The sequence below is a fragment of the Rhinatrema bivittatum genome, chromosome 14 (assembly GCF_901001135.1).
Source record: "Rhinatrema bivittatum chromosome 14, aRhiBiv1.1, whole genome shotgun sequence".
NCBI classification, from domain to species: domain Eukaryota; kingdom Metazoa; phylum Chordata; class Amphibia; order Gymnophiona; family Rhinatrematidae; genus Rhinatrema; species Rhinatrema bivittatum.
This window is the reverse complement of record NC_042628.1, coordinates 49,624,007-49,695,360: the sequence shown is the minus strand read 5'-3', so window position 1 is coordinate 49,695,360 and position 71,354 is coordinate 49,624,007. Positions and strand designations below refer to the sequence as shown.

At 48.0% G+C, this 71,354-nt stretch overlaps 1 protein-coding gene and 2 long non-coding RNA genes across 4 annotated transcripts; 2 read left to right on the top strand and 1 right to left on the bottom strand.

The window, feature by feature from the left end:
- Positions 1–17,960: 17,960 nt before the first annotated feature.
- On the top strand, positions 17,961–58,173 carry LOC115076149. 2 transcript variants are annotated; one of them, XM_029577284.1, is made up of 7 exons: positions 17,961–18,078; positions 25,103–25,205; positions 36,343–36,780; positions 45,773–45,943; positions 46,044–46,138; positions 48,599–48,640; positions 57,860–58,173. In XM_029577284.1, exons 2-7 carry the CDS (start codon positions 25,163–25,165, stop codon positions 57,866–57,868), a joined length of 798 nt encoding a protein of 265 aa, XP_029433144.1. In that variant the 5' UTR covers positions 17,961–18,078; positions 25,103–25,162; the 3' UTR covers positions 57,869–58,173. The 2 variants fall into 2 exon arrangements, with proteins under 2 accessions (XP_029433144.1, XP_029433143.1); XM_029577283.1 differs by lacking the exon at positions 57,860–58,173 and adding an exon at positions 51,336–52,040 and having other exon boundaries at positions 17,962–18,078.
- Positions 58,174–59,684: 1,511 nt separating this feature from the next.
- On the bottom strand, positions 59,685–62,804 carry LOC115076015. The gene is made up of 3 exons (XR_003852674.1): positions 60,942–62,804; positions 60,457–60,523; positions 59,685–60,344 (listed from the first exon to the last, which is right to left on the bottom strand). It is a non-coding gene; the product is annotated as an uncharacterized LOC115076015 (long non-coding RNA).
- A 6,660-nt stretch (positions 62,805–69,464) lies between these two features.
- On the top strand, positions 69,465–69,672 carry LOC115076016. The gene is made up of 2 exons (XR_003852675.1): positions 69,465–69,544; positions 69,584–69,672. It is a non-coding gene; the product is annotated as an uncharacterized LOC115076016 (long non-coding RNA).
- The last annotated feature ends 1,682 nt before the right edge of the window (positions 69,673–71,354 follow it).

The following is a 71,354-nucleotide window of genomic DNA, read 5'->3' as shown; positions in this document are numbered from 1 at the left end:
CTTCTTGTACAGGACTTTTCTGTAAACCAAAAAATCTCTTCCTATTAGGGGTTAAAACAAAAAAAATCCCTGGTACATGTGCTTGCAATTCACAGATAGCCGCTACATACATCACAATCCTTAATTAATAATTTGAAAACCCAAACATACCAGAGAAATGTTATAAGGGTTAAATTGTCACACTGAGAAGCAGCCTCTGCCCATACCTTCAGACCCATAAATCAATTACCCTGCCAAACTAGTTAACTCTTCAGCTCCTAATGCTCTTTGTGCATAACAATTGTAATGCATTATACTACAGCAGAAATCAGACATAAATAAAAAAAACAGATTGCAAGCTACACATTCAGCCTCACAGGCTTTTAAACCATAGGCTAACTGGCACTGTTGTTTAATTATCCTTGTATGGTATTTTCCAGTACACATTTATTAACATATATACTGTCACGATCACGCCCCTCCGCTCAGCACTCTGTGTGGGCTTTGCTGGGCCTCAGGACTCCCTCTCCGCTCATATACCACTGTCTGTCCACTCGCACAGCTCCTGCACACCGCTGCTATGGACTCCTCCAAGTCTCTAGTCAGAGTGCCAGGCCTAGTCCTGGCACTCCCAAACAGTACACAGAAAAAGGTCTTTATCACAAAAGGGTTTAATGTGATCCTGTAGCCTCACCGGCTGCAGTCCTGTAATAATGCCTGGTTGTCTTTACAAGCCCCAAGCCTAACCGCTTAGGTTCTCCTTAACAAGCCCAGAGTTAAACAGCTTTTAAAACCACAATTCCCTTCCAACCTTTCTCATACATCCATTTACCAACACAGGATTTACCATCCCTCAACCTCCTGGTTATTCCACCTCCATAGAGGAACAGCTGGAGCTTTCCTCTCCCCAGCTTACCTCCATCTCCTCCTCCTCTGACGAGCCGGGCTTTTGTGGCCAGCTCCACCACGGCAGCACACCCTCTTCCTCAGCTTCCATGGGTTCTGCTGAGTCATTGGGATCAGTCCTTATTTCCTCCACCTGTTCCTGCTCACCCTCCAGCCAGGGGTCAGGTGCCGGTTCAGGGAACCTGGGAAGTGTAGTCTTTGTTGCTTTCCTCAGCGCCCTCCGGTGGATAGGTTTGGTACTGCCCACTTCTGCTTTTCTATATCCAGGCTGTTTCTGCCCCTGGCCAGTCACTGCTGCCAGATGCACCAGGCCCAACTAGCACCTCGCAGCAGCAAGAGACATCAGCAGTGATTCAAATGTGCAGGAGCTCTTTTCTGAGCACAAGTGTAGTCATGCATGTCTCTCCTTCCTAGTTACAGCATGATCCCTGGCATGTGGGAATTAACTGGCACTATACAGAGAGAGCATGGACAACTTGGCCCCACACATTATACACAGTACCTCCTCTTTTTCCCCCTCCTGAGCCTCCTCCTTTGAGTCCTTCCACCCTTTCTTGTATGCCCAGGTGAAGTGAGACGGGCAGAGCATGCACTTAGTGCAAATCTCTCTGATTGTTGGGAGCAGCAGCAGGTCTGGAGCTCTGGCACTTGCATGCATGACCTCCAGCAGCAGCCAAGGTAACTAACTGGACCAGCTGTCAGCTCCACATGGCCCTCGGCTTTCTCTTTCACTTGCATATAGACGGAGCTGGAGTTCAGGAGCAGGGAGCTCTGCTCATGGCACGGGTCAAGATAGAAGGCACAGAAGTCCAAACGTAGTATGGAGCTGAGGATAGGGAAAGAGATGAAGTCTGCAGGCAGGGAAGAGCAGCAGGAGCATTCCTAGGGTGAGGCACTGGAGCAGGTGGGCAATGTGTCCAGGTTAAAAGAGCGTGGAGAGAGGCATTTTTCATGATTACATGTTTGTCCAGTTGGAAATCAGAGTGAAGTGTAAATGTCAGACTACGTATGTATATTTGTAATCCGCACTGAACATTGTCTTATGGACGTTGCAGAATATAAGAATTAATAATAATACTAATAAGAAATAGAAAGCAAGAAAAAGAGAAAGGGGGCCCTGAAGTGAGAGCCTTCTGAGGATGAGGGGGTGGCTGCCCCAGGTGTCATCAGCAGGACTGCTTTTACCTATGGGTATAGCAAGGGACTCATTGCATGAGCACACAGAACTCTGCTCCAATACCTCTATTAGCCAGTGCCCCAAATCTCAGGCAGCGGAGAAAGCCCTCTGCATCCTGCTCCAGCACTGCCCTTCCAGGCATCACGAAGGACAGGAGAGGGGGCTGAGCCTGGAGCAGACAGAGCACAGTGCAAAGCAAAGAAGAGCCACTCTGCTCCGTGATGCAGCCCTTCCTTTCCTCTTGTTCCTCTCTGCAGGAACAGGAAGAGGAACGGTAAAGCTGGGGTTGATATCAGAACAAAGAAAAACTCACTTTTTGACTGCATAGTTCTATTTCTAATTTGTGATCCCTTATTTTGTAATTGTGTTCTGTGTGTATGATGTATGTGAGGTATTCTGCTAGTGTAGGTTTTGGGTAGGAATCTGTAGCGGTCCAGCTTGTTCTTTTTCCCCAATAGGAGATACAAAGTTTTCCTTGTGCCGGCTTGTAGAAAGTGCGCCACACACAGACCACCACCATTCACTCATTTCCTACTTCTTCAGGGGACAATGCTGAGGAGAAGGTGGAAGGCAGGCTCTAGGGTTCCTGGGAGTGTGGCAGGGTTGCCAGCTTCTTAGAAATATTATCACTGATGTTCCTCTGGGAACTCTGACTCCTCCTTTCCCCTTTCTGCAGCATTTCAAATCACCATAATGGCCAGACCTCAAAGAGACTCCCCACCCCTCACTTCGCCCTTTTCTGATTTGACCTGTGCCGTGCCAGGACTTGGGGAAAGGAGCACAATCCCATCCCTCGCCTCAGGCAGCAGATTCCTTTCTACTGCACCTGGAACAGACCCCACAGGCTGAGGAAAACCAGCTGGCAGCAGCGGCAGTGCTGAGTGGCATGGCTGTCAGGGAGTTCCAGCCCCAGCAGCCAATGAACTGGCACATTGGCATTCAGCTGTGAGGCTGCCTTGCACATGATGCCCTGCCAGCCAAGGCAGAGAAGCAGAGAATGGCATGTCTCACAAGAAAACAAGGCCCAAGAACCCCAAGCTGCTACAGTGCACTACAATCGTGCCAGTGTGGGAGGCAGGGAACTCAGAAGTTATGGCTCCGGTCCAAGTGGAGTGTAGGGAACACCACCCTCGGAGTGGCGCAGGACAGCAGGGCAAAGCTAGGGCCGGTCTTCTGCCTAACGAGCCCCCTTCCCCACAGATTGAACCCTTGGGTTCTGGGGGCCAGCAGGCCTCTGTTGGAGCAGACTGGGAGGGAACTGGGGAAAGGGCGTATCACGTCACCAGATTCACCCCCCTTATGTGCACGAGTTGGCGCACCGATATAAAATCGGGTGCGCATATGCACACGGGTAGTGGATTTTATAACATGTGCACACATGGTTGCCCGCGCACGGATCTTAAAATTTATCTTTAAGGTTCCTGTTTTCCATTACACATAGCAAGATTTTAGTCGTCAAGTGAAGAAATTTGAATAAGGAGATAGGTTTTTCTTTATTGATTTGATTAAGCAAGTTTAGTAGGTAAAGAAACTACGGGCTCAAGAGTTAGACCATGGGTTGCTATGGGGAGATCGTGTAAGACAGACTCAGCAGTTCCAGCCTGCGTAAGCCAGCTTCACTAGCCAGTTGAGTTGTCCCTAGCCACCAAAGCTTCTCAACTTCCAGGTTTACAGTAAACCCACGCTAGCTATCAGCGTTTGCAAGTTCCGCTCTCTACCTTCAGATTACTGAAGGAAGAGCTAAGTCTATATACACGTCATTATATGAAAGCAGACGTGCTATTTTGAGATTCAAGGAAGAAAATCGCCCTGATGCAGCATTGGCTTTTTTTATTATGCTTACGGACAAATTTTCAAAATGCCACGCGCATAAAATCCGGGAGATATGCGCGTGGCTAGGCCATGCACGCGCCAAGCGCATTTTAGACATGACCCAGTCACATGCATATCTCCCAGTATGCGCAGATGTGCCGGGCCATCTAAAACGAGTGGGCCGGGGGGGGGGGGGGGGGGCAGGGGGGGGGTGAGGCCGGGGGGGGCCGGAGGGGCAGGGGCGGGGTGAGGCCATTAGGCCATTAGGCCCTGTCCCTGGGAAGCACGCACCGGCAGCCGGCTGGTGGCAGGAGGTTACTTCTGCTCAGAAGGAGCAGAAAGCTTTAAAACAAAAAGATTTTGGCTAGCTAGGTAGGGGTTAGGGGTCAGGGAGGAGAGGTGGAAAGGTAGGAAGGGTAGTTAGAGGGATAGAGAAGTTCCCTCCCAGATGGCTCTTTAATTGAGCTTTACTGGGAGGGAACTGGGAAAGGCCTACTCGCGTCACTGCATTTAGTTTTTTAAATTCTCCCCCCCCCCATTGTGTGCATGACATGACACCCGCCTGCACATGCATGCACCGATATTAAAATCAGCCGTGCGTGTGTGTGCGAGAATCGTATTTTATAACATACGCGCAGTGACGCGCACACGTGTGTTTTTGAAAATCGACATCTAAATCTTTATTATTTTTTCAGGTGCTTTTTCATTTATGATGTCAGATGTCAAATTATTCCATGTGTGAATAGCTGAATCAATATCTGTAAAGGATATCTCTTGATTGCGTAATTGTCATTTTTCTAGAAATGTGTTTGGATCTGTAGTGATAGTCTTCTGAATGGTAGGTTTGAATCTCAATGGACTAATGTGATAGGTTAATGAGATTAGGTTGTGGTCTGACCATGGAACTTCAGATATTGATATAGATGGTATAGGATTAATTAGAAAGCTAGGATTAATGAAAATTAAGCCTAGAGTGTGACCAGCATTATGGGTAGAGGCATGAATAAATTGCTGCCAGCCCAGACCATAAAGTGATAGTGACATCTGGTGGAAAGAACGGTAGGGATGCCACTTCTGCTCCATAATTCAGCTCTTCCTGTTATTTCCCAGGGAGATATGCAAAGGTGAAAAAAAAAAGATGCCAGTTTTATGTGCCAGCAGAAAAAACCCCTGATTTTGTTTCAGCTCAGGGTGCAGGGGAAGGCTTGGGACTTCTGCCCAGGCTTCCTGCTTGGTTACAAAGGACACTGCCACTTAGCTATTGGCCCACTTGCTTTCACGCAGGGTATCTACTGCCCCCCATAACCATCTTCACTGTAATTGTGGTGCTGGGTACAATTACAAAATTATAAAGTTACGCAATTGTTCAGGGTCACAATCCGGGACAGGGAAATGCCTACTGCACCCAAATGTAACTCGCCTTAAACTACCGATGTAAAGGAAGGAGCTAAATCTAAAAGAAAAAGGAAATAAAGATAAATCATTACATAGAGTATCACAGATAAAGTGAGTAACTAAGAAACAGAAAAGTGTGACTCAGAAAAAAGGTTTTAAAAAGAAAATCTTTTCAGCGACAGGAGCAGATTCCATTCCTTCTCTCCCCCATCTCACGACTTCTGCTTTGTGATTTACTGCTGGTACGGGGAAAAGAGGAAGGAGCATCATGAGAAAAAAGTTTATATATTAAAAAAATCATCCATTCACAGACACTAATCGATTTCCAAAGGCCGATTACCGTAGAACACAAAACATTGTCAAATATTTTCAGTACCTTTTCTGTATTCCTTTCTCTTTCACTGCTGATATTAAATTCTACATAGTGCTAAATGTTCTGAGAGATGGACTTCATGGGTAATGCAGGGTAAATAATCGGTTTACCATGTTGTATTCTCCCATGGGTGCAATTAGACTTTAAAATGGGCATTATAAACTCTGTTTCCAAAATTCTGTCTGTGGTAAACCTCTAAAAACAGAGCATTTATACTGTAACCATTTCAGTGCTAAATTGGTGCAAGAGAAGGGCCAAGCTGGTTCAGACCAGTGGTCCATCTAGTTCAGTATCCTGTCTCCGATGGTGACCCAGAGTGACCTGAAGAAAATCAGAGTTCCTCTAAGTGCTTTCTGTAGATCTATTAAAGTGTGGAGACACTTAGGGCTTGATTTTAAAAGGAGTGCACGGCCGTCCATGTGCACGCGGTTCCCAGCACACTCATATAGACATGCCAATTTTATGACAGGCAATGTGCCCTGACAGTCTGGATTTGTTCTCCCCATGTGCATCACTTTGCATTTGTCTTTATTAAATTCCATTTGTCATTTGGATACTCAAGCTCCCAACATTTCTAAATCCTCCTGTAGTTTTACCCTATCAGCTTCTGATTTAGCTACCCTACAGTTTGGAATCATCTGTGAATTTTGCAACCACACTCGTAACTCTATCTTCTAGATCTTTTATAAATGAATAGTACCCGGCCCAGCATCAACTCTTGCAGGATTCCAGTATGAGAACTGGCCATTCAATCCCGCTCACTGCCTCCTTCCCTTTAACTAGTTACTGAACAGTGAATGTATGCGGCCCCCTATCCCACAGCCTAGCAGTTTCCAGTGAAGCTAGGTAAGTCGGAGGAGCAGGCGTGGCACTTTGTCAATGCCTTTATAAAGTGCAAATACAAGTGTCAACTGGTTCACCAACATCCATGTGCCTAGTTACAACTTCAAGAATTCTAAGAGATTTGTGAGACATGACTTACTTTCCAAAATCCATGTTGGCTAATCCAAATTATACCATTTCCTTCTATGTGCTTCATCAGTTTGTTCTTGATAATTATCTCCATGATCTTACCTGGTATTGATATCAGGCTTATGGATCTTATAGTATTTTGGTTCCCCCCGGAGGCCTTCTTAAAAATTGCAGTTCTCTGCTACAGCAGCTGTTAGTGACAAATTGCAAAACAGTGTAAATGTGTCTACAATGTCCAGTTTTGGTTCTTTTAAAACTCTAGGGTGGATTCCATCTGGCCCTCCTCCACAGTCATTTTAGGAACTTTTCATTTTCACTCACCCTGAGATTGTTGCAGATTGGGGCATCAGCATATGCACAAACTTTCTCTCACACACACTCGCATGTTAATTCTCGTACTCTCTTTCACACACATATAAGCTCATTCTCAGACACACATTCAGTCTTCTCATTCTTCCCCACATATACTCTCTCAAACACACGCCCACACATACACATTTCTCTCCCTCTTCCACACACACACACGTCTGCCCACACTCACACATGTCCACCCACACACGAACACACATACATGCCCACACTCACACATGTCCAACCACACACGAACACACATATATGCCCACACTTACACATGTCCACCCACACACTAACACACATACATGTCCACATACATTTTTCTCCATGTCACTCCCATGCTCACTCACACTCTCTCTCATTCACACACATGCTCACTCATTCTCTCTCGTTACCTGACCCCACTACCAACAATAGCCTCCTCCTCAAGGCCTTCTTGATATCATCCTCCTTCTTCTACTGCTCTGGGCCAGGGATCTTCTCCTGCTCCTGCTGCCCTGTGGGACCAACTGATCACTTCTCCTCCTGCTGCCTGGCAGGGCCAACCAATTTCCTCTCCTTTCTTTCCCTACGAAACCCCTGTTTCTTCTTCTGCTAGGACACTGACCCTCCTCCTCCTCACCCCTCCCTTCAACTCATTGGTGAACAGCCTAGACAACTTTGTTCTTCTGGGGCCTGTTTTTGCAGCAGCACCCAGAGGTTTCAGACATGCTGGAGACCTGACAATTCCTTTAGAATTCTGGAGTCTCCAGCAAAATCCGGAGAGTTCTCAAGTACTGTATGTCCACAGTGACGTTTTTCAGCACTTCAGAGGCATCACTTCTAAGGAAGGCCTTCAGCTTAGGAATCTCCCTGGTGAAGACCAAAGCAAAGAAATCATTCAGTTTATGTGCTATGGCCTTATCATCTATGATAACCCCCTTAACGCCTTGGTTATCCAGTGGGTCAACCAACTTTCTAGCTGGTCACTTATGGGGGGATTTTAAATCCCTGTCATGTGGAAATCCCGAGAGATACATGCATGGCCGGGCCACGCACGCACACACAGCACATTTTTTAAACGGCCCAGCCAAGCGCGTATCTCCTGGTATGCGTGGAGGTGCCAAGGTCTTTAAAAGGGGCAGGCTGAGGTGGGGTATGGGTGGAGTGGAGACAGGGTAGGGGCCGGCTGGGACAGCACTATTAGGCCCTGTCCCGGGGAAGCGCGCGCCAGCAGCTGGTCGGCACGCAGAACTTACTACTGCTCAGGAGAGCGAGAAAGTTTAAAAACAATAAAATTTAGATGAGTTAAGTGGGGATTAGGGGTCGGGGAGGAGAAAAGGGAGGAATGTCAGTTAGGGGGCAAAGGCCCAATCGCCGTGTGTTTTATAAAATAAAATCCCCCCCCCCAATGCGTGTGCGAGTATCGGATTTTATAACTTGTGCGAGGTGACGTGTGCATGTTTTAAAATCGCTGCGTCCATGTGCCAGCGCCAGGAATCGCGCGCACATGGATGCCTGAGCATTTCTTTTAAAATCTACCTTTTACTTTTCATATATTGGAAAACATTTTTATTATTTCTTGCCTCCCTGGCTCTCTGCTTCTCAAAATCCCTTTTGGCCTGCCTTATCGGTGTTTTCCATCTGCTCTGGCATTGTTTGCACTCCCCTTTATTTTCATTGCTGGGTTCTTTTTCCATTTTTAAATGAATGCTCCTTGGCTCTTGTAGTCTTTTTACCTCCCTAGTTAGCCATGCTGTTAACCACTTGGCCCTTTCCCTCTCTTTTTTGATGAGTGAGGTGCACATCAGTTGGGCTTCCAATATGGTATTTTTAAATCTGTAAGGTTAGGGCAGATTACATTTTTATTATGCGCTATCAAAGACAATCCCCTTCCTTTTGAATTCTAGAATTAAAAACTGTATTAATTGAATCCTTGGCTTTGCAACCTTAGCTCCCTGTTCTATTACCTTTCCCTCAAGGCCTGAAGGGAGAGCTGCTACTGAATCAGACTCTCAATCTTCCCCAAAAAAGATCAGTGATGGGAAACTCTATAATTGCATTTGTTTTGGATCCAAAAAGAATCAACAGACAATAGTTTCACTTGTGTTTTCAATGTGACTTGCAAGGAACAAGTTACAAAGTTTGAAAGACGTATTTCTTAATCTAAGTTGTATTTCAGACACTTTCTCTTTCACTCCCCTTGCCTTCTTTCCACTGTAGGGTGATGATGTTCCCAGGCAGCAGTTTTAAAAAGAAATGCTACCACAATCAAATGAATTCATTTGTTTTCAGTGTAACCCCCTTTCACAGACAAGGGCCACCTTCGATACTGCAATGGGGGAGTAGCTAAACTCTGCAAGGCCTAAGGGGATTGCACTTACAGACTTTCAATAAAAGTCCACACACCATGGGTGTTGTTCCAAAACAAAAATGACGTGTATGGAAGACAAAAATAGGAAGTTGAAAAGATTTAACAATCCACAAACACAAAAAATACATTGACTCAGGCTGTTGAGCAAGGTTGCAGGACATCTGGGACTTCCCATTGTTCTTAACAGGCCTCTGTCTGCCTTGGAAATCCAGCTGGAATCTTGGAAGTCTTCCCACTTCAAAGAATAGAAAGATCTGGCTGGTGCAGCAGATTCCTGGACAAGCCTCCTATGCCCCATGACTATGATAGTAACCTTCCTGGACCATTCCTGAGCCCCTCTGGGAATCCACTCCAACTAGTTGCGAGAAAGAGAACCCACTCTTTCAAGGAAAAGGAAAGCGGACCACCCTTCCTCCTCCAGAAGCCTGGAAAACTACAGCCATTGCACCTCTGCTCCTCCGGATGTTTTCTCCCCTTCTATAACAACTACTCAGCTCTACAATCCCTACCAGTCCCTCAGAGATCACATGTGCTTGTCCCATGCTTTCCTGAATTCAGATACTGCCTTTCTTGCATCCAGCACTCTCTCTGCAAAGAACTATTTCCTTATTTAACCCCTGGGTTAGTTAGTCCCGAAGAGTGGTTCCAGAATCCATATCTCAAATCACAGCTTTAGGTGGTACACTTCCCTTGATATGAAATTACTTTACTCTCCAGGATTCCCAGAGTTGTAGGAAAGATTACTCTCAAGGCCCTTGGCATTGTAATCCTTATGTCCCAGGTCACAGTTCTTGCATGCGGCAGTAATGATGACAGCACTGATGAGTGTAAAAGTCACCAAGCAGCAGTAAGTGTTGCGCACCCCATCCACATCCGGCCCACGCACGGGCCTGCTCACCTCTGGCGTCTCTGCAGGTCCCGGGTCGGCCTCCCCAGCGGCAGCCGCGAGCACCTCCAGGCCTAGGCATCCTGCAGCGGCGGTCGCCGGGCCTTCCACTGCGCATCGGACCTCACGCCGGAGTTTGGCGCCTCCCGTGGCGTTGGCCATGCCCCTACGCACGTGCGCGGACCACCCAGCCTCTTGTAGGGCCAGGGGCGGGTCCTAGCTCCGCGGCGTGCCCTGATTGAAGGAACTACTTAAGGAAGTCCCTGCCTGCACTTCCTTGCCTTGGCAATTAGGTCGGCATTGTATTGTGTGCTAGATTGCACTGCGTTCTAAGCCTTGTTCCAGTCTTGTTCCAGTCTCGTTCCAGCCTTGTTCCAGTCTCATCCCAGCCTTGTTCCAGGATCTTACTGTTCCAGCCTTGTTCCTGCATCCTACTGTTCCAGCCTTATTTCAGCGTCTTTCTGTCCCTGCGTCTGTGCGTCCATCTCTTTGGTGTTGACCTCGGCCTGTTCCTCAACCTTCCTGTCTGCTGCCTGCATCCTGACCTCTGCCTGCCTCGTGACCTCGTCTGACTTCTGGAACCTGACCTCTGCCTTCTCCTCAGACGGACCCTCGGATTCTGACCCCTGCCTGATTGACTAGGTCTCCTGATTCTAGCTCTGTCCCTTGCCTAGTCATTGCCTCGCTGTTCTGGTCTTCCTTGCTCCATCGGACCTCAATATCAAGTCCGACCGTGCTCCCTTGCTGCCCATAGGCACGCCTGTCTACCACCTCTCCAGGAGACCCTGCGAGGCCCACCTAAGTCCAAGCAGCCCAGGTCCCTACGGGCTCCACCCGGGTGGACAGCGGGCTTCCAGTTGTGAAGCATATCCTAGCCTCTGTCTCCTCCAGTGCTCCGCCCCCTGGGGGCAGGTGCTTCCTGGTCCCTACCAGGGAGCTGTTCTCCACTGGTCCAGGACAAGGGTCCACCCCCAAGCACAACAGAAAACACACTGGAAGCTGACTTGGTTTCCAACATTACTTTTACGGAGATATTGTGAAATGATGAAAATGATCTTCACAGTTGTTAATTCACTTATAAATGTTACAAGTGCTTCTGAATAAATTTGTGGTTTCTTAAAGCATTTTTTAAAATTGAAGATAGTAAAGCCACTTTTTTTCTTATTTCCTTTTCCTTGGTGTAGGCAGGGCCGGTGCAAGGGGATTGGGTGCCCTAGGCACCTTCAGTCTTGTGCCGTCTCCGCCCCCAGTTGTAGCCCCGACTCCTCCCCCCCCAAAAGAAAACTCACAAATCACCTGGTGGTCCAGCAGGGGGCCGGGAGCCATCCTCAGCCCCCGGGTCGTCGGCTGCCAGTAATCAAAATGGTGCCGGTGGCCTTCAGCCTCTACCATGTGATAGGGGCTACCGGTGCCATTGGTTGGCCCTTGTCACATGGTAAGGGCTAAAGGCCACCGGCGTCAATTTGGTTAGTGGCAGCCGAGGCCCTGGGAGTGGCAGCTCGCTCCCAGGCCCTCTGCTGGACCACCAGGGGGGCTTCGGGACGGTGGCACTGTGTTGCGTCCGTCGGTCCTCGACGGCTTCGCCCTGTTTGCCTCACCTTATTCACGGCTCCTCCCGCTTACCTGGGAAAGATGGCTACTGCAGCATCATCAAGCCGACCTCTCTGGCATCCCCAGAATGGCTATGGTGCAGCCTCCCACCATTGCTCCTCCCAGGTACGTACTAGGGTGCACGCGTGTGCGCAACCCACATCTTTGTACCACCCTTGGCGCGAACCTCGAGGGCATTCCCTCATGCTGACATCACGCCATTCAGGTATATTACCTTCATTCATTTGCTAGCTCCCCGAGTTAGCAAGGACTCAAATCCGTTCCTGTCTACGCTACTCTGCCACTTCCATGCTGCCGCAGGAAGCTCTCTCTCTGCCCTTCGGGGTAATCGCTAACCTGGGTACCCACTCCTCAGGGGCCCTCTGCTTTATTTCAGGTGCCTTATAGGGAACAGGTACTCGCTCCTCGAGGGCCTGCTCTCCCTGCCTCGGTGCCTGTACATTCTACAACAGACCTGGTGGAATCGCATACCAACAGCTACATCTAGTGAGTACTCTAACTCTCAGTCTATCTCATCCACAGTATCTTCACAGGGAGACCTGCTATGGAACTTCCTGACGTTGTCAAGGAGAGAAGGGCTCCCTCTGCCAAGGTCCCTGAGAATACAACCACAGACTGCCTCACTTCTGTCATCCCTGGTGGAGATCTTCAAGCTGTACAATAAAGAACTATTCTGTGTTTTGTGTGTACAAGTCTAGCCCAGTGCTGTGGCTCCTCACGGGGCTCCTCCCCATGGGCGTGGTCATCTCCACAGCACCCAAGGATCCACAAAACACATGTTATCATAACACACTGGAGGGGAGGCAGGGTGAGGTGGAGACTGGCAGAATTTTGAAAGGGCACTTTTTGCCCTTTCAAAATTCTGCCTCCTGCCACAGCGTCCTCTAAGTCTCGGTGCCCTAGGCACAGGCCTAGCTCGCCTAGTGGTTCCGCCGGCCCTGGGTGTAGGGCACGCTTTAAACTTCCATTCCATGTGGATGGCAAAGAGAATGCTTAATCCAGTTTATATGTATGCCCAAATACAAAAGTCCCATGTCTCCTAACTCTTCAGCAGTTTTCTTTCACCTCTCCTTCTCCTCATGATATCACAACAATCTCTGTTATACTCCTCTTCTCCAGAAGATGTTCATGGCCCTGTTGGGAGTCTATCCCAAGTCCTTTCTCCCCTCACTCCTTCTTCTCCTCTGGATGGCTGGAAGTCGTCCTTCTCCCAAGATCCCAGTGATCTCAGATTCTGCTTCGTTAAAGGGAAGCACTCCTGTTGTTGTTAGAACAGAAAAAAACAGAAAGTAACTGAGCCCCTAGTTAATGGGTACTCATCAGCATCAAAATACAAAAGGATTAGGGAGGGTAGGAAGGAACTCCCATATCCAAAATGAAAGGCTCCATGGCAGCATTAAAATTTAATCAGGGAACAACCATGGCATGCTGCCCCTGAAGAAGGAAGCAGTAAATCCATAACATAAAATGGTGGTCAGAGTATTAATATCAGAGGAGCTTACTATGTGCACTCTCCCACATGGGGAAGTTACTTGCCCACATTTTGTTACGAGCATGCGCGGGCGCGGTCGCCTCGAGCGGGTGGTGAGCCCTTGGGCCACGGCAGGACTCAAGGAGGAGCCCAAAGCCACACCGTGGGAGGTGAGCTGAGCAGGCATGGGGAGCCAGGCGGGTACAAAAGCAGGGAGTCCGACCCTCAGCCGGACCTGCACGCCCATGGTAGCCAACACTGGGAAGTTGACTGATGAACGGTCCTCCGACTGTTCCCGGCCCTTTCGGACCTGCCGCTGGGTACGGCAATGGGCGGCAGGCCGGACAGAGGTGAGGGCAGACAGAGTCCTTTACACTGAAGACATCGTAGACAAGGCAGGTGCAGACATCGTAGACAAGGCTAGTGCAGACATCGAAGATGAGAGCTGGAAGGAGACACGGGCACTGTCCCTGAGGGCGCCCTACTCAGCCCACCCACGGGACTGAGTCGTGGACCACCCCGTCCCATACGCGCCCTACACAGCCCAGGAAGGCTGGTCGCGGACCACGTTGAGAACAGGAGAGCGCAGGGAAGATCCAGGCGAGCAGGAACTCTGATGCTGGGATACTGACATCCGAAGCCCTTTCGGCTGGCAGGCAGGGAAGCTCCAGAGCGCAGGGAAGAATCCCACCTGTTGGCCACTCCAGGGCCCAACAGGCCAGAAGGCTCAGGAGCCAGACAAGACGTAGGGCAGAACAAGCGGAACTGGATCAGGACATCAGGAACACATCAAGGCAGACGTCAGTAACATCAGGAAGCAGACATCCGGACAGAGACAGGACAAGGCACCATCAACACAGGCAAGACCACAGATGACCTGGATCGAGGAGAAGGTTACAGGCAACTGTAGCACTCAATCCGAAGGCAGGCATCAGTAACATCAGGTAGCGGACATCAAGACAGGACAAGGCACCATCAAAACAAGGTAGACCATGGAGGACCTGGATCGAGGAAGAGGTACAGGCAACTGTAGAGCCCGATCCGAAGGCCAGTTGCAAGTGACAAGAAGGTCCTTATATACTGGAGGTTGTAGGCAACTCCCTGGGAGGAGTTTGCCAGGACTGCGCCTCACTGGTCCTATAAGTAAGGTGGAGAGCTGCGGGCCAGCCCCTAGGGAAACGGGCGTGGCTGGAAACCAGGAAGTCCAAACAGCCAAGCAAGCCACAGGAACAGCTAGGCCTCTCAGGCCCTGGAGCAAGTCCCGGATGGAACACAGGCGAGGCCCTGGCTTCGGAGCGGCCTCCGGTGGAAGGTGAGAGAGCACCTGTAGCGCAGCAACAGGGGGGATCGCAACACATTTTGACATTTCCTCCCCACACAAATGAAATTTTCTATAAAGTTTCTGGTAGATATCTAACAGGATCTCTATACTTCTATTACTCCTATAAGGTGATGATGTCCTTTTCACCCTCATCCCATGACCCTTCACTAGACACTCCTGTGCAGGGAAACCTTGGAGGTATCTAAATGTCTCTGTAATATTTCTCCTATTCCGCCTTTCCTATAGGATATACATATTTAGATCTTTAAGTCTGGCCCCATATGTTTTAGAATGAAGACCCTTAACCATTTTAGTAGCCACCCTCTGGACCGATTCTATTCGGTTTATATCTTTTGAAGGTCTCCAGAATTGTACACAGTATTCCAAATGAGGTCTCATCATGGACTTATATAAGTGCAATATCACTTCCTTTTTTCTGCTGACCATTGCTCTCCCTATGTACCTAAGCATTCTTCTGGCTTTTGCAGTCACCTTATCTACTTGATTTTCCACCTTAAGATCATCCGACACACTAACCCTTAGATCCTGCTCTTGTTTTATGCTTATAGTTTCACGCCTATCCTGTAGCACTCTCTTGACTCTGCATTTTTTAGCATTAAATCTTAGTTGCAAGACTCTAAATCATTCCTCCACCAGATTCCTCCTCATGGTTTCCACACTTTCCTGGATTAACTACTCTGTTGCAGATTTTGGTGTCATCCACAAAAAGACAAACCTTTCCCATTAGTCCTTCCTCAATATTACTTACAAAAATGTTGATAAGAACTGGTCCTAGGATCAATCCCTCTGGCACACCACTAATAAAATGTCTCTCCTTGGAGTAAGCTCATTTACCACTATTCTTTGTTACTTCCCACTCAGTTTCTAACCCATTCAGTCACTTTAGGGTCCATACCCCCAGAGCACTCAATTCTTGTATTTATGTATCCTATGTGGAACTGTCTCAAAGGCCTTACTGAAATCCAGGTACTCTAAATCTAGCACTCTCCCCAATCCAATTCTCCAGTCACCCAATCAAGAAATTGATTAGAGTTGTCTGACAACATCTACTTCTGGTAAAGCCATGCTGCCTTGAATATGATAATTCATTGAATTCCAGAAACTACACTATCCTCTGTTTGAGCAGCAATTATGTTAATTTACTCATCTTCCCTGTAAGAGACTAACCCTAAATATCAGTAAACAAATAACAATACACCTTCAGTATCTAACCACTCATTGCTGGAAATTGCCACATTTTAGTTTATGATGAACTGAAGCTTTACATCAATTTAGCAAACAGGTGAGAAAACATGAGCAGATGAGGACCCTTTAACTGAAAGTGTTTTGGCATTTTTGTAGTTCAACACCTCGCTATTTTGCGCCTATTAGTATAACCCCAATAGTATCTCACTTTCTGATCTGCCGTGTTTCTGAAGACATGGCTGATAACCTTTAAAAGTCCTCCAATTAAGGAGCCAGTCGCTCAGGGGTCATGTACAAAATGTAAATATTCACACATAGCACTGCATAGTTTTGTTCACATATAGAAATTCAGGGGTAGATTTTATAAATGTACGCCCGCGTGTACTTTTGATCGTGCACCAGGTGCAAACAAAAGTACGCGAGTTACGCCTGCCTTCCCCAGGCAGGCGTAACTCGCGCGTGCCAATCGGCCGCCGCCACGCGATTCCCCGGCCCGGGAGTGATTTCGGAGGCCTCGGCCACGCCCCTGAAACGCCCTGGGCCGGCACCACGCCCCGACATGCCCCCGATGTCGTGCCGTCCCCCCGAGCCGCCCCCCGACATCCCCCCTAGCAAAGCCCCGGGACTTACCTGACATCTGCATAATACTTACCATTCTCATGTATTTTTTGTTTGGTTTATGAGCATTTCTTTCTGATTAATGTGGGAAATATGCGCTTGCCAGCAAGCCATTTCATCAGGGTTAAACACTAACTTCCCTTCTCCCTGACATTTGCCTGAATAAAAGCATCACTTGTGCTTAAGTCTCTGCCTAGGAAAGGATACCTGACTATCATGTATTTCTCTGGCTTGTGCTTAGCCCTGAATTCCTGGGGGAGGGGCTGGGTGTTCCCTAGTCAGAGGCAGGACAAAGTCAGGAGGTATAGATTTCAGCAGCCAATGAAATGATCCGTGCACACCCCCTGAGCCAAAGCCAATAGTGTAGGGACTCGTCTGTTGCTATGGGAAAGTAGCCAATCATGTAATGACACATCATCTGCCTTTGTATGAATGTACAATAAAAGGAAGAGCCTCGTGAGGGCTCAGCGCCTTTTCCTTCTCTTCCTGCCTGCGATGAAAGCTGTCTCAAGTGTGTTCGATGCCTCCATACTCTACAGATTAATAATAAGCTAGCTTCCCAAAACAGACCGGGTACAATGATTTGCATAAAGATTGTCATTGGGACCCGATCTCTAACTGATCACAATAGTGCAGGTCATTCATAAAATACTGCAAGCCACACTGTATCCTAGACTTCAGTATTCTCGTTTAAGCTTTGCCAACCATTGCTGTCCATCTTCAGTGAAAACTGAAAGAACTATTTGTTTAATTTTTCTGCTTTTTCCTTATCTCCTTCCACACATATCTCTCTCCTTTTCTCCTCTCTGCAATTAAGGCAATGATCACCTTGACTGGATGAGGGAGAGGGCAGGGAAGGGCAGTAGAAAGAGAGGAAGAGGGATGAAGGATGCATATGAAAAGGAGCAATGAAGAGGTAGATGAAGAGGTGATGGACTGACTGCTTAAGAGATGGATCAGAAGAAAGCCCTGGTATGGGGCATGGTCCATACTCCCTTCCTGGGAATGAGCTGGGAAGGTGATGGTCCCAGAGAGGGAGCAATGTGAATCAGGGAGGGGGATATGATATTCACACGGTCCCCGTTCCGGTGCCAGCATGACTAAGAGAATCTGTTTATTCTGCACCATCTCCACATTCTTTGCGGTTGAGAAAAAGTTTAATTTCTAGCACATAGTGACAAGCACCCCAGCCCTTGCTGTCTCTCTTCACGACTCTACTCCTGTCCTCCACACTTCTCAAATTAGCTACAACAGGAGGAGAAAAGAGGAACTGGAGAAATTGGGAAATATGTGATAGAAGGCTGAAGTAAAGATGTCGTACTGTAGGATTATAGACAGTCCTTGTATGTATGACTGGCACTGTACGGTAACCGTGGGTGTGACAGTGACTAGCACTGTGCTGCATAGCCACATCTCTGGTTGCGTGTTTCTGCACAATCAGAAATCCCTGCAGCAGAGAAGAGGCTGAAGGCGGAGCCTAGGAAATTCTTGTCATTTGATTAGGAAACTTGCATTTCCTAATCAAATGACAAAAAGGTCTGTGTGGAAATCTCCAGATGAGCTCGTTCCCTCTCATTCTTTACGCTCACCCTCCCTGGGTCCTTGAACTGAACGAGACACTCTCAGGGACGGCAGAGAAACGTTGTAAGTATCATTTTATTCCAGTGTATCACAATGTGTATTTCTGATCTATCACAAATTTTCCTGAAAGGCAGTAGTAGTTTTTTTCCCCTCGCCTAAGTAATGGTTACTCCTTTTGGGACCCTCTCTGCTTCTAAGTAAAGGTAAATAATTATTATTTGCACCACATGCTCTACGTGTTATCCACTGCCTTTCCACAAATTTTTGCCTTGAAAATTACCAGAGATGCAAAGCACACGCAGCTGCTGGCACCGGCATTTTGCGTGGGTGTACATTTTGTATGAAAAGTCTCTACGACGATTTCAAAATGCAATTTCCACGTCTACAATTTGCTCCTTATCCTCAGGAACAGTTCCTCGTGATGCTCCAAACTTGCAGCGGCGCTCTGAGAGAGGCATTTTTTGCTGCCTCAAAATTCTGTCACCTGAAGTGGCCGCCTCACCCTGCCTCATTATAGAACCAAAAAACACAAAGGAAGGCGATCTATAAAAGCCATCAGGATGAACAAAAGGATAGATGCCTATGGTCTTTTTCAATATCTTTATTGAAGTGGAGACACAAGAGTAGCCCGACTCTGGCCGAGTTTCGCCATCTCAAACGGCTGCCTCAGGGGCTTACATATATTTTCTTGAGTTCCCAATTTTGTTCAAACAAAATGTGTATAAAGGATCACATAAGCAACTATGTGATCTGCAACAGTATTCAATCTTCAGTCGCGTTCAGAAACGGACCTTTCTAGTGGAGATCCGTTTCTGAACACGACTGAAGATTGAATACTGTTGCAGATCACATAGTTGCTTATGTGATCCTTTATACACCTTTTGTTTGAACAAAATTGGGAACTCAAGAAAATATATGTAAGCCCCTGAGGCAGCCGTTTGAGACGGCGAAACTCGGCCAGAGTCGGGCTACTCTTGTGTCTCCACTTCAATAAAGATATTGAAAAAGACCATAGGCATCTATCCTTTTGTTCATTATAGAACCATCCATGGATGAACTGGGGAAGGGTCCGGGTCAACTGGTGCATGGAAATATGCGCAGAAGTAATTTCATAAGCGAGATACATGCACAGATCAGCCAACTTTAGAAATTACTTTCGTCTCCATGCATGAGCACATACCTGTTACAATTATTAATGCATAAAATATATGTGTGCGCTTTTATAAAATAGGTGGATAAACTATGCAAATCTCCTGCATTAAAAAAATGCACATCTTCTGAAACATACATGCATACTTTTGGGGTGACGATATTCAGTAAACTGTGCGGTTCCAGCTGAACTGTTAATGAAATGCTGCTGTAACTTTAAGCGCACCTGCTTATGACAGTAACCTTTTTTTTTTTAATGTTGTATTTATGCATAAATCAATTTACATATTAAGAACAAACTTGATTAATGAATAAGTTCTGAAATACTAAGTAATATTACAAGATCAAAACATCATATCAGGATAAACCATACTCCAAACTTTGTCCACAATAGTTACTGGATCCAATACCACAATGATATAGTGTACACAACAGAAAAAAAAAATGAAGGAATAATAAATCTGCACCTCTAGAGGGGATTTTAATTATAATGAGGAGAGATAACTCAGCCAGCTACAGAGAGATATCCATATAGATACCCATCATTATCCTAAGCAGAGAAGGGCAACCAAAATGATAAAGGGGATGGAACAGCTCCCCTATGAGGAAAGACTGAAGAGGTTAGGGCTGTTCAGCTTGGGGAAGAGACGGCTGAGGGGGGGATATGATAGAGGTCTTTAAGATTATGAGAGGTCTTGAACGAGTAGATGTGAATCGGTTATTTACACTATGGAATAATAGAAGAACTAGGGGGCATTCCATGAAGTTAGCAAGTAGCACATTTAAGACTAATCGGAGAAAATCTTTTTTCACTCAATGCACAATAAAGCTCTGGAATTTGTTGCCAGAGGATGTGGTTAGTGCAGTTAGTGTAGCTGGGTTCAAAAACTATTTGGATAAGTTCTTGGAGGAGAAGTCCATTAACGGCTATTAATCAAGTTTAGTTAGGGAATAGCCACTGCTATTAATTGCATCAGTAGCATGGGATCTTCTTAGTGTTTGGGTAATTTGCCAGGTTCTTGTGGCCTGGTTTGGCCTCTGTTGGAAACAAGGATGCTGGGCTTGATGGACCCTTGGTCTGACCCAGCATGGCAATTTCTTATGTTCTTATTTACTGTTTTATCACTCAAAAATTGCACCAATTGGGATGGTAAAAAGAAAAGATATGAAGCTTCTTTATTCTTTATATAATACTTGCAGGGAAATTTTAGTAGAAAAAAGGCCCCTATTTGCTGGACCTTAGGACTGAGGAGCAAAAATTGTTTCCTCTTCTTCTGTGTCATCTTGGACCCATCAGGAAATATCCTAACCTGCAAACTCAAAAAAGATTCTAATCTGTGTCTGTAAAAAAGCTTTAAAAACCCAGTCTTTATCAGGTTCCAATGCAAATGTCACTATCAATGTCACCAGATTGGCTTGGGCCGTATCCGATGTCTCCAAAAACTCTGAAACATTTAAAGTAGGCATAACAGGCTCCACCACAAGCTCTGGCAAATTTTCCTTGGTAGTCTCCATCTGATTTTGTTCTGGTCTATTTTTTGGAAAACGCAAATAAAACGCTCGCGTCAAAGGTGGGACAGCATTTTCAGAAATATTGAGAACTTCCATTACATATCTTTTAAACATGCCCTTTGGTGGTATATAAGGTATCTTTGGAAAGTTCACAAAATGAAGATTTTTACCTTTCATGGTGTTCTCTAAATTTTCAATCTTGCTTAATAACAATGAATTATCTTTTACTAAAGATTCCTGTAAAAACTTACAATAGATCAAAGTTGTATTAGCCTCCTTAATCTGCTAAGCGTTGGATTTTGTAATGTTTTCCATAACATGTAAACGCATTTCATGACCGTTACTTCTCTCTACCAAGGAATTTAATTGATTTGATAACAAATTCCCCAGACCTTCTATAGCCTCCCACAATGAATCCAAAGATACCAGCTTAGGTTTAGCCAAAGAGAATTGAGGGCTTGGTGGTAAAGGCGGAGAAAAACTTCTCAAATTCATCCTAGAATCTTCTCTCCTGGTTGAGTTACCGGCAAACTTGTTGGGCATTCCTGCCCCGGCGTCCACACCTTCTCTTCCCGGTTCGAGATTCCCTGCCTGGCGGTTGCTGAAGCCTGCATCATCGGCGGGCGTCACCACCAGGTTCTCTTCCGGGTTTCTGCGTGTGGCAGGGTTCGCCGGTGCTTCTCTCCAAATCGGGGACAGAGATGTTTCCGAGTCTGGCAGGGAGACCTGCATCTCCTCAGCGGCTCCCAGCCGAAGTGACTCCTCTCCCGACTTCAAACCCCCTGGAACCAGATGGCTATCCATCGGGCCAGTCACCGACGTATTCGGGGGGAGCCCAGGGTGAGCTTTCTGCCTTGCTCGTCTTTTCCTGGTCGAATGGGGCATTTGAGGTAATTTTTTGCAAGAAATCTTTAGCAAAAAACAGCCATGGCGTTCAAAGCGAAAGTGCAGACGCCATCTTGGATCCGTGTTATGCCATCATGACAGTAACATTTAAACAGCCGTGCGGGCGCACATGTATGTGCATATGCCGGCTCGCAGCAAAGGAAACAGCCATTTATTAACATATGCACGTATATGCGTGCATGGCATAAAATAGGCTATGTGCCTGTACATGTGCACACGATTTTATATGGACGCGTGCATGTGCATGCAAATGCTGCTTCTACCATGTAAGTGGGGGGATTTAAGTAGACGTGTGCGCCAATGCAATTACCAGTTTCCCCAGTTCCTTCCCAGTGCACCCAGGTAAGGATTAGGATTTCCTAAGCCCCCTAGTTAAATAGCCTCCCTTTTACCCTGTTAGCACCAACCCTTAAAACCCCGCTGACTAGCTTAGATTTTTTTGTTTTATTACTTACACGCCATCCATAGCAGTAGGAACGTTATGTGGCAGGGGACCCTGGTGGGCACACATTTCATGTTAAAGTCCAGGAAAGCCCATGTCCCACCCAGACCTCCCTCCCCCGCCCCTTTTTGGGCTTTCTCACTTGTGCGCGTACCAGGAGATGTGTGCGTACATGGTCGCCTTTTAAAATCCGCATGGTGCACGACATACTCGCATATCTCCCGGCTTTGGTGCACGCTGGGCTTTTAAAAGTCGCCTATATGCGCCTCTGTGGAGTTTTGTAGCGCTTCAGTTCTTTTTTTCAACAATCGCGCTCACTGTGTCTTTTGAGATCAGGAACAGTCCAGTCAGGGGCTCAGTTCTGGCACCACTTCTTTTCAAAGCATATCTATCTCCTCTGGCTGACCTGCTTCAGAGTAGGGAGGTACAAGTTGCTCAGTGTGCACTAACAGAAAATGCAAAAAAAAGCACCCCAGAAACCCTAAACGACATGAAAAAATAAATACATTTTTGGGCTGTGCACTCCTAAGTCAGAATTTCAATGTGTGCTGTTTTGTGTTCATTAGTAGTACATATGAATGGAAATCATGCTTCAGTGGTTGTCCAGCTAAATAATTGTCTCAAGGTAATAGCTGATTAGTTAGGACCCCCTCCTTTCTAAATTAAATCCGTTAAAATCTGAGATGTTGTAAGTTAGTAGAATTAATAGGTCCCTTCTGATCACTCCACAGATCAAAGGGTGAACATTCCAGTGATGTCATCTTATTGCAGAATCAGATTTCTGTGGGAGCTCGGGCATCCTTTTTTATGTATAAGCAATCCTGCAATTGTGCAAATACCTGGATAAAAAGGATTTAATATCGGCTACTCATGGTTGGACTATTACAATTCATTTTATCAAGGTCCACTGGGAGCTGCCATGAAGCATTTACAGGTCATACAGAAACTTGCTGCTCATATGGTAGCAGGGATTAGGAGAGGGGATCATGTCACAACCCAATTGACAGGAATTACCTTGGTTTAAGATTCTGTCTCTTGTTCATAAATGTATTTATAAGGAGATGTCTAGTTACCTGCTTAGTTCCATATGTTCCCTTTGCAATATGTTGATTTGGACCTTTTGAGTACTCCAACTCCCTGCCAAGTGAAACTGGTTGCCATGAGGAATTCCGCATTTAGCTGCGTTGCACCTACCTTCCACTTACAATGAGGCAACAGAGGATAACCAAGTGGGTATCTCAGAGGATTCTCTAAACTAGGGAATCCTCAGCCAGGAGAGGCATTGAGAGGTCACGGGATGAGGATGAAAGGGAATAGACTGAGGACTAATCTAAGGAAATATTTCCTTATAAAGAGGATAGTAGAAGCTTGGAACAGCCTCCCGGTGGAGGTGGTAAGAAAGCATGGGGCAAGCACGGGGGATCTCTGAGGGAGTTCCCTAGCTTGTACAGCAGAGCAATTGTGTGGATGGGCAGTCAAGATGGGCCGTATGGGAGGAAGAAATCGGCAACGTTACCCAGGTACCAAACTGGGAAGTCCCTGGAATCCTAGGACGTCCTTGGGCGAGAAACCTCACAGAAAGTCTCCGCTTGATGACTGCATGACTGGAGCCAGGGCTTGCTCATACCCTATGTCAAAACTGAAATCGCTCTCCCCCCCCCCCCCCCCCCCAGTGAAAATACAAGTATGATCTCCCTCCGCAAAAAAAACAATGGGCTCAACTGCCCCAACATAACTGCCCCTCAGAAAAAGGACATAGGCTTGCCAGTCCCCTTGTGCTACCCACAGTGCCCAGCATCCTTCATTCTGCCTCCCTCACCCTCGGCCAAGCGACAGTATCCTCCTGGCCTGCTTTTCTCCCACACCCCCTTTCTCTTCTCCCCATCCTCCTGACCCTTTTTCCTCACTGCTCCCTCTCTCCCCCCTGCCTCTCTCTCACTGTTCCCTTTCCCTACTCTTACCCCCCCTCCCTGCACAATAAGACCCTTCACCAAAGAGCTCGTCCAGGAAAGCGAAACCTTGCATTAGGCACTGAGCTTCCTGCCAGTCAGGATAATGTGTCCAATACTTGCACCCTTGTGAAATCCCTGGTGGCTCCCTTCCCCTTCCCTTCCAACCTGCCCCTCACCAGTCTGCTGTCCCCGGCCCTGCGACCCCACTGCAGCTGTCCTGCAGTCATTCCCGTTTCTAAACTCCCTCTCCTGTGCTTCTGTGTTTCTTTCTTCCTGCACGCCCAGGCGTCATGGAATCCTTCTCATCCCTGCCCCCCACATATTATGTACTGCACATTAGGGGTGTGCATTCGTTTTGAACTTATATGTAAAACGCAACTTTTTTTTTTTTTTTTTACTTAAAAAAGTGATGAGGCGAAAACGATCGGATTTCCAACGTATTCAACATAGCTATGTTGAATACGTTGGAAATCGCGATTGTTGATCCTAAATAAAAATTTAAACCCCTCACCCTCCTTAATCCCCCCCCAAGACTTACCAAAACTCCCTGGTGGTCCAGCGGGGAGTCAGGACGCCATTCCTCTATTCCTTTGCGAGGAGCACGTGACGCGGACTTGGGAGGGTCAGGAGGCCCCCCCAAGCTGGCCAAAAGTTCCGTTTGGGTCCAACGAGGGTCCCGGAGCGAACACGCGGGGAATCACGTGACGTCCGCGTCACTCCGACGTGACGCGGACGTCACGTGCTCCTCGCAAAGGAATAGAGGAATGGCGTCCTGACTCCCCGCTGGACCACCAGGGAGTTTTGGTAAGTCTTGGGGGGGGATTAAGGAGGGTGAGGGGTTTAAATTTTTATTTAGGGAACCGGTGCACGTATGGACATAGCCTCAACTTATGGAATTCTACATATGTCCATATTGGCCGAAATTGACCCCCTCTTTTGACTTATGGACTTATGAACATAAACTTTTTGTCTGCACATCCCTACTGCACATTACCCTAAAACGCCATTTCTGTTGCATCCGTAAGAGATTGGGGGTTTGACAGGATGGTGATTGCAGGGTTGGGGGGATTATCAGATGAAATTAGAAAGATTCAGAGCAGGTATAAATCCTTCTCTTCCTTTGCAGCCAGAAATCCTGCCTTGAGCGTGTCCGGCTACAAACGCTCCCTTCTCCGGAGACCAGCAGATGGCGTCTGTGTTTCCTGCACCCAGGGACTTTATCCTCACAGGTAATGAGGCCAATAAAGCAATAAGACTGATGGGGCAGAGCATTTCCGAACAGCTAAAGCCCCCACAGGGAACTAACATAAAAAGAACATTTTTAGCAATTTAACAGCATCATTTTGATACAAATTGAAGCTTATAAAACTTGGAGACTGTTTCAAAAAAAGGGGCCCTGGATTGTATCTTCCCCATAGAATGTATTTAACTGCTGGAAAGGGCAAAATCCCTTGGATAGATGCATGAGGTCAAAACTGAATAAATAACAGAATTGGGAGGTACACACCGGCACCTACAGAGTTAGTTGTGCCAGATTAATTTATTTTAAAAATGCTTTTGATTCTATCTGTCATTGACTCCAGCACCAACTTTAAACTACCACAAACTGGAATTTATTTACTTACTTATTTTTGGATTTTCTATACCACAGATCAATGTTTCTAAGCGGTTTACAAACATTGACATCCATAAATAACAGCAATAAAAAAGTGGTTATAAAATAAATAAATAAATAGAAATGCCCAAGTTAAATAAAACATACAAATACCTTAAAACAAAAATAAAATTATAAAAGGTTATAAAGGTATGGGTCCCATTAAAACTAAATAGCAGCTTGCCCACCTTTACAATTATCATACACCCCATTATGTAAAATTAAAAACTGGATGCTTAACCATAAAAATTAAGTGTCAAATGCTTCCTGAAACAAAAAATTCTTTAGCATCTTCCTGAATTTTAATCATGAAGGTTCCTCCTTCAGTTTTTCAGGCAGCAAGGGATATTTATTTATTTCTTTATTTCTTTATTTATCAGGTTTTATATACCGTCATTTGGCTTCATTATAAAGCCATCATAACACAGGGCTCTCCCTTCCATTAGGCATGCTTAGGCAATTTCCTAAAGCACAGCAAATAGCACCAGGGGCTTCAGCTGTACATGAACACCCAGAGGATCTGCCCTGATGAATCTACTGGACAGTGCCCCGAATCTCAGGGAGCAAAGAATAGATCTCTGCTTACTGCTCCAGCCCCTCCCCTCCCCGGGAGTGTACAGGGAACAAGAGGAAAAGGATGAGCCTGGAGCACAGAGCAAAGAGTCGCTCTGCTCTCTCATCCAGCCTTGCCTCCCTCCCTTGTAGGGAAGGCGGTGGAAGAGGGGTAGGGGAAGGGACCTATGAGGCTAGAGTGGACAGAGCAAAGCAAAAAAAGTACCACTCTTTTCACTAATCCAGTCCCTTATGTCCTTATGTCGTTCCCTTCTGTTGTTTCTGTCTTTATTTATTTATTTGTCAATCTTGTATTCCGCTCATTCTGGTACAAACCACTCATTGCAGATTCCAATAAAAACATAGATAAAATAACAACATTCAATTACATATAAAACAGTGACATCAAACAATCATTAATATATAGATATATAGAATTATAATGATTCATATGCCTGATTGAATAAAACAGCTTTTAAATGTTTTCTAAAATAACTCTTTGCTCAAATTGTTCCACAAAGATGGACCCATAATAGAAAATGCCCTTTTCCTTGTCTCTTGAAGTTTGCATCTTTAACTGATGGTGCATCTAAGAACTTTTGTCCTGCAGGGAACAGAAGGGGAAGGGAGTGAGGTTGAAGTGGACAAGAGTTCTGTTTTTGTCTGCATGTGATGAGGGTTTTTCCTTGCTCTGTGCGTGTGATCAACGTGAGGTTTTCTGCTAATATGTAATTTATATGAGCTCTAAATTGTTCTGTTTTCCCAGTTGAAGGTGTAGTGCTAATAATACATTTGGATTTTTAACCCGCCTTTCCAAATAATGCTCAAGGTGGCTTACAGCATTTTAAGAATTCACGTACAGTAAGCCCCTTTCCCAAAGATAAAGGGGATGGAACAACTCCCCTATAAGGAAAGGCTGAAGAAGTTAGGGCTGTTCAGCTTAGAGAAGAGACGGCTGAGGGGGGATATGATAGAGGTCTTTAAGATCATGAGAGGTCTTGAACGAGTAGATGTGAATTCAGATAATAGAAGGTTCTAGGGGGCATTCCATGAAGTTAGCAAGTAGCACATTTAAGACTAATCTGAGAAAATTATTTTTCACTCAACTTACAGGGGCGGATTTTAAAAGCCCTGCTCGCGTAAATCCGGGCGGATTTACGCGAGCAGGGCCTTGCGCGCTGGCGCGCCTATTCTCCATAGGCCTGCTGGCGCGCGCAGAGCCCCGGGACTCGCGTAAGTCCCAGGGTTTTTCGAGGGGGGCGTGTCAGGGGCGGGGCCGATCGGTGCGGCGTTTTGGGGGCGGGACGTGGCTTTTCGGGGGTGGGCCCAGGGGCGTGGTTTCGGCCCGGGGCGGTCCGGGGGCATGGCCGCGCCCTCCAGAACCGCCCCCGGGTCGCGTCTCGGCGTGCTAGCGGCCCGCTGGCGCTCAGGGATTTACTTCTCCCTCCGGGAGGCGTAAATCCCCTGACAAAGGTAGGGGGTGGGTTAGGTAGAGGAAGGGAGGGGAAGGTGAGGGGAGGGCGAAAGAGAATTCCCTCCAAGGCCGCTCCGATTCGGAGCGGCCTCGGAGGGAACGGAGGTAGGCTGCGCGGCTCGGCGCGCGCCGGCTACACGAAATAGGCAGCCTTGCGCGCGCCGATCCAGGATTTTAGCAGGTATGTGCGGCTACGCGCGTATCTACTAAAATCCAGCGTACTTTTGTTTGCGCCTGATGCGCCAACAAAAGTACGCGAAGGCGCACTTTTTTAAAATCTACCCCACAATTAAGCTCTTGAATTTGTTGCCAGAGGATATGGTTAGTGCAATTAGTGTAGCTGGGTTCAAAAAAGGTTTGGATAAGTTCTTGGAGGAGAAGTCCATTAATGGCTATTAATCAAGTTTACTTAGGGAATAGCCACTGCTATTAATTGCATCAGTAGCATGGGATCTTCTTGGTGTTTGTGTATTTGCTAGGTTTTTGTGGCCTGGTTTGGCCTCTGTTGGAAACAGGATGCTGGGCTTGATGGACCCTTGGTCTGACCCAGCATGGCAATTTCTTATAATCTAAATGGTTATGTGAGGCAAAAGGAGATACTGTAAAGCAACTTGCTCAAGGTCACAAGGAGTGTCAGAGAGGGAAGTGGTTTCTATGGTTATTAATCCATTGCTTTAACCACTAGGCCCTTCCTTTTCCCTGCTGGGAAGAGTAAGCTATTCTAGGGCTCAGTGAAATATTGCAGTGCTACCCTCTCATAGGGAAGACTGTTGCAGTTTGAGTTCTTGGTGTTAGGGGCCGTCCATAAATGACGTCAGTCTCCGACAGGGGCGGAGGGCTACCTCTTTTGTGGCGAGGGGGTTTGGAGATTTGTGACAAAGTGTGACGAGAGGGGAGTGGGGGTTGATTTCATGCCAAAATAGTGTGACATCATTTGTGGATGGCCCCTTAGTGCTATTTTTGGATGGCAGGTTCACTATATAGGCTCTGAGTGACTTTTTTGCAAGATTTTGTTACTTCGCAGTGTGCCTGGTAATAGAGGGAGTTTGCGTCACTTTTACTGAACTGACAAGCATGTTTGAAAATTTATTTGTATGGTGAGAAGTAAGGGGGAAACATTCTAGTTCAGATCAGTTAGCCATTTCAGAAATTATCTTCAACCAACGCAGTATGGATTTCTTTTCATTTATAAATGTATGGATTTCTTGATTTATTTTTGTTTTTTTCAGTCTAGTCCCAAAAATCACAGATGACACATTCATCAGACACTGTGATATGATTTCTGAAACATTTGTATTATGTATATACATATACAAAACTATGTTTAACATTTAAAGGGATGGGGTAATTTACAAAACAGTGCATCTTGGTGCACATTTTCCAGGGACTTTTGTTCATGGGCTTTGCATCAATTCTCAAAGAGAAAATATGAGCAGACTTTCATTATCAACTGTGCGAGGTTTTAGGTGCTTTTAGGGTGATCAAGTTTCAAAAAGTCCTTTAACCTGGGTAAATCAGCCTTTACCCTCATAAATGGCTTTTGAGAATCGTCTTCCTTATGTCCAATTATTTATTTTTTACAGGATTACTCTGGAGGAGGTCATCAGGATAGTTGTGTTTAATAATCAAAATATCGACGTGGGTTTGGAAGGGTGGGCTATGGACCTGCAAGGTAATTGGGAAGGGAGGGGGGATGGGCACAAGGCCAAAGATTTACATAATAACCTTGCACAAGCCCTGAGGGGAAAAGCCTATGATACGATAAACTTCTGCATTCATCCATTAGCGGTAAGGTAAAGGTAAACAATCTGCAGCCAGAAAACTTCCAACAGAACTGAGCATTGGGACGGGGATGTAGTCTGAGCCAACTCTCTTTAACATCGGCCTCAATGACTTCCCCACATTCCTGGAGAGATTCCCAGCCTCCTCGGATAGAGAATCAAATTGCCCACAAGTTGGCAAACCCTGAGGGGAGTTTTTATTTGTGGAGTTTATAGGAATAATCAAAGCAAAACTGCACAGGTAGTTTTGTTTTGATTATTACCTACAGAAATATATCTGTATATATATATATATATATATATATATATATATATATATATATATATATATTTAAAACCCCTCCCACAACAATCCTGTACAAATTAGCACTTGTTTTTTGTGCGAGTAGTTTTGATTATTCAAAGCCAGGAGTTCTAGAAATTTGATCTACAGATGACTCTCCACTTCGTGTGTGCTCCCCAAGCACTGGTGGAGGCATCAGTAGACAGCACCACTTGATACTTTGGGACATGCAATGGAAGAGCCTAAACCACTGTAGAAATGCCATAACTGAAATCTGATGAGACAATGGTTGGAGCAATTAATCATATTGATGATGGAGGGCCCACTGAAGGTTCTGCATGTGAAGGCAAGTCAGAGAAACCACATGGATCGCACCAGCCATGTGATCTAGTAGGACAAGGACCAACCTTACGAGGCCCACTAGCATTCCAGCTCTCTCGATAAGCCGGAAGGCTATTATATACTGGATCCTCTTGAAAGAAACCAAGTTGGACTTTGAAAAACTGATGATAAAACCCAGGAACTGGAGGTTGAATCATTGTGTAGAGGGATTCCAGGATGCCTGATAGGGATGTTCCCGTTACCAACCAATCATCCAGGTATGGAAACATGCAGACTCCCTGCTTCCATAGCTGTGCTGCCCCAGCCCGGTGATAGCAGTTTCTTCTACATAATGCTGCCCCGGGCGCGCAGTCTTTCTTCCAGTGCAATGTTTGAATATCAGCTGATTGAATGGTTCAGGGCTCCATAGCCTATGCGGTTCAATCAATTGACCTTTCACCTGCAGCATAAGAGGGAGCCAGAGCATAGGAGCTGGCAAAGCAATGATGGCCGGGCTCTCCTGGGCCCAGTCAAAGAGAGGAACCAAAACATTGATGGCTGGTCCTCCCGGCTGAAGTGGTGGAGCATCAGTGGTAGCAGGCCCGTGCGGCCAAAGAGGGCAGCAGTGTTAGCCCCACAAATGGAAAAGGAAGCATCCTAATGCTGCATGGGCCCCTGAAGGAGGCTGCTGCTGCCTTCTCATTCTGCAGGGAGAGACTAAGAGAAAAGGAGGTAGGGAGAAAGAGAAAGCATGTATATATATATATGTGTGTGTGTGTGTGTGTGTGTGGAGGGGGCAGAGATAGTCAGTCTTTCTGTCCTATACACAGGCATACATGTTTTCTCACAGAGAAACCATGTATGGGGAAGAGAGAGAGAGTGTGTGTGTGTGTGTGTGTGTGTATGTGTTTATAGGGGAGAGAGAGCAGGTGTGTGTGTGTATAAGGAAGAGAGAGTATGTATGTGTATGAGGGGAGACAGAGTATGTGTGTATAAGGGAGAGCGCCTATGTGTGTGTGGGTGGAGAGAGAGTGCCTTTGTGTGTATGGGGGGAGAGAGAGAGTGTGTGTGTATCAGGGAGAGAGAGAGAGAGCATCTATCAGGGAGAGAGACACGGTGTATAGGAGAGAGGGAGAGCATGTATGAGGGAGAGAAAGTGTGTGTGTATGAGAGGGAGAGAGAAAGAGTGTATGTGTGCAAGGGGGAGAGAGTGTGTGTGTATGGGGAGAGAGAGATAGAGTGTGGGTGTGGGTGTATGGGGAGAGAGAGAGAGCATGTATGTGTGCAAGCATGGATGTGTATATGTTGGAAAGTGTGTATATATCAGAGAGAGAGAAGAAGGTTTGTGCTCCCCTTACCCCAGAGAAAAAGGATGAGGGTGTTTTGGAGGGGTGAGATAACAGGAATAAGGTTGAGGAGCTAAAAGAAGGGTATTTGGATGCAGACAAAAGAAAGGGGCAGGAGGTGGGGAGGACATGAAAAATAGAGGAAGGGAGTGTGCAAATGAGAGGATTAGAGGCACAAGAAAATAGTTGAGGACTGGAGAGGAGATGTATGCAAAAGATGGAAATAGGGACTAGGGAATGGAGAATAGGAGACTAAGAAAGAAGGGAAATGGACTGGGAAGGTGCTGGGAGTAGGAGATGGAAAGCTGGTGGGAAGGTGAGAGTTGAAAAGAGAGATTGGTGACTGAAAGGTGAGGAAAAAGAAGAAAGGGCGAAATCTAGCTATGAGTGCTAGAGGTAGAATAAAGAAATGAATAAAGGAGATGAAAGTGAAAGATCAATCATAAAAAAAATGCAGAGGAGGAAGTGAAAAGACAGAAGAAGAGAGAAGAAACAAAAAATAAAAGGAGACCCTAGAAAAAAACAGAAAAGAAAGTCTGGTAACAACACAATTTGAAAAATAAGGAGTCCAGACAACAAAGGTAGAAGAAAGCAGTTTGGGGTAAATTTTAAAAAGCTATGTGCAGGCGTCCATGTGCGCGCGCATGTTATAAAATCGGGGGTCAGCGCATGCAACGGAGTGCACAATTATGCACCCTGCGCGTGCCAATGCCTGTGGCCTTCACCTGTTCTCTCCTAGGCCACTCCGATTTTGGAGCAGCCTGGAGGGAACTTCCTAACCCCCTAACCTAACCTCCCTTCCCCTTCCCCTAACCCTCCCGCCACCTAGCCCTATCCTAAACCCACCTCGACCTTTATTTTCCTCCGACACATCGCCAAATGGCTGCTGTGCTGGAGGCCTCTGGCCCCTACCCGCCCCTTCCCATCCCTTGTTTGAAGCCCTGGGACATATGCACGTCCTGGGGCTTTACATGCATCGCCGGGCCTTTCTAAAATAGTCCCAGCACACATAGGCCACTTTATTTTTAGTTTATTGATTGGAATATGTCCATTTTGGAAATATATATCTCTTATCCCTTCATTTTGCTCAGCAGAGTAAAAAATGCATTTCTGTTTTGAGTTCTCCAATGTTGCACTACATAGGAGTATGACTTCTTGGGATTTCCATTTCATTTTTGTCTCAATATTTCTAATTGCTGGTCACTTATACTGTATTTGGTGAGGGTCTGTCGGTGTCCTGCATGTATGACTGAGGTGCTAGTGTGGAGGTTTTGTGTGGGGATTGATAGCACCTAGTTTTCTTCTGTTTTCCCAGAAGGAGGTATATTGGTGTTCTAGAGCCCATTGCAATATTTGCAGTGCCACCTTTTCATATGTTAAGGGTTATTGCTGTTTAGTTTAACTTCTGGGTGTTAAATGCTGTTTGGTAATGATAGGTGGGTGCTGAGTGTGCTTTTGGTAGGGTTTTGTGTTGATTCACAGAATGCCTAGTACAGGATGGAATTTGTGTCACGGTTTCTGAGATGATGCCTGAATATGGATATTCTTTTTCGTATGGTGAATAGTAAGCATAAACATTTCCTCCTGCTCTTCACTTTATTGGAGTGTTTCTATGAACACAGAATATTTATTTGCAGAATGAGAGGTGCAGGATTTTTATAGGGGTTCTTTTCTATTCTATATAGTTTGGGATTAATGATAGATCACTCTCATATAAGAGGATTAATTGACTGATGCTATTGAATGAATGGTCTTTATCTGCCATCATTTACTATGCTATTAATGGTTGCATTGCAATACGTCATGAACGGATGTGGAAGGACATTGACAGTAAGTGTTTGGAATTTTCACAGTTGAAAGTTGGCAACTAGGGATGTGAATCGTTTTTTGACGATTTAAAATATCGTCCGATATATTTTAAATCATCAAAAATCGTTAGAGCCGCGATACAATAACAATTCCCCCGATTTATCGTCAAAAAATCGAAAATCGGGGGAAGGGGGAGGGGAAGGGGGAGGGCGGAAAAACCGGCACACTAAAACAACCCTAAAACCCACCCTGACCCTTTAAATTAAAACCCCCACCCTCCCGAACTCCCCCAAAATGCCTTAAATTACCTGGGGTCCAGAGGAAGGGTCCCGGTGTGATCTTTCACTCTCGGACCTCCGTGCGTTGTAGAAATGGCGCCGGCGTTACCTTTGACCTGTCATATGACAGGGCAAAGATGGCGCCGGCGCCATTTTGTTTTTTTTGTCCCCCGACGGCAGGAGCGTAGGAGATCGCTCCCGGACCCCCAGGGACTTTTGGCCAGCTTGGGGGGGGCCTCCTGACCCCCACAAGACTTGCCAAAAGTCCAGCGGGGGTCTGGAACGATCTCCTACCGCGAATCGTTTTTCCGTACGGAAAAACGATTTGACTGCAGGAGGTCATTCCGGACCCCTGCTGGACCCCCAGGGACTTTTGGCCAGCTTGGGGGGGCCTCCTGACCCCCACAAGACTTGCCAAAAGTCCAGCGGGGGTCCAGAACGACCTCCTGCAGTCGAATCGTGTTGCCGTACGGCCGGCGCCATTTTCCGTACGGAAAAACGATTCACGGTAGGAGATCGTTCCGGACCCCCGCTGAACTTTTGGCAAGTCTTGTGGGGGTCAGGAGGCCCCCCCAAGCTGGCCAAAAGTCCCTGGGGGTCCGGGAGCGATCTCCTACGCTCCTGCCATCGGGGTCAAAAAAACAAAATGGCGCCGGCGCTACCTTTGCCCTGTCATATGACAGGTCAAACGTAGCGCCGGCGCCATTTCTACAACGCACGGAGGTCCGAGAGTGAAAGATCACACCGGGACCCTTCCTCTGGACCCCAGGTAATTTAAGGCATTTTGGGGGGGTTCGGGAGAGTGGGGGATTTATTTTAAAGGGTCGGGGTGGGTTTTAGGGCCGGTTTTCCCGCCCTCCCCCCCCCCACTGGACCCCAGGTAATTTAAGGCATTTTGGGGGGGGGGTTCGGGAGGGTGGGGGATTTATTTTAAAGGGTCGGGGTGGATTTTAGGGATGTTTTAGTGTGCCGGTTTTCGATTTACACGATTTACACGATTTACACGATATTTAAAAAACCCAAACTGCGACAATCCGATTCCCTCCCCCTCCCAGCCGAAATCGATCGTTAAGACGATCGATCACACGATTCACATCTCTATTGGCAACCCTAGGTATTCCAGCTACCCAGAAGACCAACTAGAGGAACTTACTGTGACAAAGGCAAAACAGAGGGCACCCCACCAGCCCTTCACTGGTTTCCCAGAATAGGCAGGGAAGGGAATACCTAGAAGGGTTAGTCAGCCCCAGCATATGATGGGGAAGTAAAATAGGAACACTGGTAATCTCGAGTAAACCACCAGTAAGGGCAAGCGCTCAACCTGAGACGTTTGAGCTGAAGGGGAGGGTAGATGAAGGAATATTCAGGAGAAAACCCCAGAACACCTTATAAGACCTGCTCCAAGAACTGGCCCCAGTACACCTTAAACCCTGTATCAGCAGAGAATCCTGGTCCAAGGGAAGGAATAACTAGCCAGGCCTGGGAGGGGAGAGGAGGCCCAGGGTCTAGAAGGAAGACTAGGGAAGGCCAATACCGCAGAGCTGTAAGCTACATTGCTGTTTTCTTTTTTAGGAACTGCTACAGTAAGCAGAGCTGTTTATTAATAAAAGTTGATGAAAGGTAAGCCAGAGTCTAGTCTCGGCATATTCTCTGGCCAGCCACAGCCAGTGCCATAGTCTATTTTGAAATATTTTATTGGTGTTTGGAAAAGCTTTCAAAATCTGTATGAATCTTTAATTATTGTATATTATTCTATTTCTCAGCTGTTTAGAAATATTCTTTTATTAGTATGATTTTACTGTTATGATTTTACTGTTATGATTAATGTTTTACATTTCTTGATTTTATTGTTCAATATTTTCTGAAACATGGTGATCTTTCTGTTTTTCCAATGTTGCAGTTTCCAGTTCAGTTTTTGTCTGCCCATTTCTATTTATACTTTAAGGTCTCTTTATTCTATATTTGATGAGGGTCTGTCTGTGTTCGTTTGTATGACCAAGGTGAAGTAGTCTATTAGCTTATGGTTTCTCTACAAGGATCTATAGCAGTATAGCTTGTTCTGTTTTTCTGATGGAAGATGTATTGGTGTTTTTCAGTTTGTCGTAATATTTGCAGTGTGCCTTTTAATAGATGGGATTGTTACTGTTTGTGTGCTGGCAATTAGTGCTATTTTGATATGGGACAGCCAAACTCACAGCCAACATTTCACAATAACCTAATACCATATGGGTTCAAAATGTGTTTTTTGCAGAATTTTCTGATTAGCATCACAGCAGTTCATGTAACTATCACAAAAACATGTATATAAGGTTTTGTTTTGTTTTTTTACCTCCGAATTACCTATTTCATGTAAAAATGTTATTATAAATGCAAATTTTTAAACTGTCAGTGGGGAGGTATATGGGGGTAGGGCGGCAGGCTGTAATGTTCTCCTAGGACACCTAATACCCTCACACCAGCCCTGAATAGTGCACAGGATCTCCCATGCATGCTCAGAAAGAGAGCTAGGTCCATGTCATCAGTGTCGGATGGCATCACCCTCTTGTTATGGCTGATTTAATCCTGCTTATTGATTGTACAAATATCCTGACTAAGCTTTTGATAATATACCTCTTTTATGTATTGTCATGCTAATAAATTTGAATCTGTACACAGGAAGCGAGCACAAAGGCGCATACAGCAGGACAGTGTCACATCCTGCTTAGCCTTCCCAGTGGATGTAGTAGGAGGTGTCGGGGAAGGGCTGGTTGTGATTACTTCGTGGAATAGCAGAACTGAGTGTTTGAATGGTCCTTTGGGTTTGGATGCACATTTCCTTTTTTTCTGTGACCGTTTCTAACCTCCTCCTTTTCTCTCCTTCACTTTCAGTGTTTCTGGGTTTCTGGGGATGGCAGATTTCTGCCCAGCTATCTGTTGTCCCGGTACCGAAGACCCCAGCGATAGGAGATAATGTCCTGCTGTCCGTCAGTGTCACTGGGAGTATCCGAACCTTCAGCTGGCACAGAGGGAGGAACACAGATAATAGGGTCATGCATTATATCCCAACTGCTAATTTTTCACTGAAAACTGGGAGTATCCAAAACTTCAATTGGCACAGATGGAGGAACAAAGATAATCTGATCTTGCTTTATTTTCCCCAAAATGTTCCTTCTGAGGTAATATATCCTCCATACGTGGGTCGGGTGAGGGGGTTTCCAAACGGCTCCATGGAGATCTTGGGATTAACTACAAGCGACAGCGGCAGTTACACTGTGGTGATACAGACAAATATAGTACAAGAAGCTACAGTGGTTATAACAGTCTCTGGTGAGTAAATTACAGCATTTATCTCTTTTTCTTCCATCTCTGAAATCATTCTTTCCCTCTCACTTCCTCCCTTCCCCCACACCTTTATATTAATCCTCTGTCTTTTTAGAAGTGGAGAATTATTTTGTAGCATAATTCTTGCTGGGGGCAGCAGGACCTTAAAGAATACCCAGCAGTGACTCTTAGTCCCCAGGTCATTACTTCTCATAGCCGTAATATCACTGTACCTCAAAACAAGATGGCACACAACCACAGGATACAGTATATCAGAAAAAAAACATCTAATTGAATAGCATACAAAATCAAACGTAAATGTAATAAAAGAAGACCATCATATGATGCAGCTATTAATGGACACTGATTCACAGTAACAATAATGTGTCACTGAAGCATGTAATCATTGATCCTCACTTTGGGGTAGATTTTTTAAAAAAGCGCGATCGCGTACTTTTGTTCGCGCAGCAGGCGCAAACAAAAGTACGCAGGATTTTATAAGATACGCGCATAGCCGCGCGTATCTTATTAAATCCTGGATCGGCGCGCGCACAAGGCTGCCGATTTTGGGCAGCCTGCGCGTGCCGAGCCGCGCAGCCTGCCTCCGTTCCCTCCGAGGCCGCTCCGAAATCGGAGCGGGCTCGGAGGGAACTTTCTTTCGCCCTCCCCTCACCTTCCCCTCCCTTCCCCTACCTAACCCACCCCCCCGGCCCTATCTAAACCCCCCCCTTACCTTTGTCCCTAGATTTACGCCTGCGAGAAGCAGACGTAAATCTACGCGCGCCAGCGGACTGCTGGCGCGCCGTCATCCAACCCGGGGGCTGGTCCGGAGGCCTCAACCACGCCCCGAGCCGGCACCACGCCCCGGTCCCGCCCCCGAAACGCCGCGTTCCGCCCCCGAAATGCCGCGTCATTCTGCCCCGCCCCCGACACGCCCCTGACACGCATCCCTTCAAAAAACCCCGGGACTTACGCGCGTCCCGGGGCTCTGCGTGCGCCGGCAGCCTATGCAAAATAGGCACGCCGGCGCGCGAGGGCCCTGCTCACGTAAATCCGGGCGGATTTACGCGAGCAGGGCTTTTAAAATCCGCCTGTTTATTTTTAAAGATTTTTTTTTGTTAATATTGTATTATAAAAGACAGGTGTATAGCCACACTTATCTTACGTGGTGAAGCTCAGCTTAAAATAATTTTGCAAGGCAATCCAGAAAAATTGAAATAATCCCCTATGAGGAAAGGCTGAAGAGGTTAGGGCTGTTAAGCTTGGAGAAGAGACGGCTGAGGGGGGATATGATAGAGGTCTTTAAGATCATGAGAGGTCTTGAACGAGTAGATGTGACTCGATTATTTACACTTTCGAATAATAGAAGGACTAGGGGGCATTCCATGAAGTTAGCAAGTAGCACATTTAAGACTAATCGAAGAAAATTCTTTTTCACTCAAAGCACAATAAAGCTCTGGAATTTGTTGCCAGAGGATGTGGTTAGTGCAGTTAGTGTAGCTGGGTTCAAAAAAGGTTTGGATAAGTTCTTGGAGGAGAAGTCCATTAACTGCTATTAATCAAGTTTAGTTAGGGAATAGCCACTGCTATTAATTGCATCAGTAGCATGGGATCTTCTTAGTGTTTGGGTAATTGCCAGGTTCTTGTGGCCTGGTTTAGCCTCTGTTGGAAACAGGATCCTGGGCTTGATGGACCCTTGGTCTGACCCAGCATGGCAGTTTCTTATTTCTTATGTCCAATTGATTAATGAAATTGCTTAAAACAGATAATGAGCCTAGCACAAGCTGTGTTCCAGTGCCTTCATCAGAGGCCAGAAAAATAGCGATTTTGCCTTGATTGCTGTAAACAAAAAGCTGAGAGAAGTGGAGGATTGCTTCTGCAGACTAAGTTGTGATTCTTCTTGTTGTTTACAAGCTGCAAAGATATGCAGATACTTGTTTTTCTGTTGTGAATTAATAAAAGTTCATGAATATCCAGCCTTTGTCTATTCTCTGGCCATTCTAACTGCACATGGTGCCACCTATGGTGTCAGATCAGAAATTTATGAGCTACACTTAGCCAGAAACCCACACCAAACAGAATAAAAATGTTTTCTTCTTTTCCAGTTTCCTGGGAAATAGAGAAAGCTGCTGCCCGGGAAAGGGATTTTAATAGGTTAAGGAGAATAGCTCAATCTTCAGAGAAGGAATTATCAGTGAGACAGTGCCGTACAGGCAGGGTTTGGTTTTCAAAGAGGAAGGCTTCGTGCACAGGCGCTCAGGAGCAGCACAGTGCCTTTCACGGATTCCCTGGGCCACAATATTGTGGATGATACAACTCTTGGCGGAAGGCCAGCAGCCGTTCTGGAAAGTCTATATGAACAAATCAAAATCTATATGAACAAATCGCCCAACTTCACCACCTCCCTTCCTGTTTAAGATGAAGGCAGAAGAGGACCCAGAGATCTTGAGAAACTTCAAAAGGACCACCTACATGACAGGTTGGCCAGAATCTAACTGGAACACATACCTGGCAAATTGGCTTATAGGCAAAATCCAAGTGGCCAATCCAGAGGGGAGGGCCACCTATCAGAACTCAAGACTGCCATCCTAGAAAGGGCAGGATATACTTCAGAAATCTGATGCCACCAATTTAGATGGGGCATGATGCAGCCCGGGAAAAGTCTCCGAAACCTATTCTACAGACTGAAAGATGCCAGCTAGAAGTGACTGCAGCCCGAGGCAAAGACTGGACTGAAAGAAGCCAACCAGGTGCTTCTGGAACAATTCCTAGACAGGCTCGATCAGCCCATGCAGAATTGGGCCTGTTGGCACCCTGGGCTCACTTTGGAAAAAGCATTAGAAGTGGCAGATGCCTTCCACCTGGCCCAATTAATGCCTGGTATAGTGAGGAGGATAGAAAGGCAGCCCACACAGACTCCATGGCGGAGTAATGAAAGCAGAGGACTCCAGCAATGACTCTGAAGTAAACCTTCTGGATTCACCACACAGGCTACATCCTCTCCCACTTGTTTCAACTGTGGAAGGAGAGGTCACTTAGCCAGAGACTGCCGGTATGACCAAAGCAAAGCGATGGACGTCAACATGGTGACATAGCCAGCACTAGAGACTAAAGTTCATCTGGACAAAGGAAAGTCTGCTAATCATGGTTGATCCTCAAGGCAAAAGAACAAGGGTATCTTAGAGGGACTGGTAGAACCCAGTAATAAGGGTATAGATACTTTCTCCGTCTGTACCCTTTGTGCGCAGTTCTGATGAAAGGGTATTAGGTGCCCTAGGCAAACCTTCTGCCTAGCACCCAACCCCCTGTCACGTCCATCACATCACCCCCTATTGGCTCAAGTCAAACTAGAAAAGACAGTTGCATCTCAAAAAAGTCATAGTTGCATTGGAGAAAGTTCAGAGAAGGGCGACCAAAATGATAAAGGGGATGAAACAGCTCCCCTATGAGGAAAGGCCAAAAAGGTTAAAGATGTTCAGCTTGGAGAAGAGACAGCCGAGGGGGGATATGATAGAGGTTTTTAAGATCATGAGAGAACTAGAATGGGTAAATGTGAATCAGTTATTTATTCTTTTGGATAATAGGAGGACTAGTGGGCACCCCATGAGGTTAGCAAGTAGCACATTTAAAACAAATCGGAGAACATTCTATTTCACTCAATGCACAATTAAGCTTTGGAATTCACTGTCGAAGGATGTGGTTAGTTCAGTTAGTGTAGCTGGGTTTAAAAAAGGTTTGGATACTTTCCTGGAGGACAAGTCCATTAACTGCTATTAATCAAGTTGATTTGGGGAAGCCACTGCTGTCTGACCCAGTATGGCAGCTTCTTATGTTCTTATGATCAAACACTTCAGAACTCACATAAAAGGACTTAACAGAGACTTAGGATTTTTGACTCACTACCAGACATGAAACTCAACTGCCTCCCTGTCATTTTCTTATCACTCTAACATATTGGTCCCACTCCCACTCCCATTTCCCCTTTTCACTTCACATTAAGGCCTAGAATCATCAGGCGGGGCCCCGATAGTGGGGCAACTCCCCTGAAAACACATTACGACTCGATGGCACTTTTTTTGTGTCACAGCCAAACACCGTGATACAAAAGACCGCACAGAGCGACCCTTTAACGTGATGGTGGCCCTCTGAGGAGGGCGACGCTCCTGCTCGTCTTTCTTGCCACGCAGCCCCAGGCTTCACGTTTTCTTCCGGGGCACGGGTGCTGATGCTCCTCCTTCGAGCGCACGCTGCTCCAGGCTCTTTCTCTTCTGGCCTTCTGCAGCAGGGCACCCAGAGTTTTCAGGTGTTGACCCGGAGACCTGGCAATTCGTTCAGAATTCCAGAGTCTCCAGGCCAAATCTGGAGAGTTCCCAGGTATGAGTGTGAGGCAGGGGCGCTCTGAGAGGGACATTTTGTGCTGCCTCAAAATTCTGCTGCCTGAAGCGGCCACCTCACCCTCAGGTCGATACTCTAAGGCCGCGGTAGAAACAGTGCGGCAGTGCCGGGCGCACCCTCGTTCCCCGCACGCACAGTTCTCTTCACCTACCGCTCGATACTCTCTTCTAATTGCATGCAAATGCATGCCGCGTCCAACCTGTGTCCAACGCGCGTCCATGAAGCGAAACCCCTTTTACTGTATAGGTGGTATATTCAGCGCCTATACAGTATCCTGGGGTGCGCTGGTACCTGTCATTTAAAATGTCAGCTGAAATGACAGGTACCAGAAACTGGATCCCAAATTAAAAGCAAAGAAAACCAAACCTAAACCTAAACCTGTCGCCGATCTCTCTGGCGTCCGTAGACAGGCACCTATATCTACCGGCGCCTATGTCTACTAGCTCAATGCCCGCTGAATTACAGCCGGAAGATGGGCGCCGTCTGTAGATGAGAAGCATCCATAAGGCCGTAAGGCCGTTCACGGGCGCCCATCTCTCAGATGCCCGTGAACATAAGCGTCCGTAGACAGGCGCCTATGTCTACTAGCTCAATGCCCGCTGAATTACAGCACCTGGGATCTTGTCCATAGACGAGAACGCTTCTCCGTACGCCATGTTCACGGCGCCTATGTCTAGTGGCCCAACGAGATGGGCGCCCGTGAACATAAGCGTCCGTAGACGAGAAGCGTCCGTAAGGCCGTTCATGGGCGCCCGTGAACATAAGCGTCCGTAAGGGCGTTCTCGTCCACCCTTTACGGGCGCCCATGTTCCGGCGACCTCGTTCTATTGTCCGCCCTACGGACGCCTTACGGACGCCTATATCGACCGGCACCATCCTCCGGCGTCAATAGAGGCACCAAAGGGCATGGGCGCCGTTCTTACAGAAAAACAAATAGATCACGTACCTCCGGTCTTGCAGTTGGGTTCTTGGGTCGGTTGGGTTCTCCCTGCTGCAGCAACCCCCCGTTCGCCTCTCCAATCTGCCAAGCGTTTCCTGGGTTTCTCAGTCGAGCCTACATTTGTCTCCTTCTCCACCGAATGATAATTAGCGCCAGAGCAAAAAAAATCAGGTCGTCCATGGTGCAGTCCGGTACGTTGCTGTTCGAACACCACACTAACACCAAGTAGAGGGTAGGTGGTAAACTAACAGGTTAAGGACGTGGCAAAATAGCGGGTTACAAAGGAGATAATCTGAGCGCGCGTCACAGTATCGGAGGGGAATAGCTAATTCCTTCTTTATACAGCTAATTCGTTCATTTACATATCATAATCATGCTGCGTGCGGAAAGGGTTATGCGTCTGTTTTAAGAAGCGCTAAAGACGCGTGAAACTGGAGACTGTATCGCTGGATCGCCTTACGCATCCGAATTGTGCGCTCCCAGCACGTTACAGACGGGAAATCTTCACCCGCACGTTACAGTATCGACCTGCCTGTCTCATTATAGAACTTCCCCTGGGTAGATGAAAAAGTAAGGACAAAATGATTTAACACTCAAAAAGTACAAGGGATCTCAGAAAGAGGAGCATGGGGGAAATAATCTGCTAAGGCTGAAAGCAGCAGGGAAGGTAATGCAAAGGCACAGATGGAAGAAAGGATATTCAAGGTAATAAAGTGAGGTGATGATCTTTTTTTTCAGGAATGTCAGTGAAAGGAGAAAGGGCAGAGAGGGGATTAGAAGACTCAGAGGATGGCACTTTTCTCGGTTGAGGTTTTGCCAGGCTGGAATTTTTATTTGCCTTACCTTCTCTCTTGTCTTACTCAACCGTCTATTGAAGGTTTCATGTTACCTTTCGACACAGATCTCTCTTCAGGACTTTCTAAGCTTGACGTGGCTTCTCACGCTGCTTCTTTGGGAAATTCCATCCTCCTCAATCCTGATACTTGCCTTCTCAGGAAGGTTTGCATTAGAGAATCTCACAGCCTTCTTACAAGATTCACAAATAAACTCCAGGGCACAGCTAGGCTGCTTGTTTCCTATGCCTGGGAACCAGATTGTGTGCGAACTATGAAAATGTTTTGTCGTGCAAATGAAAAAAACCTTTCTTGGCCAATAGTTGGCACTTTTTTCTGATGTTCCTAAGGTAACGCAATTAAGACAGAAGCCTTTTCTATCGAAAAAGCAGCAAATGCTTGTCCTTGGAGCTTCTTTATTGGTTCAATTTCCTTGTAAATGTAAAATTAGGTGTTAATAGATCTCTTTTTTTTTTAATCATAGCAATTAGAGGATTTTCTTCAGAACCGCAAAGTACCTGACACAGTTTCTTCCTAAATTAGCTAATTGTGAAATATTTTGCAAGTATATTTTATTGATTTTCTGTGCCAGATTTCTTTAATTTTTTCTAGTGATTGTCATCCCTTGTTTAAGACCTCATTTGGATGACTATTACTTTTCTTAAATGAGAATTTTTTTTCTCTAATTAGGTTTTTCCTTCTTTTCTATATACAGTATAATGTGGTATCAAGTTTTTTTTGAATTGTTATAATGTAAAGATATTGAAATAGAGTTAAAAAAAGACGACTCAGGGATGCTACAGGGAGACAATGCCCATTTCACTTGGATTTGCCTTACCATCGTTGTTGGAGATGGGAGGCACAAGCATCTGACATCATCACTTGGCGCCTTCTGGTTTAATTGGATTACTTCAGTATTTCATTTCACACTCAGTCTTCTTTTGGACACTGTCTGGTTACCATTGTTAAATGTGCAGGACATAATATCAGAAGAAATGCCTATATCTTTTGAAGATATCTGGTTAAGTAGCAAGTTATCCAGCCACACAAGACCAGATACGAAGGAAACCTAACCAGTTATATTCAAACACAGCCGATTAGATTTTTAAATTAGCTGGCTACATGTAGCCAAATAACTTTAGGGAAGTGTATTCAGCAGGACATTTATCCCACTGAATATCCGGGACAAGCTAACCTGCTAACTTTAGCCGGATATCTTGTCCGCTCACTGTCTTACTAAATATGGACTTCCCTGGGGTTGTGCTCTTTATCCCAATTTGTTCTTTAAATCCTGCAAATTCACGTATTTTGGTTATAGCGTCTCATAAAAAGATAACATTAGTTGAAACTAGGGCAAGAGCCATTTTTGTAGCTGCACCTGATTTATGGAACTCTCCCATCAGATTTCAGAACCGTGCGATGTTATCTGGCATTTAGGATTCATCTTAAAGGATTACTTTTTACTCAAGCATTTCCTGACTGTCTCCTTTATTTATTCTTTTTTATCTTGTCTTGTATTAATTGTACATGTATGGCATGATTGATGCTGTACTCCTCCAAGATCTGCCACAGATTGGCGAATATAAATGTTATTAAATAAATAAATAAATCATAAAAGGGAACAAGGGAACGTTAGTTTACTTCTTACTGACAATACCTAAGACTGGGGTGACTGTATATGTGAGGCATGAGACCCCATAGCACAGCTGTCTCGTTCAACTTCTGTCCAAGTCGCTGTCACCTTGAAATTCTTTACACAAACATTGAAACCTCTCCACCTATTAATTTGTCCCTAACAGTTCTTTATGAAGATTTCTCACTATCTCCACAGAGCAGTTGTGCATGTCCTGATCACAGGAGGTCTCTTTAATGGAGACATGGTCTTAGCCATCCTCCTCAGATATGAGAGCATTTTCACTAATCACACTTATCCCCTTCTTATAACAAAGAAACCAACACACAAGTGTTATGCACACACACACACACTGAGCGATAAGAAACCTCCTGCGGGGTGGATTTTACTGCAAAGGATGACGCATGGGTTCATCGTAACTGGAGTTTGATGCTCGGCCTGTCGGAGGAGCAGCTGGTAAGGGACTGGGGTGAGCTTCTGTAAGGAATCCTGCAATACATTCAGGGAAAGGAGCTGTGAGTCAGTACCGAGAGGTGGCCATGTATTATGGTTTTAGCTCAACCATTCCTTCCTGCTGCTGTGAGAATCCATCTCAGCTAGGATCAGTTCTGAAAGCTGGTGCTATGAGAGCCTTCATTCACAACCACGGAGGATTTTTACCTCCATTTTATATCCCCCCTACCCCCCACCCCCCCAAATCACTTGTTCCAGTCATTGCCACAACAGTCCTTGGCTAGGGACCTTGTCTCAGAACTCTGCAGTCATGGACCTTAAATCTGACCACTAAGTGTCATCATCTCAGAATGATGACAGATGCCCCACCCTCTCCTCAAGAGATGTGAGGCTATGAACACTGTCTGTACAGCATCCCCAGCTACCACTGGCCCAAGGAGCAGAGTTCTGGCCCAGGAATCAAACCCAGGTCCTCCCAATGACAGTGCACAACATTGCAACAAAAATACTGGAAAGGTCAAGGGATTGTTTGGAGGGACCAATGGACAATACATGTTGGAAGGGGTCTGTGATTTCCTTCAATGCAGGATGTTAGGGAAGGAGCTGTGGGACTGTCTTAGCAAATATCTATGGATGATATTTGGGGGTAGCAGCCATGAGACTGTCTTGGGAGGGACACAGAGGAATTTATTTTTTTGGATGCTTTTGGTGCTGTTCTCAATTCAGATGTAACTGTCGTTGCAGCTGTGGTGACCGGGATGCCCATTATTTTCCCATCTTCCCGTCCAACACCGCCTGACTGGACCTCAAAGATTATAGGATCTGTCATTGGAGCTATCCTTGGTGCTGCTATACTCATTACTACAGCTGTTTTCCTTTACAAGAGATGCGGCAACTGCCGGAGTAGAAAATATGGTAATGCCTCCCCACTTATTGAGCATTATTATCCACTTTCATCACAGAGTAAGAATCAGATACAAATTCTTGTATGTTAACTTCTTATCTCCCCTCCCAGGTGTGAAAGAAAACATGCACGATGTCCCTGATATAAGCAGAGTGCCTCCACCCCTGTATCAAAACATTGTATCTCAGAAACCAGGAGGGGTTCCTGTGAGTAATTATCAATGTTTTATACTAAGGAGCCTATTTACTAAGCTGTGATAACATATTTTACAGTGTGGTGAATAAGTTATCACGTAATCTTGGGGAAATTTACAAAGCAGCTCATGGCATGCAATACAGCTAAATGGCGCATAATGATTTTTCACAAGTCATGCTACATCTTTACCTTGTCAAACTACTCCAAGAATGCTAACCGCATCTCAAGACGAGAAGCTAACTTTCTACTGGGAGCATCGCCACATTAAGGTGCCTGGTGATGCTCCTAACTGCCATGTTAAAACCTACCAAGACCCCATTCTTGAAAACTCCAACATCTCCAGTGGGGACTGGTGAATCCCCTCGGCAAACTCCCCCCAACCCAGCTCATTCATATTCCTCATAGAAGCCCCCTACAAGGTGATTAACTCCGTCCTATCCCCCCCAGCCCACCCAGCCCACCCTCCAGAAGACATCCATGTACTTGGCGCCTATTACCTCAAACCCATATCCCCTCAAAACCATATCCCTCAACTTATCCCATGGTCATGGGATGCTAACGGATCAGGAGCAATCCTCAGTAGCTCCTGCCCTGCCAATGCCGTACTTCAGTGTGGCACAGCTGACCCCAGGTTCTGCCGCGGTAAATAACTTGTATCAGTTATAGGGAGTAAGGGAGGGATCAGACAGACTCTCGTCAGAAATGCTGACAGAGAAGGTCCTCATATCCCAATAATTACAGAATTACAACAGTGACTCTGATGTGTCACTTTAAACTGATTTCTCAATTACGCAGAGCTTTGGGGCTGATGCATTAAAGCGTGCCAAAATTCGGGCAGAAATTGTGATTTTCTGCATGGAAGTTTTCTACCGAGACTCATATACAAATAAGCCCGGTAGAAAACGTATCCACAGAAGTTTCCTGCAGATAAATTTGCAACAGAGATAACAATTTACTACACCTCCTTTAGCTGTAGTTAACCTTTTTGCAAACAAAAGTGTGCAAAGAGCTTTTCATGTGTATTTTAGCACTGCAGTCATGGTAATGAGCTGCTTTACATGATGGTGCATGGCAACCACTCGTTAACTTTGCAGTTACATTACACTTTCATGTAAGTTTACTGCATGTGAAATTAGAAAATTTTGCAAAAAGTCCACTTTGCACGTAAGAGAGAAAAATTGTGCACCTAAGCCCAACTGAAGCGCACAAGTTTCCTTTTTTCCGGGTGAAGCTGACTTCTTGAAATGTGGCGCGTTTTAGTACATTGCCCTCTTGAAAATGATGAGATATTTCATTCCTGTGCTGTTTCCGGATGGCAGGAGCAGACATCACATCCCCTTTTTCGGTGGCGTGCACCCCTTGGCATGGCCTTTTGGTTACCATGGAAACCTGTGCGAGGGGCAGGGGGGGGGGGCCACCGGTTCGGTCAGCGCACACAAGGGCCGCTGAAGGCCCTGCGGCTGAACTTTCTTCACCTTCACCTGCTGCTGCCACCTGAAGGCACGGCCCCTGGAGGAGGGAAGCAGCAGCAGGCTGGGATTTAGGCATGGCAGCGGCAGTGACACTCTGGCACCCATATGAATTTGGCGTTGAAGGCAGCTGCCTGCGCCTAACTCCGGGCCTGCATTAAGGAACTAAAAAGCAGAATCTTCTGTAAAATGTGCTGAATATTCTGCCTTATCTGTTCATGCCTGTGACGTCTTTTAGAGCAAGTCTCCTTGCCTTCTCTGTTAATATGTGTGGCGGGAGGGAGGGAGAACAGCACAGACTGCCTACCACCATTCTGGATTTGTTTGACTCCCACCCCCTCTTCCCGCTGAGTCGGTCCACCCTGGGAGGGGAAGAAGAACTGGCCTGATGTGAGCTGCGGGGACCACAGGGTTAGGGGGGAGGAGGAGGAGACTTTTCCACCAGAGACCCCTCCCACCTGTTATCTGGGCCACCACTGTACTATCTGCCTGCCAGTTTGCCTGATCCTGTTCTGGTTTCATTTTTCCCCACCCCCAGCCCACTGATAGCCCCATCAGAGCCGGCCGCTGCAGGGGCAGGTAGTCCCAGGGTAGGTCACTCCTAAGGGGCAAAACCAAAGAGGGAGGGTTGCCCCTTTGAGAGCTCCTAGGGAATAATCAGGAGGGACAGGGAACATCTCTTTGGGGAATGATGGGATGGGAAGCAGATCTACTTGTCTCTACCTCTTGTGAGAAGGGGGCTGAGGGAAGGGATAGGTTATATTTGATATATGCTATTTTTATTTTGGATATATCACATATTTAATATATTTTGATGGTTATTGCTGATATATTGTAAGCTGCTGTGGGTCCTTATTGGAAGAGGGTGGCATATAAATAAAAAGGTGATATATTATAAGAGCACAATAGATGACACAAATGGCAGACTGGGTAGGCCAAGTTGTCTTTATCTGCTGACATCATCTATGTTTCCATGTAATATTCTGCATCTCTCCCCTACAGATTTACACCTTGAAGCCTGTAGCACCAGACTCCGATTATACGGTAAGGGAATCTGCAATGAACACTGAAAAGGTATTGAATCTGCCCCATATGGTAACATAGTAAAGACCTGTCTTCCTCCATATAAAATACTTTATCCTGCCATAAATACCAAGATATCAATATTCAGTAGCAGGTGAATTTTAAAGTAGTTGCACGCGTAAAAAAGAGCACATGCGTGCACAAATAGGGCCAGATTTTCAAAGGGATACGCGCGTACCCCCGAAAACCTGGCTGAAGTACCCCCTGTGCACGCCGAGCCTATGTTGACTAGGGTCGGTGGCGTGCGCAAGCCCCGGGACACGCGTAAGTCCCGGGGCTTTCCTGGGGGGGCGTGTTGCAGCAGTGCATCATTTGGAGGCGGGGCTGCGGGCGTGGTTCTGGCCTGGGGGCGTGGCCGAGGCCTCCGAAACGGCTCCTGGGCCTGGGAATCGCGCGCCGGCGGCCAGCCTGGCGCGCGCATGTTACGCCTGCTTCAAGCAGGCGTTACTTGTACAACAAAGGTGGGGTTTTTTTTAGATAGGGCCTGGGGGGATGGGTTAGGTAGGGGAAGGTGCGGGAGGGTGGAAGGAAAGTTCACTCCGAGGCCGCTCCGATTTTGGAGCAGCCTCGGAGGGATCGGAGGCAGGCTGCGCGGCTCGGCACTCTCAGGCTGCAGATTTTGGGCAGCCTTGCGCGCACCGACCCCGGATTTTAATGGATACACGCGACTATGCGCGTATCCATTAAAATCCCGCGCACTCTTGTTTGCAACTGGTGCGCGAACAAAAGTACGTGTGGGCGCAGATTTATAAAATCTACCCCTCAGTGTATATTCAAGAAAAGTGCTATTTTATTTCAAATGCTTGTTATTGAACCATTTTCCAAGCCTTAATATTGCAGCTAAGCATAAACAATACAATACATGATAACATATGTAACTCCCATTCACCCCCCACCCCCACCCCACCCCCTGAATATGCATCTACCATACTCAGTTAAAGAAAAGAAATATATCTCAGAAAACAGGGCTCTAGGTGCATAGGCTCGGATGCATCCCAGCCCTACAAAGCATTATGGTAATATTATATTTCAACATTATGTCCAAGACCCCACAGCCCTCCCCCCCCCCCCCGAAAGTGCTATTTTACAAACCTCAAATGTACACATGGTACGTGAATACATTTGCTCGTATAAAAAGGGACGGGCCAGGGGTGTTCCAGGGCAGCGCCAACATTTGCGCATATAGGGTGCTTTTTTAAAATCGGCGAACACGCCATGCACATGGTTGTTACCTGCGCATATTGACTTCTGCTAATTATCTGGTGAAAGTGAGAATAAAATTCTTTATAGCCAAATACTGATTGGGTGAGGGTTGTGGGTAAACTGGGAGGAGTTCAGGCTGAAGAACCATGGGGGTCTTGCTGACCTAGAGATAGACTGGGCAAACTGGTGGACTAAGTGGTAAGACTGGTAATTTCTTTCACGTGTACATTTTATAAAATTTGTTCATTTATACATGTAAAAGCTGGCAAGTGCTAAGGAAAATACACGAGTTACATTTCCTTATGTAAATGATGAAAATTTGGATCAAAAATATGCACGCATAACAGATGTCCACCACTTATCCAGATAAATTTTGACTTAGCCGGATAAGGCTACTTAGCCAGATAGGTAAGATAGCCGGATACGTCTTCAAATGCTAGTTATCCGTCTATCTGTCCTATCCGGCTAAGTAGCACTTTTCTTTTCCTTATACGGCTATCTTACTTAGCCGGATAAGTCACCACAGCGCTATTTAGCTGGACATTCGTCGCCACTTAGCTGGATAAGTCCAAACTTATCCAGCTATGTTTAAAATAGATGCCGCGTACTTTTAAATATATGAACTTGTTGGGTAGATTTATGCAAATTTTACTAGCGTGTGCTCATTTGCGCATGTTTTAGTGTGTGAGCAAAAATTTATCCAGAGAAAGCTGTGCATGTAACTTTTCATAGATATTGAGAAGAACTTGCTCGCACAAACCTCCCGCTGAATACACCTGGATAAAGTTATGCCTGTTATTTTTCCGAGCAGACTTGAACACGTAGCTTTAGCTGAAAGGCACTCAATATGTGTGCTCACAGTTTAGCTCTGCCCTAAGACCGCCTCCTGCATTTTGTCCAAATTATTTCTTTGTGCAGGAAGGGGGTAATTGAGTAACTTTGTGCATACATTAGCCTGCAAATAATAACATAAGTTACACCAGTTTTCAAAGATGCACATACTTTCTGAAATCAAAGTCCTAGCCCCTGCTCAGATTCCACCCATCCCTACCCCCCTCCCCAAATGCCTCTCCCCTGTGCACATAGACGTACTGGAATGTGCATACTTTTATAACATTGTGACTGATGTGTGCATAAAGGACCATTTCTATGAGTCGAGCACTAGTTTACCAGCACAGGTCCCTTTGAAAATTACCCTCTCTAAGTTGTGCACACAAAATGTATGTAGTCAATGGGTGTAAAATTCCAAAACTCAGCTGTTGTGTGTATCACCTGCACAAAGCCTTTGAATATTGACCCCCATGTGCCTTCCCCACCTGTGTGCAATGTAATATCTTCTTTAGCTATTACATGCTATCTCATTTTACTACCTCCTTCCCATTATCAGTTCTTTTACCTACGTCTGCATAAACTACAATGGTATTTATTTAGTGTGTGTCTGTTTGACTTTCAGGACTTACAGTTCAGAAATCAATCTATTTACAGTCAGTTAAAGTGGTAAACAGGAGCCAGCAAGTGCATACGAGTCATTCCTGGTGGAATCAGTCAAAAAGCACCTTCGTGTCAAGAGATTTGGACTATCACTGGCTGATAGCCCTGCAAACTATGGGGCTAATTTACTAAGCTACAGAATGGTTACCACAGGGAAAACTATCAGGGGATTTACTAAACAGTGGTAGCAAGTACATCCCGCAGTAGTATTACGTGTGTTCCCCGTTGTGGTACCAAGCTATGGTGACTGCTGCGCCAGTTCATCCAGGCCTTTGTATGTTATATTATGCACTGACTTTCTGAAGTACCTCATCTCTGCTGTATTAAAGAATGCTAGTTTGAAATTAAAGGAAACAAAGGACTCTGCTACGTGCTGGAATGCAGCCAGCCAACACCCCAGACCCATTAGCTGATTGGTCTAATACATTCTCAAATGAAATGTACTGTACTTATCTAGAATCAACACTCTGAGTAGGTTCTGATTGGTCAGTATGAAAGATATAAAAGCTTAAACACAGTACTGGAACTTTGGGGTGGCTTGGTGATTGTACAGTTGTATGGACCTGTTGCCCCCCAGAACAAACTATGTCCTCGAGCTTTGTTCTGTTTCCTCTCCCTATTCCCTTTGTCTCTGTCTTTCCCTAATAAAGTCTCAAAGTTAACTATTGCAACACTGTTTTCTTTTAGAATAAACACCTTGTGTTCCTAAAAGTGTTTGAACTCGACTGCTGCACCTGTTCATCCAGGCCTTGTGTTCCTACCTGTGTTTTACCTCGATTGCTGTGCCTGTTCATCCAGGCCTTGTGTCCCTAGATGGGATTGACCTATGTCCTCGATTGCTGTGCCTGTCATCCAGGCCTTGTGTTCCTACTGGTGTTTGACCTCGATTGCTGTGCCTGTTCATCCAGACCTTGTGTCCCTATATGGGATTGACCTATGTCCTTGATTGCTATGCCTGTCAGTCCAGGCCTTGTGTTCCTACCGGTGTTTGACCTTGATTGCTGTGCCTGTTCATCCAGGCCTTGTGTCCCTAGGTGGGATTGACCTATGTCCTCGATTGCTGTGCCTGTTCATCCAGGTCTTGTGTCCCTAGATGGGATTGACCTATGTCCTCGATTGCTGTGCCTGTCATCCAGGCCTTGTGTTCCTACCGGTGTTTGACCTCGATTGCTGTGCCTGTTCATCCAGACCGTGTGTCCCTAGATGGGATTGACCTATGTCCTCGATTGCTGTGCCTGTCAGTCCAGGCCTTGTGTCCCTAGGTGGGATTGACCTATGTCCTCGATTGCTGTGCCTGTTCATCCAGGCCTTGTGTCCCTAGGTGGGATTGACCTATGTCCTCGATTGCTGTGCCTGTCAGTCCAGGCCTTGTGTTCCTACCGGTGTTTGACCTCGATTGCTGTGCCTGTTCATCCAGGCCTTGTGTCCCTAGATGGGATTGACCTATGTCCTCGATTGCTGTGCCTGTTCATCCAGGGCTTGTGTTCCTACCAGTGTTTGACCTCGATTGCTGTGCCTGTTCATCCAGGCCTTGTGTTCCTACTGGTGTTTGACCTCGATTGCTGTGCCTGTCAGTCCAGGCCTTGTGTTTCTACCGGTGTTTGACCTCAACTGCTGTGCCTGTCAGTCCAGGCCTTGTGTTTCTACTGGTGTTTGACCTCAATTGCTGTGCCTGTCAGTCCAGGCCTTGTGTTCCTGCCAGTGTTTGACCTCAATTGCTGTGCCTGTTCATCCAGGCCTTGTGTCCCTAGATGGGATTGACCTATGTCCTCGATTGCTATGCCTGTCAGTCCAGGCCTTGTGTTCCTACCGGTGTTTGACCTCGATTGCTGTGCCTGTTCATCCAGGCCTTGTGTTCCTCTGGGGATAGGGAAATACCTACAGTACCTGAGTGTAATCAACTGTGAAGTTCTGGAAACGTTTTAAAATAAGAATATAAAATTTCCTATCCCTGTCCATCCAGGCTTTGTGTTCCTAAAAGTGTTTGACCTCGATAGCTGTGCCTGTTCATCCAGGCCTTTTGTTCTTAGAAGTGTTTGACCTCTACGGTACAAAGTCAACATAGGTTGATATTGCAGATTTGGACTTGAGTAGCAGTATTCTTATTTCTGAGAGATCTTCCATTTCCTTTGTCATCAGCTGAAGTGCGTAAGTACAGTCGGAATTCACTATACGCCAACGATATTCACTGGATGCCAATGTAAACACCGGGTACACCCAACTCTAGGGGTGGACCCGTTCCAGGGAGTCCTTCCCTGCACAAAGGAAAGGGAACTGTCTCCTGGGCCAGCCTGTCTTTCCGCTATCAAAACCACAGGGACCAGACCACACTACCTCCACTCTGCCAGCCTGTCTTGCCCCTATCAGCTTTCTGCCACTCTGCTTTGCTGCCAATACACCAGATGACTCACTTAACTCCTTGTGGTGTTCTTGCCACTCTCATGGTTCCTCAGTGTGTTGGTGCTAGTCTATCTGCTTGCTATGTTCCCCCTTCATTGTGCTGTTGGATGTCAATGCCACTTGTCTTGCCGCTTTGCCTGTGGTGCTGCCTTTGATGGTTCATGCATCTGCTATCGGTGCTCTGTTTTGGAGCTGTGGTGTGTTTTTGACATTCTCACTGCTGCTTTGTGCCTCTGTTAAAGCACTCTTGCCACTTCTAGTACCCCTTTGCACCTTTCCAGTGCCTTAGGCTATTCATGCCACTTAGGTGCCACTTTGCCACAGTCTAAGTACCTTGGAGCTCTTTTGTTGTTGTGATGATTGCTCCCCAGAAGTTTCATGAAAATTGATAAGAAAACCCCAATTCTGCAGCCAAAAATAGGCTGGAAATCCTTCCCCCATTGACCTTAATGGGAACCGGGGAACGTATGGACAGATCGACAACTTATGGAATTCTCCATACTTCCATATTGAACGGAATCGGCCCCCTACGAAAACGTATCACCGATTCAACGAAAACTTTTTGTCTGCACATCCCTAATAGGCATTATGACATTTTCCGTTTTATTCATCATTTCCTTCCTAATAATTCCTGTTTGCTTTTTTGACTAGGGGTGTGAATCGTGTGATCGATCGTCTTAACAATCGATTTTGGCTGGGGGGGGGGGGGGGGGGAGGGAAATCTGATCGTCATGTTTTTTTTTTTTTTATAGTTAAAAATCGTAAATCGGGGAGGGCGGGAAAACCGGCACACTAAAACAACCCTAAAACCCACCCCGACCCTTTAAAACATATCCCCCACCCTCCCGAACCCCCCAAAATGTTTTAAATTACCTGGGGTCCAGTGGGGGGGGGGGGTGTCCAGGTGCGATCTCCTGCTCTCTGGCAACGGCTGCATTGAGAAATGGCGCCGGTGGCCCTTTACCCTTATTATGTGACAGGGTAATGGTAGCGCCGGCGCCATTTTGGTTCCTGGCTCCCGATGTCACGAATGCAGGAGATCGCTCCCGGACCCCTGCTGGACCCCCAGGGACTTTTGGCCAGCTTGGGGGGGCCTCCTGACCCCCACAAGACTTGCCAAAAGTCCAGCGGGGGTCCGGGAGCGACCTCCTGCACGCGGGCCGTATTGCCAATCTTCAAAATGGCGCCGGCGCTACCTTTGCCCTCACTATGTCATACGGGCGTATGACATAGCGATCTCCTGCACGCGTGACGTCGGGAGCCAGGAACCAAAATACAGGCGTATGACATAGTGAGGGAAAAGGTAGCGCCGGCACCATTTTGAAGATTGGCAATATGGCCCTCGTGCAGGTCGCTCCCGGACCCCTGCTGGACTTTTGGCAAGTCTTGTGGGGGTCAGGAGGCCCCCCCAAGCTGGCCAAAAGTCCCTGGGGGTCCAGCGGGGGTCCGGGAGCGATCTCCTGCAGGCGTGACGTCGGGAGCCAGGAACCAAAATGGCGCCGGCGCTACCTTTGCCCTGTCACATGATAAGGGCAAAGGGCCACCGGCGCCATTTCTCAACGCAGCCGTGGCCAGAGAGCGGGAGATCGCACCGGGGACCCCCCACTGGACCCCAGGTAATTTAAAACATTTTGGGGGGGTTCGGGAGGGTGGGGGATATGTTTTAAAGGGTCAGGGTGGGTTTTAGGGTTGTTTTGGTGTGCCGGTTTTCCCGCCCCCTATTTAACGATACAATACAAATGCCCCTGACGATGAATCGGGGGCATTTGTATTGTATCGTGCACTCTAACGATTTTGGACAATTTTAAAATTATCTGATAATTTTAATCGTTCAAAAATGATTCACATCCCTATTTTTGACTGCTGCAGCACACTGAGCCAATGATTTCAATGTATTATCCACTATGATGCCTAGAGCTTTTTCCTGGGTAGTACTCGTAACATCGTGTAACTACAGCAAGGGTTATTTTTCCCTGTATGCAACTCCTTGCCCAATCTACCAGTCTCGCAAGGTCCTCCTGCAATGTATCACGATCCACTTGTGATTTAAGTACTCTGATTAATTTTGTATCATCTGTAAATTTGATAACATCACTCGTTATATTCCTTTCCAGATCATTTATAAATATATTGAAAAGCACTGGTCTAACAGATCCCTGAAGCACTCCACTGTTTACCCTTTTCCACTGAAAACTGACCATTTAATCCTACTCTGTTTCCTGTCTTTTAACCAGTTTGTAATCCACGAAAGGACATCACTTCCTATCCCATGACTTTTTAGTTTTTTTTGAAGCCTCTCATGAGGGACTTTGTCAGACGCCTTCTGAAAATCCAAATACACTTCATCTACTGGTTCACCTTTATCCACATATTTATTAACCCCTTCAAAAAAATGAAGCAGATTTGTGAGGCAAGACTTCCCTTGAGTAAATCCATGCTGACTGTGTTCCATTAAACCATGTCTTCTTTATGCTCTGTGATTTTGATCTTTAAAATAGTTTCAACTCTTTTTCCCAGGGACTGAAGTCAGGATCACTGGTCTATAGTTTCCTGGATCACCCTTGGCGCCCTTTCTAAATATTGGGGTTACATTGGCCACCCTCTCGCTCATTGCTCCCTTTTCCAGATCATTTATGAAAATGAAAGATGATCATTAAAGAAAATGAAAGAGCACCTGTCCAATTACAGATCCCTGGAGCATGCCACTGTTTACCTTTCTCCATTTGAAAAACTGACAATTTAGTTCTACTCTCTGTTTCCTGTTTTCTATCCAGGTACCAATCCACTAAAAGCTGTTTTTCTTGGCTGATCTGCTCCAGTGTCATCCTCTCTTCTTCTGCTGCCTGCACTCTGAGTGGGAAGGGTGAGAAGGGGCTGGAGTAGGAGGCAGGGGGCTGTTCTCTGCTGATAGCGATTCAGCACAGATGGAAGGCAGCAACTCTCTAGCTGTCCTACTGCCTCCAGATTTTTGCCACTCTAAGCAGAGGTCTTACTGTGCTTTAGGGATGTGAATCGTTTTTGAATGATTAAAATTATCGTCAGATAATTTTAAAATCGTTCTAAATCGTTAGAGTGCACGATACAATACAAATGCCCATGATTTATCGTCAGGGGCATTTATATTGTATCGTTAAATAGGGCACGGGAATTATTTGGGGGAGGGTGGGAAAACCGGCACACCAAAACAACCCCTAAACCCACCCCGACCCTTTAAAACCAATTCCTTACCCTCCCGAACCCCCCCAAAATGTTAAGTTACCTGGTGGTCCAGTGGGGGGGGGGGGGGGGGGGGGGGGGGCCGGGCGCGATCTCCCGCTCTCGGGCCATTGGCGCCATTTTGGCTACCACTGATAAAAAGGTGCCGATGGCCCGATAAAAAAAACCCCACCCCGACCCTTTACAAATTATCCCTTTGCTTCCCCCACCCTCCCGACCCCCCCTAAAACCTTTTATTTTATTTATTTATTTATTTAAGATTTTTATATACCGGCATTCATGATACAATCACATCATGCCGGTTTACATATAACAGGGGTGTACAATGAACAACAGAGTAACCTGTGGAAGTGAGCAGTTACAAAGAACAAGGGAATTAAAACTGGGAGAAGAGAAGAAAAAAAAAGGAGAGGATAACATTAGATAAAGATATTTACATTAGATAAAGATAAAGATTTTACATATACCTGGTGGTCTAGCGGGGGGTCCGGGAGCCATCCCTTCAATCGTGCCGGTGCTGGAGGTTTCAAAATGGCGCCGATCGCCTTTGCCCTCACTATGTCACAGGGAGCGTCCTGGTGGTCCAGTGGGGGGGGGGGGGGGGACGGACCCCCCCCCACTGGACCACCAGGTAATTTAACATTTTGGGGGGGGTGTTCGGTGGGGTTTTTTTTAAATCTGCTCAGGCCTCACTAAAAATTCACAATCTCTAACGATCTGATTTTTTTCTCACACCATCCGAACCTGATCGTTAAGACGATCAGGCACACGATTCACATCGCTACTGTGCTTATTGGCAAATCTAGTGTGGCACAATGGAACTGAGGACTTGTAAAGAGATATTTCATTGTTTCTCCATTTGATTTTCAGGACTTATAGTTCAAAGATCAGTCTGTTTATTGTCATCTGAAGAAGTAAAAGCCAAGTGGATATTGACTTTCTCCAGTGGAATCAATCACAACAGCACATCAGTGTAAAAAGAACTGGAATTTTGCCTACCAAGAACACTGCAGTCTGTAATTGATGAGACCCATTCAACACCCATTGGAATATCTCTTGTTGGTGACATTGCAGTCTACAACTAATGGGATCTATTTAATAAGTGGAATATAGCCTGCTAGTAACTCCAAAGATTGTAACTAATGGGATGCATTAAATTTGTGAAATCTTTCTTACTGGTAACACTGAAGACTGTAATGGGATCCATTGAATAAGTGGAATATCTCCTATTGGCAATACTGCAGCTTGTAACTGATGATAAGGTAAACCATCTAGGGGCAAGCATACACTCTTCTGCATCCCTCCCACACTTTTACGGCCAATGCAACAAAAAAAAAAAAGCGTTGAAAGTGGACGCTGAGTGTTCAGTGACCTCTTTTCTAACGCTTCCCTAGGCACCTCTCCTGGGGCTGCCATACAATATTTTAATGGAGCCGCGCTGACAAGGAAGTGCTAGGGTCAATTGCGCATCCGTAGCACCTCCTTGACAGCAGGCACGCGGGAGAAGTTGACTGTTTGCGCCTGTCCGGTTAAGAAAACAGATGCTGAATTTATCGGCATCTGTTTTTCTATCTGGCGCATAGCCACGGGTTCAGAAAACAGATGTTGGTTAACTGAGCATCCATTTCTCTAATCTGACCACTGGCACTTTTAGTTGTTATTTAATTTGTTTTTTAAATCTTTTAAACTTTTTGTTCCTCCGACTTAATATCACCAGAGGGTGTACAGAAAAGCAGTATTTCCTAGAGATGTGAATCGTGTGATCGATCGTCTTAACGATCGATTTCGGCTGGGAGGGGGAGGGAATCGGATCGTCGCAGTTTGGGTTTTTTAAATATTGTGTAAATCGAAAACCGGCACACTAAAACATCCCTAAAACCCACCCCAACCCTTTAAAATAAATCCCCCACCCTCCCGAACCCCCCCAAAATGCCTTAAATTACCTGGGGTCCAGAGGAAGGGTCCCAGTGTGATCTTTTACTCTCGGACCTCCATGCATTGTAGAAATGGCGCCGGCGCTACCTTTGACCTGTCATATGACAGGTCAAAGGTAGCGCCGGCGCCATTTTGTTTTTTTGTCCCCCAACGTCAGGAGCGTAGGAGATCGCTCCCGGACCCCCGCTGGACCCCGAGGGACTTTTGGCCAGCTTGGGGGGGGGGGGCAGGAGGCCCCCCCAAGCTGGCCAAAAGTGCCGTTTGGGTCCAACGAGGGGTCCGGGAGCGGAACCGCGGTGGACCACGTGACGCGACGTCACGTGATTCCCCGCGCGTCCGCTCCCGGACCCTCACGGAACTTTTGGCCAGCTTGGGGAGTTTTGGTAGGTCTTGGGGGGGGGGGATTAAGGAGGGTGAGGGGTTTAAATTTTTATTTAGGGAATCGGTGCACGTATGGACATAGCCTCAACTTATGGAATTGTACATATGTCCATATTGACCGAAATTGACCCCCCCTTTCGACTTATGGACTTATGAACTTAAACTTTTGGTCTGCACATCCCTACTGTTCACTGGACACTGTATCTGCTATTGATTTTTTACAGACCCCCCAGATAGGCTAGCTAAGTTTAGCTTTTTCCTTAGCTCTGCCCAAGAAGCTGTAGTTGTGCTGTCTCCTTGAAGATCAAAGCAGACTGAATACTTGATTGACCCCCTGCAATGCACTGTGACTCACCCGCCCAGAGCTGAAGAGCTGAAGAGCCTCCCCCCCCCCCCTTTTTTTTCTGTTAGTTTTTTTTTTGCTTAAACAAACCCACAACAGTTTAATACATTAATATCAATATCTAGGACAATATAGATAATAAAAGTCTAGCACTACACCAAACACAGAAAAATATATGCAAGAAGCCCTCTGAAATAAGGATAAACTTTTTTTTCTCCTTAGCTTTCCCCAAGAAGCTGTAGTTGTGCTGTCTCCTTAAAGATCAAAGCAGACTGAACACTTGATTGCAGGGCGGTCAGGTTTTCATGAAAGAACAAGCACTTTTTTTTAAAAAAAAAACAAGCCCAAAAAAAGCCCAAAACACGTGAAATTGAAACCCCAATGTCTGTGAGTCGCATAGATGACAAAGGAGCTTAACGTTTTGCATGTTTCTCTGTTTTAGCATGTTGCAGAAGATCTGCATGATGTGCACGAATGTCACACTTACAAAATTTGCACATAGCCTTGCTCTCATTGCTGAAAACAGGCTGAATCCATGCTTTTAGTTTATGTTCCTCTTCCCACACTTTGCAGTACTTTTTACCGTACTTAGCCCAGTTCTTTACTTTTGCCATAGTAGATCAAAACCATTTAGTAGGGTAGCAGCCAATGACAGAAACAGTAGGTATGGACAAGCTTTCTTACAGAGGTGATCTTCTGCAGGGAGAAAAAAATGAAAGAAAAAAAAAAGCAAAATTAGATGAAAGCAAAAGTGGTGTAGAACAAATAAAAAAAATAGCATTATAAGTTTCCATGTCACATTTTTTACCTGTAGTCAGCAGGTATGGAAAAGCTTTCTTTTTGTCAAAATAAGGATTTTTTATAAAGGTGATCTGCTGCAGGGAGAAGAAATGAGAAAACAAAAATAGATGAAATTAAGTGGAGTAGAACAAATTAATAAACACCAGCCCCTCACACTCATTCCATCCTCTGAGCACATCCCTCTCCCCCCCCCCCCCTCCAGCCCATCCCTGGCCTCCCACACACTGATTCCCCTCTCCCACCCCCTACAAACACATCTTCATTTCCCTCATGCTCATTCCCCCCTCCAAGCACATCCCTGGCCTCCCACACACTGATTCCCCCTCCCTACCCCCTCTGAGCACATCTGTGGCCCCATATTCTCATTTCCCCCTCCAAGCCCATCCCTGGCCCCCACACACTGATTCCCCCTCCCTACCCCCTCTGAGCACATCTGTGGCCCCATATTCTCATTTCCCCCTCCCAACATACTAATTCCTCCCCTCCTGATACCTGGCTGTAGCTGCACAGTCAGGAGGGAAGATTCCTTCTCTGTTGCTTGCTGCAATGCTGTGCTGGCCTTCCAGGTCTGCCCACGTGCGATGCTTGTGCATGCCGTGCTGGTGTTGGGTCTGCCCTCAGCTCCTGTGAAGGTTTTCCTATTTGAATCCAAGGCACCAGTGCAGGGCGCCCTGCTCTGGCCAGAAAAACGAAGTAATTCCGCTCAGCGCCATCTACATCCCGTAGAGAGAGCGCTGAGCAAGGAACAGACAAAACACAGCCTCGAATCAACAAGTTGCCTAGTTGTCGAAAGGCACAGAACCCAGGGGAGGACTGGTGCGAGACAGCCCTAAGCCAAAACACACTGCCCTAGGGCAGAAAGGACTCACAACGGCCGCAGCCCGTGACCTTTAGCACATCATCGGAAGTCTCGAAACCAGCAACCCAAAAGGGGGAAGGGGGTGAGGGCCGCCGGAGCGCTGCGCCTAAATTAAAAGGTGCAGAGTGTAAGCGGGTGGGAGGGGGGCGGGCAGAGGACACAGCGGACAGCCCAGGTGGCAGAGAATAGCGGGATGGCGTTGCGGTGGACTGCCACCGCGTGCTCCGCCCGCAGCCTGGATCGGACCAGACGTCTGAAGTAAGCCTCGCAGGCGGCTGGATGCTCCACTCCCAGCTGAGCCTCCCTCGTACATCGAATGGATTGTTTGGCCTCGGCCAGGAGGTAATTCACCAACCGCGCTCGGCAACGAGTCGCCGGGCTCCCTGGCGCGGTGTAGCCGTAGACCAGGAGGTGGGGAGAAAACACCAACCAAAACTGCAGCATGAGGTTCCTGAGGAAGCTGAGGAATGGAGTGAGGCGGGGACAGAACCAGTAGATATGTGGCACCGTCTCTGGCGCCTGGCAGAAGGGGCAATCCTGAGTGCCGAGGACGGCTTCCATCACCCGGCCAGAGAGGATAGCCCCGTGTGCTACCCGCCACGCCAGGTCCGCGCTCCCACGTGGGATCAGAGGGGTATAGAAAGGATCGCCATCGGGGTCCCCTATCCCAGCCTATCGTTCCTCTCCAGATGGTATCAGGGTGGGCAATAAGCGCCAGGTAATGGACTATATGAAGAAACAACAAATACATTGCCTTCCTCCCAAACTCCTCGAAGGAGACCTCAGGGAACAGGTGCAACCTGCTGAGGGACCGCGAGGGAAGGGGTCGGGCTGAGAGGGGGGTCCCGATGAATGGGGCCTATACTCAGGTCCGGAGGGGGGGGGGGGGGAACGGAAGAACCACGGGGACCTCCGGCCTGCAGACCCCCCTCCTGTTGAAAGAGACTCGTGCACAGGGCACCCTGGGCTCTTAAGGCCTCTAGCGCTGCGGTGACAGGGGCGGGATCGGGAAGGCCCATCCGCTGCGCCAGGATGAGTGGGTGCATCCAGGAGGTACGGTCCTGCAACAAAAGGTGACCGACCTTGGTGGTTCCGGCCGAGGCCAACCGACGGCATACCACGGGGGATTCCAAGATCTCCACACCCAGGGCAGGGTTGTGGAGAAGAGGTTCCTCCAAAAAATCCTCCGTGGGGACTGCCGGCCGCCTCGTCACGGAGACCATGCTCCAGGACTTAAAAATTTCTTGGTAGAAAGACGGCAGCGACGAGAGGTCATGGTCGTACCCCCTCGCCTTTATCACAAACAGCTGCCAGTCATACTGTAACCCGCCCACCTGGCGAAAGAAAAAAGCTGCCAGGGGGCGCCACAGCGGGGGCGGATCTGCATACAGAAACCTCCGCAGGGCCTGGAGGCGGAAGGCGTGCTTCTGGCTCTGGAGGCACACGAGTCCCTGTCCGCCCTCTTCCAATGGAAGGGCCAAGGCACCCGCGGAGACCCAGTGCTTTCCTGCCGGCCCAGAAGAAGTCCAGCAACTTCCTCTGGGTCCGGGCGAGGAACCCCGCGGGGGGAGTCAGGGTGGTCAGCCTGTGCCACAGCATGCTGGACACAAGCTGATTCGCCACCAAAACCCACCCGCGGTAGGACACCAACCGCAGCAACCCTGCCCACGACCGCAGGCGGGCATCGACCTTCGCATCGAGCTCCTGCCAGTTGGCATCGGCCGTGGGTTCCGCTGTGGAGAGGTGGACACCCAGATATTTTAGGGTCTCCCGGCTCCAAGAAAAATTATCAAACTCGCTCGGGAGCTCGCCCCTCTGCCACAGTCCTACCACAAGCCCCGAGCATTTGGCCCAGTTGATCTTGGCAGAGGATGCGGATGAAAACACCCGCTGGCAGGCGCGCATCCTCGCCATATCAAGTGGGTCCGAAATCAGGAGGAGCACGTCATCGGCGTAAGCGGAGAGGATAAGGTGAAGTCCGGGGTCCTGCAACGCCAAGCCAGTGAGCTTCCTGCGCAATAAGCACAGGAAGGGTTCAATGGCCAGCGCGTACAGTTGCCCGGACAAGGGACAGCCCTGACGTACTCCTCTCCTAAACGCCAGAGGCGCTGTTAGGGACCAATTTACCTTAACCAGACACTCTGCGGACTCGTACAGGAGGCAGAGAAGACCCACGAATCGGGGGCCGAAGCCGAATTCCTGCAGGGTCCTCATGAGATAACCGTGATCCACCCTGTCGAAGGCTTTCTCCTGGTCTAGAGACAGAAAGGCCACCGACAGGTCCATCCTACAACAGTAGTGAATTAGATCCCGGACTAAAAAGATGTTATCAAAAATAGAGTGGCCCGGGATCGTGTAGGATTGGTCCGGGTGGATCACCTGAGCAAGCACGGGCCCTAGCCGCAGCGAAAGCGCCTTGGCTAGGATCTTATAGTCCGTGCAAAGGAGAGAAACGGGTCGCCAGTTGCGCAAGTCGCGGGCATCCCCTTTCTTGGGGAGCAGCGTCAAAACCGCTCGGCGACACGACAGCGGCAACTCTCCGTTCTCCAGGGCTTCCGCCAGGACCCGCAGGAGATCAGGCCCCAGCAGGTCAAAAAAATGGCGAAAAAACTCAACCGTCAGACCATCGATGCCCGGCGTTTTGTTGTTGGGCATCTGGTTCAGGGCCTCAGAAAGGTTCGCCAGACTCAAAGGCTCATCCAGCGCGTTTCTGCTGCTCTGCCTGACGGAGGGAAGCCCCTCCCACAGGATCCTGCAGGCGTCCGGGTCGACGGGATCCGGGGAGAAGAGGGTCGAGTAAAAGTCCCAGACCTCCGCCCGAATCCTCTCCAGATCACTGAAGGGGGCCCCGTCGGCAGCCACCAGGGCCGTGATCTGCTTCTGGGCGCTCCTCCTCTTCTCCAACCCAAAGAAGAAGTGCGAGCCGCAGTCCATCTCCCGAAGGAAATGGATCCGCGATCTCACGAACGCCCCCCGGCCTCGCCGCTCTTCGAGGTGACGGAGGGCGCACTTCTTCTCCTTGTATTCATCACGCAGAGCTTGATCCGCAACATCAGAGAGGTCTGCTTCGAGATCCAGCACCTCCCCCTGCAAGCGCCAGATCTCTCCGCGTCGCTCCCTGTTAACGCCCCTGGCGTAGTCCTGACAGAGCCGTTTGAGGTGGATTTTCCCCACATCCCACCACAGGCACCATGAGGCAAAGTCCCCCTCAAAGGTGCTCCATTCCACCCAGAACTCTCGGATCGCCGCCACGAGGCCCTCCTCCTCCAAAAAGGAGTTGTTGAAATGCCAGTGGGTGGCTCGAGGCCCGGCCGAGTCTCACCTTCACGGACACCAAATGGTGGTCCGAGAAGGCTGCCACCTCAATGGCACTCGAAAGGGTCCGCGACTTTAAGAAGCCCGTGACATAGAGCCGGTCGATCCGAGAGCGGCTGATTCGTCCCTCCCCCACTCGCACATAGGTGAAGAGGGGGAGCCAGCCGGGTGATGCAGCTGCCAGGCATCGACCAGGGAGAAGCGACGGATCGTCTCCCCCAAGTATGCGGCGGAGGCGGGGTGCGTCTGCACGCCAGAACGGTCAGCAGCTTCGAGGGTGCAATTAAAATCACCCCCGAGCACCACCTCCTCCGTCGCATCCAAGGTCTGCAATAGGGTCGACAAACGGCGAAAGAACACCAACCTGGCGGGTCCATCGTTCGGGGCATACACATTGATCAAATGGATCGTGCAGCCACCGACGCGGATCCGCAAGTGTAGCATCCGGCCTGGCACGACAGATCGGACCGATAGCACGTCTGCCTGCAGGGACTCCGCGAGCAGGACGGCCACTCCCTCGGCATGTCTGGAGTGGCTAAGAAACGCCCTGCCGCGCCACTCCAGAAGCCAAGCCGCCTCGTCCTCTGGAGCGGTATGGGTCTCCTGCAGGAGACTTACGGAGTACCCTCCCTTCCGAAGATAGGAGAGTACCCAGCTCCTGCGGAGGCCGTCCCTGCAGCAGTTGACATTCAGAGTGCTAAAAGTCAGAGCCATCCTCTGTCAGAACAAAAACAAAAGTGCACCAAACCGAAGCGTCCCCTCAGGGAGCTACTTCGGAGCAAAACCTCCGGCCCGTTTGATGTCCTTGGCCCCCGGAGGTTTACTACCCTCGAGATGTGCCACGAGCGCGCCCGCTATCTTCCAGAGGCGCTCCTTGCTTGGCCATCGCTCGAGGGCTTTAGCGACACGATACTTCCAACTGCGGGTAGTTCTAAGGAGCCGGTCGAGCTCAGAGACCGACCCCCGTAAGGACTGGTCAAACGGTGCCCCTCTCGTCCCTGGATGAAAAAGAGCCGGGGGGCCTCCTACCAGCGCACTGGAGGAGAGCCGCGGCTCACAGGAGGGCGCCTCGACATCTCCTAGCTCCCCGTCGCTAGCAGCCGGAGTACCTCCGGGGTCCGGACACAACGCGACAGGTGGGATCCCCGCTGGTGGCGCGGGGTCACTCGGTTCGTCTGGGGAAAGGGGCCACACCGTCGGATCGAGGGCGGCGGCATCAGTCACCATCTCGTCACAGTCGCCCGCGTCGATAGGCCGGGACAGGCCTCCCTCCCCCCCACCATGGCCGGGGGCCCCGGGGATAAGCCCCGGGGTACAGCCTGGTTCCCCGCCGTTACCAGGCTCCTCTCCCGAGGGGTTCCCCTCCTTCCCCCCAGGTGCCGCACTAAACGGGTGCGTCGCACCAGGTGGTGGTGGGGGGAGAGGGGGGAGGGGGGCCCTCGGGAGGCCGGGACCGGGGCCGAAAAGGAAGGGGCCGTCGCCGTCAATCGCGTCCGGGTCCAGGACGGAATGGAAGGACAGGTCAATGCGGGGCATGGCAGCCGTGGAGGATGCGTCAGGCTCCCACCGGTCAGTGCCCAGTGGGTCGCCCAGGGCAGGCTGCAGCGCTCGCCGCTCGGCCTTCAGCCGGGCAGTGGTGAGACTATCACCCTTGTAGGTTTTATCGACCCGAGCCGCGGGCTCACCTAGGGGTTCCCCACGCCTTTTGCCTAAACCCGACAGCGAGCTACTAGGGGTGCTGTCGGGACCGGGGGACAAGTCCACCCTGCCCTGAGACCCAGACGCTGTCACTGGCAAGGCAAGCTTACATTTTTTCTTCCCCTGTGGGCCAGGGGACAAGGGATCGTCAGTCGATAAGGGGCCGCCCCCGCATCTCTCAGGCACACCCGAAGTAGGCGCAGGGACCACCTCCGCAGCCGAACTCCGCAAGTCGGGTGGGGAAGAGGCCACGGGGACAGGCGCCTCATCAGTTGATGGAGCAACATCAGTGGGGGCTCTATTGTGGGAGGGAGGGAGGCTGGAGCCCCTCCTCAGGACGAGCACCCTCCGCCTCTAAGGAGACGGTGGGTGGGTCCCCCGAGGGGGTACCAGCAGGCACCTCCACCGCCGGGCCACCGCCACGGAAGTTTGGATCCCCCCGCGCAGATGGTTGCGGGGGGAGGGTAGGATCCCCCTGGACTCTCACCTCAGCGACAGCAGGGGCCGGGGCCTTCGTGCGTTTCCTGCGAGGCTGGGCACCCGCGGCCAGCGCTTGAGGGGCAGGTGGGGTGGCAGTGTCGGGACGGCAGGGCTCCTCTCGAACTCCGGAGACGCCAGGGGACGCTGGCCTCCGGACCGCGCCCCGAGGGGGCTTGGGCGTTCCGTGGAGGGGCCGGGCAGGCTGTCGTGGCTGAGGTGCGCGGCTCTGCGGCCGCCGAGGGGGTGGCCTTGGTGGGCGGTCTGGCCAGGGGGCACGCCTTGCGGGTGTGCCCCACCCCCTTACACGAGAAGCACCTCGCCTCCCCCGCTGCGTAGTAGATCCGATAGGCATAGCCCTGATGGGGGATGACAAAAACCCCCTCGGCCTCCTCCCGCCCTGCCTTCAGCTTGAGCACGGCCGCGCGCCGGTAAGACTCAAAGTGTTTGAGGGCGCGGTCCGAGTGGCCCATCGGCAGGGTGGTAATTTGAGACTTCAGCTCTCCGAGGCTACCAAGATAGGCCGCCAGCGTCTCGTCGGGCAGGAAGGGCGGGACATTCGAGAGGAAGACCTTCGTCCCCACGCCATCTAAGGGTTCCAAAATGTGAAAAATACCCTTCACCACTAACCCCGTGACCAGCGCCGCGTGTGTAGCGGCAAGGTTGGCCAAAAACATAACCACCTTGCCGTACATTTTCCCGCAAGAAACGAGATTCCTAGCACCCACCATCTGAGCCATCGCTGAAGCGTAGTCTTGGGGTTCTTCACCCGGGAGGATGGAACACCGGACTCCGTGGCGACGACTAAGACCAGTCCTGGGCGTGGGACCGGCTATCGGCGGTGGGGCGGCGCCCGCAAGAGGACGGGAGGGGGAGTCAAATGAGAGGCGCATCCCACCGCCACAGCCGCGTAGGACAGCACGGCGGGCTGAACGGGATGCGGTAGTGTCACGCCTTCGCCCACGGAGCTAGGCTCAACATGGGTTTTGCTTTTGGACTTGGCCTTGCCCCCGGGCTTCGGGGGCCTATTGTCGACGGCGGGAGTCCCGGCTGCGGAGTTGGTCCCGGCGTCCGGACGGACGGGCAGGGGGGCGGCAGCGAGAACAACGGCAGCCGTCGTAAGTATGGACCCTGTAGGGTTAGAGAAGGCAGCTGGAGGAGGGCACCCACCCAGAACGGAGGGGTTTGACGAGTCCCTCCCCAAGCTTTCGGCACGAACCCCCACCGGAGTAGGCGTCCCAGGGGGGGGCGACAGCCGGTGCTTGGGCGCTATCCACCCCCTCGGCTGACTCGCTCAATTCCCAGCCCCCCGATGGCGAGAAGAGAAACTGGGGGACAATGCTATCTTCGTGGTGGTGCGGTACCAGCACGAGCGTCACATCGCAGGATGTGGAGGGAACCGGGGGACCTGGCATGGGGTGGGGGGCTGTGAACCGGGTGACTGGCTCTTTGGTCACCAGGTCTTTCGCCTTAGCGGGTCCGACGGTGGAAAGAGGACCAGAGGAAAGCGAGTCAGGTACCTCCAGCACGGGAGGGGCAGGAGTGGTTGTCCGAGTCTCCCCACCCCCCGGGGTCCCCGAGGCAGAGGGTTTTGGCAGCAGAGGCACAAGATGAAGGGTTGTAGTAGGAGGCGCAGCTCGGGCGGTACCAGCGATAATGGGTGGGATAAGACACCCAAATCGAGCCACCGCGAGGGCCTCGAGATCACCACCCTCCCTTGAGCCCTTCTTAGGAGTCCTGCGCGGCATAGTAGAGGGGAAAAACGTGGACGAGGCCACGTGAAACTAACGCAGATGGGCGGGGCTGTGAAAGCCGGCTTGAGGCAGGCAGGGAAGGAAAAAGCCTGGGCTCAGGCTTGAGGGGCAAGAAAAGAAATGCCCAAACTCAGGAGAAAAAAAGCCTAAACGCAGGCTTGAGGGGCAGGGGGAAAAAAAAAGGCCCAAACTCAGGAGAAAAAAAGCCTAAACGCAGGCTTGAGGGGCAGGGGGAAAAAAAAAGGCCCAAACTCAGGGGAAGAAGCCTAAACTCTGGCTTAAGGGGTAAAAAGAGAAAGAAGAGCTCAAGCTCAATAGAGAAAGGCCCGGACTCAGGCTTGAGGGGCAGGGAAAAAAGAAAAAACCCAACCTTGGGTTTAGAGGACAGGAAAAGAAAAACCTTAACTCGGGGGGAAGCCTAACTCAGGCTGAAGGGGCAGGGGAAAAAAAAGCCTAACACTCAGGAGAAAAACCCAAACTTGGGCTTAAGGGACAGGAAAGGAAAAACCTCAATTCATGGGGAAAATAAAAGCCTAACTCAGGCTGAAGGGGCAGGAGAAAAAACTAAACAGGAGAAAAAAAAAGCCTAACTCAGGCTAAAGGGGAAGAAAAGGAAACCAAATGGGAAAAAAGCCTAGCTCAGGCTTAAAAGGTAAGAAAAGAAAGGAAGGCTTAGCCTTGGAGAAAAAGCCCAAACCAGGCTCTGCTAGCCACAGTGAACCCAACTGGGGAGGGAAGCAAAGAAAAAAAAAAAAAAAAAGACACAGACAAGGGAGCAAGGCAGGACAAACCCAGACAAAACGTACCCTGCCTGTGCTGTGAGTCTCTTCGGGTGGGACCCAGCCCCCACCATTCCCCAGAAGGCAAGGAAAAAAAAAGAAAAAAACCAGATGTTCTTACCTTACTGCAGGGTGGGGCGGCAGGAAAATTTGCAGGCAGAGAAAAAACCAACAACAAGGTGCCCGAAGAGAGCCGCAGCAGAAGCAGGGAAGGTTGGGAAGGGGAAACAGAGTGAGGGGGGGGCAGGGAAGCTGGGCTGCTGTGCAGGAGAGAAGTTCAACCAAACAAACTTTTCTTCACTGCACGTGGGAGCAGGAACAAAAAAAAAAGAGGGGGGGGGGGGGGGGAGAAAGAGGTGTCTCCGGTGGGACCAAGGAGTGCAAAAGCACTACCTCAGAGCTCCACCGAGGGGAAGAAGGAAGAAAGCTGGAACCCTGGCCGGTCAAAGAGGCAAGCCAAACCGGCAGAGTTCCGGGAGAGCAAGCAAACCTCCGGCAGCAGAGCCCTCACACTTCCAGGTGTGAAGGTTTTCCGCTCTGATCGGCTTACTGCTGCAATAATTTAGGGTCGCCTGCTATGGACAGGCTTCATCGCAGCAGCAGCCAATTACTGCAACATCAGAGCACAAGTCCCACCCAACAAGCCCAAAAAAACGCGAGTGGCAGGAAAAATAGCCCAATTAAAAGCAACCTGTGAATCAGAAAAACAAACTGCGAATGATTAGGAAAAGAATCCCAATCTTGCAGTAAATAAACGAGGTTGGCAACACTGCTTGATTGACACCCTGCAATGCACTGTGACTCATCCGCCCAGAGGTGAGTCGCAGTGCATTGTGACTCACTCTATAATCCATTGTGCCTGGCAGGGTTCTTCAGAATGGGATACAGTTGTTGGATACGGTTGCTATAGCACAAGTCACATTACTGAAAGGATTCCACAGATGAAAGTGCTTTGAGGAAGAGGCTGCTATCATTGAGTTACAGTTGTATTCAGAGCATTGAGGTCAGACTGAAATACCATCTTTACGGATCAGTTGTCTGGACCTCCTTACTGACTTTTTAAGACGGTTACATTTGTATCATATAAAATGGAAAGATCCATCTTCATTAAGAGGCTGCTACAAGCAACTTCGTATGTTGCCATCGATTCATTCAGAAGTATGGGAGTTTTTCTGGTTTTAAACTTAATATGGATAAGTCTGAAGCCATGATATGGCCCACCTCTCTGTGGGGAATGGCTGGGGGACTTTCCCTTGAGATGGGATGAGGGTTCTTTTAAATACCTAGGAGTTTACATTTCCACTGACCTGGACCATATTTATAGTCTTAATTTTTGCCCCTTATTGAGTGCTACTAGGGATAAGCTATCACTATGGCAACCGCTCCCTGTGTCACTGGGGGGTAAAATAAATTTGGTCAAAATGGTACTTTTTTCAAAATGGTTATATATTCTACAATCACTTCCCCTTTGCCTGGCCAGGAGAGATATTCAGCTGCTAAATCAAATGCTCTCCAAATTTTTGAAAGCAGGGAAAAACCCCAGCATGGGAAAGTTAACAAAGAATTGGAAAGAAGTTGGGATGGGCCTACCTGATATTGGGGAATATACTTTGGCTATCTTACTGCGGGTGATTAGAGAGTGGTTATTTGATGGTACAATGTTCTCAGACCACGAACGTGATAAATTACTTGTCACCCCATTAGATCTGGGATTTATTCTACAATCCTCGGTATCAACTCTTCCCTTGCACCTAGCTCATCATGTTTTAATATCACCATTGCGATGGGCGTGACAATTCTTGCTGAAAAGACTCGGTTTGGCAACTTCATACACGGTGCTGCTCCCATCCACAGTAATGCTGATTTTTCGCCAGGCACATCTTCAACTAACTTTATTTCCTGGCAGAGGAAGGGCATTCCCCACATTTATAAAGTTCTGTCACCAGAGGAGTGCATATTGCCTTTTCCCACATTGCAAGATAATTATGGCCTCCTCCCTTAGGATATAAGAACATAAGAACAT

What these genes read in the sequence shown, in the direction of transcription:
- LOC115076149 (XM_029577283.1), top strand. Translation starts at nt 25,163, where the DNA reads ATGGCGTCTGTGTTTCCTGCACCCAGGGACTTTATCCTCACAG. An exon ending in AGTGGTTATAACAGTCTCTG is followed by an intron (nt 36,781 to 45,772) that starts GTGAGTAAATTA and finishes CTGTCGTTGCAG; the next exon opens with CTGTGGTGACCGGGATGCCC. An exon ending in AGAAACCAGGAGGGGTTCCT is followed by an intron (nt 46,139 to 48,598) that starts GTGAGTAATTAT and finishes TCTCCCCTACAG; the next exon opens with ATTTACACCTTGAAGCCTGT.